Source organism: Dermacentor silvarum, unplaced genomic scaffold (genome assembly GCF_013339745.2).
Source record: "Dermacentor silvarum isolate Dsil-2018 unplaced genomic scaffold, BIME_Dsil_1.4 Seq239, whole genome shotgun sequence".
Taxonomy (NCBI): domain Eukaryota; kingdom Metazoa; phylum Arthropoda; class Arachnida; order Ixodida; family Ixodidae; genus Dermacentor; species Dermacentor silvarum.
Window position 1 is genome coordinate 8,097 of NW_023605913.1, and position 72,089 is coordinate 80,185.

At 48.1% G+C, this 72,089-nt stretch overlaps 2 protein-coding genes across 3 annotated transcripts in view; both read left to right on the forward strand.

Annotated features, from left to right (window-relative positions):
- Positions 1-1,311: 1,311 nt before the first annotated feature.
- LOC119434770 (nidogen) lies at positions 1,312-48,954 on the forward strand. Of its 2 annotated transcripts, XM_037701846.2 has the most exons (13): positions 1,316-1,936; positions 20,782-21,272; positions 23,916-24,139; positions 29,483-29,725; positions 30,913-31,113; positions 31,560-31,778; positions 35,544-35,801; positions 38,385-38,604; positions 39,469-39,782; positions 43,891-44,815; positions 46,054-46,338; positions 46,443-46,558; positions 47,380-48,954. In XM_037701846.2, exons 1-13 carry the CDS (start codon positions 1,736-1,738, stop codon positions 47,499-47,501), a joined length of 3,819 nt encoding a protein of 1,272 aa, XP_037557774.1. In that variant the 5' UTR covers positions 1,316-1,735; the 3' UTR covers positions 47,502-48,954. The 2 variants fall into 2 exon arrangements, with proteins under 2 accessions (XP_037557775.1, XP_037557774.1); XM_037701847.2 differs by lacking the exon at positions 35,544-35,801 and having other exon boundaries at positions 1,312-1,936.
- An 18,076-nt stretch (positions 48,955-67,030) lies between these two features.
- The window catches only part of LOC119434772 (regulatory-associated protein of mTOR-like), a 43,481-nt gene continuing 38,422 nt past the window's right edge, over positions 67,031-72,089 (forward strand). The window contains 3 exon segments of the mRNA XM_037701848.2: positions 67,031-67,376; positions 70,058-70,160; positions 71,676-71,836. Of these exon segments, the coding sequence (XP_037557776.1) occupies positions 67,230-67,376; positions 70,058-70,160; positions 71,676-71,836 (411 nt within the window). The 5' untranslated portion in view covers positions 67,031-67,229.

Consider the following 72,089-nt stretch of genomic DNA (forward strand, 5'->3'; position numbering starts at 1 on the left):
TTAAATCTAATTTTCTGTGTGAGAGCTGTTCGGCAACACAGAGCAGCAGCCATGGTCTGCAAAGTCCGGGAAGATTCGCAAAGAGTGCTTCGTTTAAATTGAGGGCATTTGCCTCATCTCTGCTTGCCGAGGATGTCCGGTAAATGAACGAAGAAGCACCGCCTCCACCAGATGTCGCGGTGTAGTAACACTTTATTGGGCAAACTTGTGCCCTGAAAGCACAAGAGCAGGCCACTTAAAAGACAAGTGATAGCGGCGAGCACAGTCGGCGGCGGCTGTCAAATCTAATCTCGCGGCTCGAGTCGGTCCCGTATACTTTAGATGCCTCACTGTGCATTCCATTGCAATCGCAACTACTTACGTAGAATCGAGAATGCATGTACAACAGTACTGTTCGCGTCCCACCTATAATCGATTGAGCGCACCTTCTCACCATCGAATTCGCCGGCACCGTTCACAAAGTTTCGGATACACAGAAAACGCGTTGTGCGCAGGGGTAATGACCCTACAGTTCGCTAAAGCCGATACGGGCGTAAAGTAAAATAGTACACGCGTGCATGGAAGTCGAGGGACTGTTGTTAATGACTATTTGATAAATTATAAGCGGTAATTTAGTTATCTTTTTTCAGTAGACGTTACGATGGGAGGAAAAAGAACTATACGGATTAATAGCCCCCATTTAAGTCACGAATTATGATGGACCGTCGATAAATGTGCTAATGTGCTAAAGTTACGTAATTATATTCCCAGACTCTGCCGTTGAAAGGAAAGTCATTGTGGTGGAATGATCGTATCGTCGTACTTTTGTCGTATAGGTGACTCAGGATTTTAAGAACGCTCGTAAACCACTGTCAATCCGTTTTTATTGATGATGAGCTGATAAAAGAAGAGGCGCAATCATCTGTTGATTGATCGCATACGCCTAAGCACATGCGGGAGCACTGCTAAAGGAAGGGTTCACAGTCTCTTTTTGTCTGGCGGCTGAAGGGCGGGGCAATTCGAAGGAGCTTCTATTTTTTGCCACTTCCTGTCTCGCCTCTCTAAATTCGCGCCGACACAGGAGCGTGAAGACGCGCGAGAGTCAGCAGCTCCACTGCGCTCTGGGGTACGGTACAGCAGCGGTCGCCGGCGAACCGTTGTGAGCTTCAAAAAAGACCAACTTCAAAAGCAAGCCCTACGTCTGCGATGGCGCACCGCGCTACCAGCAAAAATAACTGCGCCTCCGACGAGCCGCCAGCACTTACGCGCACCTTCCGAGAACGAAAGTGGCGCCTTTACACCATCGACACCATCATCGTGCGGGGTCACGTGTTCGCGTCGCGTTTTGTGATTGGAAGCGATTAGCGCGTTCCGCGCTGGTAGATTAGCATCCTGCCTTGATTCTTCCATATTCCGCTTGTAACAGTATATGCCATCGGGAGTACCTCAAGAAAATGTGGGTGGGGTTAAGACGAGCAAGTGCTCACCACACGCGAGAAGTTCTTGGAAAGGGAACACAAACACGTCGGGGGAGAAACGGAAGCCGACTACGATGCCATCTGCTGGTCGTCTGCTGCTGCCGCCGGAGTCGTCTGTTCGCGGGCGTGCTGGCGTCGTCTGCTTGTTTCCGTTGGTCCGTATCTCCGACGGTGCTCCCTCCTCCCCCCTTCGAGACTTCTAATCGGCCGGCCCGCGGTTCCAAGCCGCCGAGATAGCGGGTGTCCCAGCGCCGTTTCTCAGTCCTCGTCTTGCCACCATGGCGTACGGAAGGTGGCCGACGTGCACGGTGCTGTTCCTCCTGTTCGTAGGTTCAGTCAACTCGCTCTCCGAGTCCGACCTGTTCCCGTACGGGGTCAACCAGGACCAAAGCCTTCCGCGAGAGAATGACATCAGCTCAGCCGAGGTCCAACTAAGCACTCCCATCACCTTTTACGGCACCGAATACTCCACGCTCTACGTGAGTATTCTGTGCTCGATAATTTTTTATTACCGGCAGCTTTCTCTCTCTCTATTTCTCTATGTTACATTAAACTTACATTGTCATCGCGCTTCTCCACTCTCACCATTAGGAAAGGCCCGCTTTCATCGGCAAGTTTGCAGACATCCCAATTACGCTAAAAACACACACGTGGCGTGGTGTATGCAACAGCGTCGTACATCTCAAAATGGCTTTCAGGGTCCAAAATGGTTTTAAGCATAAAACGCGGAGTAAACGAATGTTCGAAATACCCGCCATGGCGGCTGTATGGCGTTTCGCTACTAAGTCCGAGGACGGCGGGATCGAATCCCGGCCGCGGTGATCGCATTTCGATGGGGTGAAATGCAAGAACTCCCGTGTACCGTGCATTAATTGGGTGCGCGTTAAAGAACCCCAGGTGGTCAGAAAATTAATCCGGAGTCCCTCACTATGGCGTGCCTCATAATCAAATCGTGGTTTTGGCATGTAAAAAAAAAAAAACCCAGAATTAATTTCAATGTTCCCATTTGCGCCCATTTACATGATATAGCATCGTAACATATCACTTCTTGTCGTTTCAATGAGTTAAAATAAGGGAAAAAAAAAAGAAATATATACCGCACACACACGGCACTGACCAAACAGATAGTCAGCACCACCTTTAGAATTTATTTTATGCCGTGTCCTTGACTGATGTTTCTTGCCAAAAATAGTGTCCCAAGGAATCCAGCTCTTCCGCATCATTTCTGTTTTATGCGCTACCGTGCTTGTTTCTAAGAAAAAAGAAAGAAGAAAAGACAACTATACGTCATTATGATCCCACATGATCCCGCAAAGTATAAAAAGAATAATGTTATAAAGTGCTCCGCACGTGATTACTTTTCTTGCTGCTCCCGCTGCAGCCTTTTGCGGAACCAACTACTTGGAAACGAAGACTTAGAATTGTGCATAGGCAAAAGGTGGTCTCCGCGTTCTGTAAATACACTTTATTTTTCTGTTGATGATTTTACATATAAAAGTATACAAAAGGTGGGTCCCATAGCACATGACTGCCGGGGGATCTGCTATATATGCATAAACACATTTGATAAGCTTTTAAGTATAACAGCAAGAAGCAAAATTAAAAATTCGTACAAACACACAATTTTTAATACAGAAAAAAATTTGAGGCATGCGCCCAAGTTATCATTTGCAACCTGTTACGAATGTGTAATAATAATAATAATAATAATAATAATAATAATAATAATAATAATAATAATAATAATAATAATAATAATAATAATAATAATAATAATAATAAATCCGGCACCGCGATAGCTGTGGGGACATGACTTATGTAGAGACAATCTATGCAGATATACAAACAAAACGAAGACAAAATAAAATGGCGATACTCGGTGTACAGACTTTTGCAAGATTGAGGTTTATTGAAAGGCTTTTTACCAGTTGTTTTTGTTTTTAGAGTATACATATTTTTTAATGCCTGTGGTAGCTAGCACAATTGTAATCCTTGAACTGGATTGCTCGGCACGCGGTTCTTATTTGCTTCAAGGTTATGAATTAGATAAGCCTGATTAGTTGACCAAAAATAGTGGCGGCGTATTCAAGTTGAGGGCGGGAAAGTGTTGGATATGCAAGCTTGCGCCACTGCAAGCTGCGCGAAGTTAACCACATATAACCACCACACCATATACATCTGTGTCCTGTCAAAACACTGTGTTGTCACGGCGTCCTACCGCATAGAAAGTTGTTCTCAACGAACGAAATGCGAAGCTGCACGAATAGTTCTTCCATGGCCTTATAGAAAGTACTCGTACAATTGACCGCTAACTGCGCAAAACAACAATTTGGCTAGTTTGTGTTCAACCACTATTTTATTTGTGCTGAATTTTGTATTCGTGCCTAAGAAACAATGGAACCTTTTCTTGAGCGAATACGATTTTTCTTTATTGCAGCGCCCGTGCTTGGAGGGCTGAGCACCAGTCGAAAAGTTTGCGCATTTCTTCGCGCACAATTTGCACTATTTTGTCAGATGGTGCGTTGACATGGGCGTATCGGCCGAAAGACCGATGTGCTATTGATGCATTGACGTAATTTAATACGTCACTGATTACAATCGGCAGAGATAAGCTTTAATCATATTATCTGTTCTAAACATACTTAAATGATTGGGATTCCTCAGCTGCTGGTATTACCATATTTAGTGGCTAGTGGTTGTGAAGAAGACATTAAGCACTGGCTCTTTGCCACACACACTATTTCACGATGTTGTTTCGTTCCCCATTATTCAATAACTCCGGCAGTACGTTACACGCGTGTAAAACCATCGAATTCTTGGCCATCTGTACTATAGTACTGTTGTGCATGCCGTTTCGGTTTAGAAACCAGGTCGTCTCTCTTTCGAAAGTATCTAAGCTATAATCATATCACCATTGCCATGACGTCACCAAAACATATTTGTACGAACAATAAAATTTTACTCTCGCAGCTCCCGCATAGGCACAATACGCCAGAATTGTCTCTATAGTACTTTTTTGTGTGCGTGGGAAACTCTGGTTTAATGGAACCCGCCGTTGTAGCCCAATGCCTCTGGCGTTGCTCTGCTGACCTTGAGGTCGCGGGATCGAATCCCGGACGCTGTGGCCTCATTTCGATGGGAGCAAAATGCAAAATTGCTCGTGTATTTAGACTTAGGGGCACGTTAAAGAACCCCGAGTGGTCAAAATTAATCTGGAGTACCCCCACTAGACGCGTGCATCACAACTAGATCGTGGTTTTGGCAATATAAAACCCGATGACTTAAATTTAATTTATGGTTTAAAATTAACCTGTTTGTGAAAAGGGAGACCCCATACTCCAAGAGCAGGTTCGTCTGCACTTCGTCGAGATAAGATACATCGCCGGCGAGCTAGCTAACGACTCCGCGGTATCGGCGATAAATTCCGGAAATCTTTGCCTCGAAGGGGCCAGTTATCCTCCGGCCATCTCTCTCGGCTATCTTCGGAAGTGCATGGTCTGGAGAGGAGGAGTCTCCCGCAAACTTTTAGCCCCAGAAAAAATGGACGATGGTCGACGGAAAAAGCGAACCACGGTCCTTCAAGAGGGGGTCACACCTCAAACTAAGACGCTCGCAAAAATGAGGAACGCCAACGCTCCCGGCATGCGAATTTCGATTCCACGAAAAGACCGTTACTTTCTGGCGAATAAAAGTTCAGGTGTACTCGTTCAGCGCGTTGTCCGCAGCAGGAAATGTCCCCAAGCCCCACAGAGTTCTTTACAAAACCTAAGAGAACTATGGGCTTAGCGAACGTTCATCACGAGAAGGGTGGTTCGTACATGAATTAGTCTAACCTTCGTGCTATTAGCTTCAAACGTTCTCGTGAAACGTTCTCGTTTCTAAACTTGCAAGAATTCGTAGTTTTTTTTAACCTGACAAGGCAATCAGTCTCTTCGCACATGAGTAATCATCGCGAATTAATTGTTGCATTCATGACGCAATATTCTGTTAACTACCAACTTGCGAAGTCACAAAGGTTTTAAGCCAGAAATACGATGTTTAGGCAAAGAAATGAATGTGCTGCTCATGAGGTCTGTTTTGGACATCGTCCAATTTTGTCATATACCCGAATCCTGTAATGGCGGCATTTTGAGCCAATCAGAGAGCTCTTAGCAGCTCTGCATGGACCAATCTAATTGTGCAAGATGGCGAATTCGACAATATGGCGGAATATGACAATGTCCATAGTATAGCGCTCCATAATTCCTGTGCTGGCTGAACCGCTATAGTACTTGCAGCTCCCAGAGTTGCTTGCGATTTTTGCACGATACTCTATGCCTTGCCCATGGCCTGCAAGGTTTTGCCTAACCAGCTGCTCTTACTCTTGGTGAGCAGACGAGTGCGCGCCGATTTGCGTAGCGTTCCAACCTAGTGCGTGCTACCCCGCTTAAAACAGTTGTGCGAAAAAATGTTGACCCTGCAACGCGCCATATGCCATTCACTATATACTGTACCAAGCGAGTGACGTGGCGTTGTTTTCCTCTCATTGTTTTCCACGGTTTTAAAGCGAGTTGTAAACCATCTAATCGGCCTCTCTCTTGATGAACGGTGACATTGGGGTGTTCATCGGCGTCCACTTTTGCATGCCTGTTGCGCTGTATTAGTTACAGCGCGCTCGTCGGCCTGTCACCGAGATAACGGCGGCCCGGTCGTGTCCGATCCGGGTCCGGTTAGTGAAGAAGGCCGAAAAGAATCAATGGACAGTGAGGGACTGTTAGACAATACGGACTCTGCTATACGGACCACTCGCTGTACTCGCACCACTGGCAGTTCATCATAATAATCATCATCAACAGCAACAACTACTACAACAACAACAGCCAATCGTTTATGTTCCCTGCAAGACCGAAGGCCTGTCCCAGCGATCTTTAATTACCATTGTCTTTCATCAATTGAATCCATTCTATGTCTTCAGATTTCCTTATCTTATCATGCTATCTAATCCTACGCCGTCTTCGAGAGACAAAACATGTCTTCGTAAAAAATCAAGACATGGGATACGGTACGTTATCCTCTAGCTCGACTGATGTGTATCCTTTCCCTTGGCACTAATCCTGTTATTCTAATAGACCGCAGCTTATCTGCACTGCGTACTAAACGGCCTGTCTATTTACATTTCTCTTTCTTAACCTCAGCCATAGAATATCGGCTACTCCCATTTGCATTTTATTTTTCACCGCCCTGTCTTCCTTAAGGTTCTACCAGCCATGATTCGTTTCAGCGCTCGTGAAATGGTCTTTAGCCTCTAGTTCTCAAGCTTTCTTGTTAACTTCCAAATTTCCGCCTTATATGTTAGCACTGGTAGAATGTAATACTTTTCTTTTTTAAGGATGTGACGCGGTAATCTACCTGTCATGACTTGGTAATGCCTGCCGTACGCACTCCAACGAATCTGAATTCTTTTGGAATTTTTTCTCGCGAACTTGGTCCCGTGTTCATGATCGACCTAGACAAAGCACAGATTCTAGAGGCTGACTGCCAATCAGGAATTCTCGTTCTCTTGCCAGGCTATCTGACAGCGTTGTGTTTGTCTCGCTTTCTTGTCTTGTTTCTTGCGCTGTTCTTGTTTTTAGAATCATGTACCAGCTATAGCCCAACGGCAAAGTCTCCTAAATTACCTGTCTTCTGCGTACCAATCTCTAAACCTACTCTTAGACTTCGCCGGCTAAGGTCCTCGAGGTCCTTGATCATTCGTTGCAAATGATCTCCAGCTTTGCTGAACAGTACAATGTCATCTGGAAACCGCAGGTAGCTGAGACGTTCCCCGTTTATACTCACACAATCATTTCCAATCTAACTGAGTGCGTATTCATTACCAGCTTGCAATGAATAACGTTAGAGGGATTATGTCTCCATGCCTGACGCCCTAACCGTTATTTTCCTGATTCCTATGCAAACAAATGAGGTAGCTGTAGAATTTTTTGGATATTTCTTTAGATATACGTGTATGTTACTTCTAAGTCTTGACACCGCAATGCCTCCTTGGCTGCTGGCATATCTACTGAATACGGCGCTTTTTCGTACCCTAAGGTCATACATTCGAACGCCTCTTCAACGGAATGACCTTTATAACGCGCGCTTAATTATGTCCTGGCCGTATCCATATCTTTCACATTGTATTACAAACGCCTCTGCTATGAAGACCACTACAGCGAATTTGCCTGTACAACGAAGGAGTTTAGGCGTCCCCAACGGCTGAAATTGTTGCTTTACAACGGACTTCACGTAGCGGTGACGCTATACGGCCCTCCGCCGACGCCATGGAGCAGTGCTCGCCAGCGACGCACTTGAAGAGACTGCTGATGTCAGTGACTGTTAAGTCATGCTGCACTGCTCCAGGAATCGCTCAACCTCGTACTCTGCCTGTTGTTACACAGCAGCGGGTGCGACGGCTGACGAGTAAAGTGATTGGTTCGTTACCATTCCTCCACATTTTCACGCTCTTAATTGTCTAAAATGAGTCGGACGTTCAATAGAAAGACATTCAGTGCTGCTTTCGCCGGAAATAACATGCAAGATACTGAAGCCTTCCATCAGCGGAGCCACTTAATTCGAGTTGCACCGCTATTCGAGTTGCAACCGCCGGAAAAAAAAAAAAAAACTCCGTAGAGGCTTTCGCGAAGATCCCCTGAACAAAGGGGAGCGTACTTACAGTGATAAAACTTTCCGTGACATTTCTCCAGTGCCCCGGGGAAAAAGAGCTGATGGTGAGAATGCAAAGCCGAGTTAAATCTCACCTCATCTACTCGCAAGGCCAAGTACTTAGCGAAAGCTGCATGAAGGCTCGCATTCGGGCAAAAATTAACTCGTAGAGGAAGGCGAAACGACCGAAGGCAACCGTGTATTCATAGTATTTATTCAGCGTGCAAGCAGGTCAAGAAAAAGTGTCCTGCCAATCAAACGACTCGCACCAAAGGGAACTGGCAGCGTTTGTTTTGCAAGAAGTTGTGCAGCAAGAGAGCACCATAGTATACGTGTAGATTAAATGCAGAACTTGCTGTAAGTGGGCCCATCAAGCCTGCTTGGAGGTCCGTGGGACCTACTCCTAGTGCTTTGCTTGCAAGTAATGAATTGTGTTATTTTTCGGCTTGTCTTATTTTGTCCCGGGGGTCGGGGTAAAACGAGACATTTCGGGGCAGCATGAGACATTTTATAATTTTGTAAAATAAACTTAATTTATTACCCAGGTATATTCGAGTGACATTTTTTCAGACCAAGAAGGTAAGGGCTCAAGGAATGTTCTCATTGAATTCATTACGGTTATCATTAAAAATTAGTATCAATTTGCAAATCTCTGTCTCATTTTGCCCCGCCTTACTACATACATACCTTACGTGACTCTGTTACAATTTTTACGAGAGTTTGCAAAAATGTTACATATTAGTGGCGGTAATGTCTAATATATCAATTTTATCCGTTTTAGATCTGCTATTAGATGCAGTTTACAGAATTGTGGTATTATTTTTTAATTCCCGAGTCACAGGGTCGTAAAGTTCATAGTTTCGTTTTCTGAAAAAGTGCGATTTCCAACAAACTTTAATTAAAAATTCGCGGCCTAAATAAAACAACTGCTTCCAAATGTCATTAGATTTCAACTTTTTTTTAATGCAGAAAACCCCATCAGATTTGGCACAGTGCATAGTTTCCGTGAAATACGATTTCTCCGTTTCCATGTGTTTAGATATGAGCCCCCGTGCTAGAAAAAAATTGTGCAGGAGCCATCGATGATGATTGTCAGTATGTAAGCGAATAGCCCGAACGTACGAACGAGGGAGATCGAGAGAGCAATAAGGTGAGCGAGAAAGCGGGCGAACGTTTCCCTCGCCGAATCCGACCGCCGACCATTGACCGACCACCGACCAACCCTGAAATAGCCAAGGAAAGCTATTCGCTTCAAATAATAAGCCGCATCCTGTTTCGATTGTGAAGTAGAACTTTGCTTCCTCTGTGCCAAATGCGCGCAACTATACTACTGGTCAGTACTGAATTTGAGCGAGTTAGCGCAAGGGCCACCTGTGGCATGACCTCCAGTTAGCGCAAGGGTCACCTGCGGCATGGCCTCAAAGATTGCCTACCAGCGCGCGCAAATCTCGGAGGCTATACCTGCGGCATCTTGTTTTCTACAAAGGTTACTAGTGGGAACTCCGGCGCTGCGATCGTCCCCATGGAAACGGTGGTTATAGTACACGGATTTGTCTAACATTTGTACTTGCGGCTTCAAACGTTACCGAGGCGTTATTTATTAGGCTTCATCTATCTAAATTTCCAAGCACTCTTAATTTTCTGAAAACAGCTAGGCAATAAGTATTTGCCCACATGCGTAATTAGTGCGAGTTGTTGCATTTATACCGCAATATTTTGTTGAGAATGGTCAATTTTCCAAGTCACGAAGCCGTTTGCAGCCAAAAGGACAAAATTAAAGGCGAGCCTTGACACGCCTTGACAACGCCTCCTAAGGCTGTGTTCCAATTCTTTCCATCATCGTAGACAGTCTACTTTGACGTCTACGAAGACAGCCAAGACAGCTTCGAGACCAAGTAATGGAACGCGTTTCAAACGTCTGGAAGGCGCTTCTGCGACGTGACGCCACCTCGCGGCGACAAAAAGGCAGTTGAGAAAAGCACGCATTAGTTCTGGAATTTAAGTATTTTCGCCTGCGAACCTATGAAAAACATGGTGAGACTTACATTTAGGGTATAGAAAAGCGTGTCTGCGTTTTTGTGTGCGCAGACAACCTTCCCGTCGAGTTTCTAAGTGCCCTGCTAAGTCGCCATCTTGTTTAGACAGGAAAGTAGCCTGCATCGTTCTTGACTTCGATGCTGTCTTCGCGATGCTGTCTACTTTGACATCTTCGTGAGAATTGGAACGAGACTTAAGATGGCCGCCGTCCGCTTAGCTGTCTATTTAGCCGTCTAAGGCGAGTATTGGAACACACCCTATATAGACTTTATAGGAGGCGTTGGACTTTATAGGAGACTTTATAGTCTTTATAGGAGGTGTTGGCCTTGACTGCCCCTCAATCCCGTGCTGTGGCTACATCTTCCGCACTTGCAGCTTCCGTGGCATTATAGCGCCAGAGTTAATTTATGCATAGGAAGCTCGATGACCTGCGGCGTTACATCTGGCTTGTTTTGGAGGCTTTCTTTTGCATCGGGTGCATCGCTATGGTATACCCCGAGGAACCACGCTTCTCTGGGCGGTCCACTCATGCGGCACAAGCACTCAGCGGCGCGAGGACAGGGACCCCGAGGAGGCCTCATTCTTGAGCGACGCGACCGATAGCGGTGGACGAGTGCCGCATCGCATCGACCTGCATAGTGCGTTTCTCGGCCCCGATATCGGTTCCTAGCGAGCCCTGTTATCGCCGCGTGTTCTTGAGGCGATAGCTGCCGGGTGCGGCGCCGGCCGGCACCCGCGAACGTCGTCCTTGTTGTCCACCACGCCTTCGACGAAGAAGGGTCCGCTGCGAGAGAACTGCACTAAATTACGGAAGCCTTAAAGGCACGCTAAAGGGGCACGCTTCGTCCAGCAGTGGACATAAATAAAGATGATGATGATGATGATGATGATGAGAGAGAAATTACTTGACTTGTATTAAACAGTCAGGGTGGTGATTTGGGGAACGTAGGGCCGGTTTAACGTGAAACTATTCCAATCTGTTTTTATTCCATATCGTCCATTAGCCCTCTGTGACAGGTCAAAATTAATGGCACGGGCTCTGCGCATTTGGGCGTGGCGCCCGCCCATATGGGCTAAACCCGAACCTTTCTGACCTATAACGGAGGGCTAATGGATGATTTGGAGTAAAAACAGATTTGAATAGTTTCACGTTATGCCGGTCCTGATTAGTCATATATAGTGAATTTGTGTGTATTGTGCCTGTTCTTGTGTCCGTGTCTGTCAGCGCTAAAGGCAAGCGACAAAGGGTAAGGGGATCCGATGGGCTAAATTTTTGTTAGTTTCAATCATATGATAAAAACAGACAACGAAGCCAGTTAGAAAGCGCAGGGGAAATATAATTGTTATGTTTAATTGAAATGGTGGAAATAGTAAGTTTGAAGAGAAATAAAAGTAGATGAAAAGATAACGTGCGGCAGGTGGGGGCCGGTCTCGCTTCTTCCGCATTGCTAGTGCAGATGTCGCTGCAGGTCATCCTATCGGCAACTTATACTTGGGAATTTGTGTAAAACTCTAGCCTTTCGAGTGCGGCACTAACCAGGCCGAGGGAATCTGGAATGTATCTATTTGGAGGTCATGGGGGAAGTTGATGTTCACGCCTGGACGGAGAATACGCAGAGTGGGTGCAGTAAAAAATATTGTCCGTAACAACGTGTCATTATTCATTGCCGATGATGAAGTCTACTGGCATCCCTTTGAAACGTGGTGGCGGTCACCTAGCGTGCTTGAGTTAATGCGGTATTATATATACATTAAACATGCATAGTAGTATAGCATTTTGCCTATCTCTCCGTGATCTCTTCTCTCCATTAAAACCTCTAGCTGTCTCTATATTGTACTATTACCTATGCCTGCAACGACTCCGCTCCTATGAATCTCTTCCCTGTTTTTCCTTTTTTTTTCTTCCCATCACCCACCCTATGGGCCATGAAAATCCGGTGGACATCCGAATTATATCCGGACGTCCACGTCCAGAGGCGATTATCCCCGGGATTACCCAGGGACGTTGTGTTCTCGTTATTGAACGTTCGTTTTTTAAAAATCTCGAACGTCCTAAGGACATCTGCACTGGATTTTATGCGGACGTCATGCTTCAGACGATAGAGGAACATCCATGGGACATCATCTGTTTGGTTATTTCTCAACAGTTTCTCCACTGCGCATGGTGCAAGCGACATCTGCAATGGACATCGCATAAAGTCTCGATCGTGAATTCATAAAAATTTTCGTGGCAAAATTGCACGCTTCCAAAAGAAAAACAAAATAACAATGCCCATAGTTCAAGCGCCCCGAAATTTCAACCTCGTACGTCGCTGCAGAAGTTTCAATAGCTGTGTTCCTGTGGGTGTCCGATGGATGTACTGAAAGGCCCAAGTGCATGGTTTTGCCTGTCCCTGTAACGTCCAAATGTACGGTTCTGGCAGCCGTCGGATGTTCGATGGACTGCCAATTTTCTTGCGCATAAGCGTCCTATGGACGTCCGTAGTAAATCCGGTGGATATCTATGGATCTCCAACGGACATCTATATGTCCAAAACTGGCAGACAAGTGGATGTCCGCCGGACTTTCATTGCCCATTGGGCTGCAGTCACCCATTCGCTCTCTATTTCGAGCCGGGGCAGAGATAATCCAGTTTTCTTCGGAGCTAAAATACTGCACAAGTGTTTAACAAAGGTGCTCAGCCGTGCTCCCTACAATTAGGAACCATAAATTGGCTACTTTCCTCTGTATGCAACCTCTCTCGCTCTTTCTCTCTCTTGAACACGGTGTAAAAAAGGAAGGTGATCCGACGGCGGCGCGAGGCGCGGCCACTTAGTGTGACTCTACCCACGCCGCTGCCGCAAGGGGCAGCACCTGTTCTGGGGTCCACTTTGTCGCTCGCTTTGCTGGCGCTTTTATGGGCACGCGCGGCATAAGTGCTTTATTTCGATGAATATATGTCGTTCGCCTGCTTAAAACGACTCTACTTGGTTGGAGGAACGTCCCTTTATATTTCCGCTACATTCCGATTGACTCCGACGCGGCGAGCAGCGGTAAGCGCAGCGCGCCGTCTTCTCGAGCAAACGACGCGTCTCTCTCGTGTTCGAAATGACAGTATTTTGGCTGTAAGTGGCATGAAACCTTCTACCTGCTCAGGATTTGGCGTCTAAATAACGAAAAATTGCATATCCTTGGGTATGGGTGTTTAAATGCTGACGGAGGTCGTAAATTATCCACTGTTGTGTCGCTTCTCCAAGGCCTCCTGAACACGTGCTGCCCCTAGCGGCGGCGCTCACTTCCGGTCACACGAAGTGGCCGCTCTCTCGCCCCAGCGCGGGCGCGCCGTCGGAACACCTATCTTCTTACACCGTGCTCTTGAAGAAAGGGCCAGCGCTGCGCTAAGAAGCCTTGCGCTTTTCGTGATGAGCGCTACCAAGCTTCTTTGCCTCCGCAGCTGGACTTACGATTGCATCTGAGTGAGTAGGATATTGTCACGTTATGGTGACGGTGAGGAAGCAGACACTGCCAAAAGTGTGAGTTAAGAATGTAATTCCTTATTGGGCGAATGTCTTGATTAGAAAAACGAGGTCCGCTATTTGTACACGTATCACTGTACATTTTAGAGTTATCACTGGTGTTCCCCGCGTACATTCTGTATTGTACACCCTCAACCAATATGAAAAGAAACACCTCATCTGCGCTCCAACCGCGAATCCTGCAAACGTGCGAGTCAGAACCTCACTCACTGCTATTTGCTATGTTGTTCTCATATTGAAGAATCCTGCTCATGGAACTTTTCCTCATTTCAAGCACACGCGAGGAAAATTGCCTGCTTTGAGCACAAATACAATCTTTCTTTTCATATTGGTCCAAGGGTGTACAATGCTATTTGGGTTGCGCGCGCAATCGGCGACAACATTCAAGAAATCTCGGATAGAGTAGGTGCCTCTTAATTGCACTGAGCGATGATTGGACAGCAGTAATAAGCCCGGCGAAGTACACTCATTGGCAAAACAGCGAAACAGTGTAAGCGTGACAATATGTTTGATATTTCGCCTCACACATGGGTCGCTGAAGTGACAACGAAGGAACGAATAATAAACCATTTATTTATGAGGATGGCTCATTAGTCTACAAGTGGTGCACCACGTGATAATAAATGCAAAGGTTGGTTTGTACTTTTTTTTTTTTGCTTCAATGTTTATGTAAACATTCAAACAATATTGCTTTTCTAGTTAACCTTCGTGAACGCACGAACTCGTTTAATCGGATAAATAACCGACTGAGAGGTACCGATCGACTGGTTTAATGTTTTAAAGAATGCCCAGAACTACAGACTTAGATTGCTACACAACTGTAGGCACAATAGGATTGGATTAACTATAAAGTTTCCTAGGAAAATCTATATAGGGAACTCTTTCACGTGTGTGCATACGGGAGTTGTAAGTTCCTCATGGGTATCATGCTTGATGGACAGTAAGTGGACTCACCTTCGTCCTTCTCTCGCTTCAAACGGCTTTGTGAGTTTGGAAATTGGTCACTTTGAACAACGTCTTCCGCTACAAATGCAATGATTCGCAATGATTACTCAAGTACGCGGATAGCCTTACTGTATTAGGAAACTACGAGTGCATGGTAGTTTAGATATATATGAAGCCTAATAAATAATGTCACAACAGGAACGTTTGAAGCTCACAAGGATGAAGATTCGACAAATCCATGTACTAACAATTATTATTATGGTGGCGGAGCAATCGCAACATCAGAGATCCCTCTAGTAGTTTTAGTAAGAAACATTAATTTAACCGAACTACCTGTGGTTAACCTCTCTGCCTTTCTATTAATCTTTTATTTCATCTTCACTCTTTCCCGTCCCCCAGAGTAGGGTAGCCAATCAGACGCACTTCTGGTTAACATCCCTGCCTTCTCTCTTTCTCTCCTCCTCCTTTCTCTCTCTCTCACTCTTTCTTTGGTTTTAATTTCCTGAATGACACGAAACTAGACGAGCGGCTCTAGTATAGGGCCACCGTCTAAAGTACATAAGCACTCATCACTTCTCCTCGTCATCATCCATCGCAATACTTTCACTCACCTTCCCTCTTTCCCAGTGCAGAGTAGCAGACTAGAGCGCACCAGCTCACGTCGACCTCCCTGTGTTTCCTGTCAATATAAACGCTCTCCATTGTATAAAGGCAGCGACCGCGGAGGAAGGAATTAAGAGAGAGCATTACGAAACAAGATTGAAGCCGAGCGTATCGGCCGAACATGTGATCGTAACGTTACGTCAGAGCGCGCGGTAGGTTTTAGTGCATCCGCTTTGCAGGCACAGATACGCATGGACGAAAGAAAAAAACTAGGAGGGAGCATTACGTCACGCAGCCAGCCTTGGCCAGCGCACGTTCCGTGAAGCCAGTCCCTATTTGCTCCTGCTTTGCTCAGGGTCGGCCCAACACGTGACCTCTTACGTCGAGATCAGGGAGCAAGAATCGAGATTGGCCGAGACGTTTGGTGCCCGTAGGTTTTTAATCAATGCGCGCTTCTTCGGGGGCATTTCAGGGCCCTGCCGCAGCGCTGCATGCAGAGCGGGAGCCCTAAAATTTACCGCGTGTTCTGACGTGTCTATCACGTGTTGGGCCAACAAGCTTGGCTTCAATCTCGTTGCGCGATGCTCCATCCTAACTTTTTCCTTTCTCCATCAGAGATACGGCAGGGCAGCCGCGAACAAGCGCGCACCTATTGAACACTACCGGGAACCAAACATTCCTGGCGAATACTTCTAATCCCAGACGTCACGTGTTGGGCCGACTTTTCGAGAGAGAAATAAAAGCGAAGAGAATGTTTTCACGGATAATTCGCTTGCCAAGGCTGCATGGCTACGTGACCCAATGCTCGCTCCTCGTCCTTCCTTCGTGGCGGCCACAAAATCCTTCGGGGTGCTGATGGGCAAGCGCGCAAAATTTGCGGCCGCGACGCGACCGTGACCGAGGCAGCACAGGATGTGGCGCGGCATTACCGGAACGCGGAACTTCCGTGCGCGCGGCGGCGGGCGACCAATTTGGCGGCCTGGCGCAAAGCCTGGCTCGCGTCCGCGCGGTCCTCTTTCGCGTGTCGTTGTCTGCGCGATGTGCTGGAAGCGATATGAACGCATATGCGGCTGGAGCAATCTCACTCATCAACAATTCAACGTGCGAGTGATCTCCGTTGATTGACATAGGAAGAGCTATATAGTGCTACATGTCAGAGAGTGAACGATATAGCTGAGGCGTCATACAGGTGCCGCAAGTCTTCGAGTACCACGTAGTACGGCTGGTATACTGCGAGAAAAAAACAGGCAGTGTTCAGAAAATAAAGCGCGATCAAATTGAAATATTACGGTAATCACAATTACAGTTATCGCATTCAGGAAAAAGGCGAGACGAGTCTGTTGGAAGTTGCTACAACTACAATATATATATATATATATATATATATATATATATATATATATATATAGACCGAAATTCGAGGAACACTGTTTGGATGGAGGCGAAGCAGCGCCAGGAAAGTCGGAAGTAATAATTTCCCGCAGGTTCATTGAAGAAAGGAACAGCGCTTAGCAGTTGGGGAAAGCCACATCGATGAGGGGAAAAATTTTACAAAATTTACACTTGGACGTCGGCACACACGCAGCGGGTTAAAATTTTGTTGGAGAAGGTTTCCGCCGGTCGGCACCTGTTTGCCCGCTCTTCTGAAGTTAGCCTAAATGCAACCATGGTAATAAATTTTTACATTCTTTTTTTTTCCTCGCACTCTTCAGTGTTCCCACCACCTGCAGTACGCAAACGAGTTCTACTCGGCTCCTGCATATGTTTCAGCTCCTGTTGCAACCATTCGAAAATCGCTTGTAACAGCGTAGCTGAGGGAACACTGGGTTTCGTTTTGTTGGACTCGTTCCTGAGAGCTCACGCTGTCAAGCGTCCTGCAGGTGCGGTCGGTCACTTTACAGTTAAACGTCATTATCGTTACCTGCTCTAAACGCTTTAGGAATATATTTAATTAAAGTGATTTTGGAGCTATGTACCGACGCTTAGCATGTCCTTGTGTGTGCATGTCTTAAAGCGAAGCTTCCTTTGCGAACCCTGCGGACCTTGGCTGACCGTGACTGCGGCTGTTGCTGCTGTCTTGGCAAATAGCCACGTGCTCGTGCTCTCGGCTACAGACGCGAAGAGGAAACGGGACAATAATAGTGAACCTTATACTGCTGTCTTTCTCGTCGTATACTTCTCTAAGCGTATACACGCGTCTCCTCGGCATTTTTTCTCCCTCAAAAAACATCAAACATCGCCTTCGTGACGTCACTATGCGTCGAAGTCTGGCCGTGCATTGGCATGATCGAACACAGTGCGCAATCGCACATCGGCATACATGTGGGGGATGGCGTAGCGCATAAAACATAAACATAGGGCATGATGTGAAAGCTGCGAGCTGTGCGGTGCTTAAACATAAACATTGCATAAGGTCAAGATTACAGGTTGTGAATACAGGATGACAATAAAGGCACTTGTACGCATCGCTTTTAGTTTTATAGAATTTAGTTAACCGCTTCACAAAAGCTTCGTTTCACGTGAATTCCAGCAAGTGCGTTGGATTTGCGTAATTATTTTATTTATTTAGGATTATTCGATTGACTTGATTTATTAAGGCGAAAGCCTGTAAGGCAGCTCATGGGTCGAAAAATTTGTTTTCCGTCGTTATGGCACAAAAATTAATGGTGCCAGCATGCAACATGGTGCCACCAACAAAGGTCGTGGGTTCGAGTGACTTAATAACTCTACCTTAATTAACATTGAGGTAATTAAGGTACTCGAACCCATGACCTTTCGTGGGAGTTGAACAACCTTTGGTGGGAAAAAGGGAGCAGTAGGAATTAGCAACGCATTTGAATGATTCATGCAGCCGCGCCGTCCTATCTTGGAGGCAATCTTCGCTCAGTTCGAAGGCTAGCCGACCTGAAATCGCTGCTGGCTTCGTGTGCGCTGTGTTCTCGCGCGCCTAGTTCGCGTTGAAACGAGAGGCAGCACGAAGAGGAATTCGCTCGCCGCTGCTGTCGCGCTTTCTCACTCCAGCGTACGTTCTTACAGTAAGTGTCCGCGGTCATCGAGTGAGATGTGTTTGTTTAGTTAGGAAGCGAATCTTTACAGCAGTTTATGCAGCTGATAAAACGACTAACCTTACTGCGTATAGGTGTCTAATAATTTGATATCACAATCAGTGCTTCGCCAGTCGGACGAAACGGTGACTTCCTTTTTTGTCGTATATATTCACTGTTTTAGCACGGTTGGGGAAATGCGATTTATTGCCGTAACGTTTTTCATATCACATCAGGTTATATGTACATTGATCATCGAACAATTTATAATTTGTGGAGAATCCGGTGGCGTAATAGTTGCCGATATTTCCAATTTCATACAAATAAATCTCTCACTCCAGAATCCAGAGGGCTCCTGATTTTACAATCCGTTTGAGGCAGTTATATTTTGTATATCACGGTTGCTGTCACATAGAGCTTATCACTGCCAAGATATGCACCTAGCTAACGGCAATGCTGTTGTATGCCCCTTTTCGATTCTCGTTCCTTCTCACTATACAAGATAAAAATTTATAAACAATGAGGAACACGCCCACACCTCCAATGTAATAGAGGCATGAAGCCAACGAAAGTGAATTAAATGAAATCTTTGAATACAGCACAATTAAAGCACAAAGTTTCCAAACAACCATTCAAAAAAAATTGGGTGTGGAATATGCTTTGGGTCGTAAGGCTTCGCAGCGAGGGCAGAAGGTCCTTGCATAGTATTTTATTAATTCAAAACCGTGGAGTTGGTGTCGATGTCTTGCTTCTGCACCTGGCACGTAATGCATGTCTTGTATTTTGTTTAAATTTCTAGGATCGCTAATGAACAACGATGATTTGACTGTGTAAAATGAGTTTTAGTGATGACAAATAACACTTTGCGATATTCTCTCGTTTGTGAATAGACTTATTGACTTCTCGATGATGGATATGTAATGTATATTGATAATGAATAACGGTTATGTACAGCCTTTGTCAGGAGCACACGGGCTACTTTGAGCCTTCACCATATATATGTCTTTCGACTGTGTTACGAGGTTCCCGTGGCGTTCCTGACACTCCAGGCCTCTGGATCGTGGGTGCGAGAGTTCTTTTCATTCCTCAGGGCGTTGCAACTTATCGAATACCAAAGTAACTCCCTTAAAAACCTGGTCGCATGCAACGCAGCCCGTATGCTTTTGGCAAGGGCTGTACAAACCTTTGGCACATTTGGATGTACACAGTCGAATTTCGTTAATTCGACCCTAGCGGGACCACAAAATTTGGTCGAATTATCAGAAAAGTCGAATTGAGAAATGGCGGCAAAGTGAATAAATTCAAATATATGTTTTAGTGCTCGAAGTAGTCTGTAATGTCTTTTTCCATTCTGCCTCTTGAATCGCGAATCATTCTATTCTAACTTGTGGTGAAGAGTGCAGACACGTTTAACGCTGCCTCTGCGTTATACTATCTTGTTGCTGACAGTGTAGCTGTAGATGATTGACCCGCAAACCTCAATACTGTCGTCGGCACTGAGAAAATCTTCAAAAGGTGGTGATGACGATGATGATGATATGATGATGATGATGATGATGATGATGATCTATTCGCATCCCTTTTGAAACGGAGTGGTGACAAATAGTCCCCTAGCCTGCTTGAATTAATCATGTATGGTATACATGCGTTTAATTCTTTTATGTACACCTCCTTAATCTTTTTTTTTCCCTCTTATTCCTCAAAACTTCTCTATCTACTTTGTACCGCTGCATATGTCTGTAACGGATGTGGTCGGATAAATCTCTTGCCTCTTTTTTCCCCACCGATACTCTAAACGTCTCTTGCTTATGTCGACTGCTGACCAGTTGGTGCTTCCTTCCACTTTAAGAGACAAAAGTAGCAGCGCCGTCTGCGGAATTTCTTGTGTTTTCAATGTTTAAGTGACCACTACGCCCATGTAGGGGCGCTGGCGTGGTTCAGTGGGGGGTCGAATTATCCGAAGCATCACGCTTTCGCGTTCGAGCTCAACGAGATTTCATTTCATAGCAATGTAAATTGTTTCTTGCCGAAACTGTTCGGTACGTTCGAATTAAGCGATAAGTTGAATTAACCGAGCTCGAATCATTATTATTGTTATTATTTGATGTGAAAATATATATACACATGACAGGAAGGGAAAGCGAGGAGCAGGCTGGCAACTGCCACCGGAAGGGGCACAACGCCTGCCTACTCTTCAGAAAGGAGGGGACGGAGACATAGAAAATGGAAGATATGAAGGAGGGGAGGAAAGAGAAAGATGCGAAATTTTAAAGGATAAAGTAGAACGCACAGTACAGGTCACACACAGTATAGAGCCGGTCACTGCAGGTAACGCTACTAAAGAATGCTAGATAGAAGAAGTAGCCTCTTAGTTACAAACGTCAACCTAAGTTAGTCAATTCTAGAAAAGTATGGAGAGCTCGACTTGACGGCAGCCGACCGTATGATACCGCGCACAGCACAGGTCGAATACACCGCGTCGGTGGTGTGCTGCTGCAGGTCAACGACAACGGGATCGTGTCCTTCCTGACCGAGGTGCCGAGCTTCTTCAGCGCCCCGTTCCCCCTGACGTACCCGATCATGGCGCCACTCTACTCGGACGTGGACACCCGAGCCGCGGGTCGCGTCTTCTACCGCGAGACCCAGGAGCCCTCGCTGCTGGCTCGCTTCGAGCAGCTGGTCGGCGCCAACTTCGCGGCCGGTGCCTCGTTCCGCGCGCGGAGCCTGTTCGTGGCCACGTGGGACGGCGTCGGCCCCTACGAGCGCAAGGCGGACCAACGCAACACCTTCCAGCTGGTCGTCGGCTCCGAGCCCGGCCGGGCGTACGCGTTGCTCCTGTACCCTCGTGGGGGCGTACAGTGGGTGCAGGCGGACCCCAAGAGCCCCGCGCTGCCCGACGCCAAGGCGCAGGCCGGATTCATGGCCGGCGACGGCCGACGCTTCACCGCGCTCCGGGGATCCGGCACAGACCACGTGGTCAACCTGGACAAGTAAGTTGTGCCGAATAGAAAAAAAAAAAAAAAGCAGGCACCGTCTGAGGATGATTAAATGCTATTAGCATTCAATTGGCGGTGGGCAATTCATTATTGGTAGAGATTTAACGATTATGTTTACGTTAAGTATAGTTCTGGGAGTGTAAGTTGCCACTTCGGGCGCATACCCAGTGACAAAAGTTGGACCCTGTACTAGCTGACGTCGGCATGAACTGCTTTAAAAGCGCTAGTGTGCTTCTCGGAAAAAAAAAAAGATATGCGTGGCTCTGCTACCGCAAACACCAGAGACCAGCGAGCTGGGGAAAGCCTGGTAAAGTAGTGGCAAACCAGATACTTAGTTTCCTGGCGCTCAGGATTTCTTCGCGATGTTCTGAGTAGTATCGCGATCAATTCAACCAGCCACGTTCGCAAGCCTCCGGATCTCCATTTCTTCGTCTACGCGAACTATTGGCTTCCCTCAATCTAAACTCGGGATGTTGTCTTCTGCGACGCTTGGTTTCAGCTTCCCTAGCTCTCGCTTCAGTCTTTCGGAAGCAACTAGTGTCCAGTTTTCTGGTCGAAACCTGATGAGCCGCCGCCCGAGGCATCGGCTGGAGTCACGGTCACCAGGCGTGTTCGGAGCGAACGCGGGGAAACGCGATCGGCGTCGGCAGCAGCTCTACGCGTACTACTACCACACATGCCTCACTTCTCCTCTCCACCTCACATCCGATATGCTGCGCGATGCTATTTTTATGCTCTGCTTTCACTCTCTCTTAGATCTCTCTCCCCCAGCTCGGCGAAGCTATCGTACAGCTGGTATGGGGTTGCTAGGCAACGCAGTGACGTCATAGCTCGGCGAGGTTTTGTGGCTCACGGCACAACTTACGGCCGGCTTAAACAGCTCCGCTGTTAAATGAAACAGAACTCATTGAGAAACTATTGAATGTGCAAACAGATGCATTCCATTTATTTTTTTAATCTTCTCTTGTTTTATCTTTTCTGCACCCGTTCGTCCATGTCGTCGTAGTACCCCACATAGTGCCATTTGTACACCAGTCTGACCTTCCGAAGTTGTGTCCGTGCGCAACTGAGTACGGGACTCGCTGAAGTCCGATCGCGCGGCGCGTTCGCCCGATCTACGTCCATCGCAAGCGGATATACAACGCACCAAATGTGCATATAGGAATACCCATAGATTACACGAAAGGAAACGCGTCTTCACAGAAGTAGTGCGTTTCTATACGGTGTTTGTGGCTAAAGCGCGTTACGGCGTGTAAGATGCACCCACGCTGGTGTAAGACGCTGGTGGCACTCTCCTCCATCACGACTACCAACGTCGATTTCGACCATGAGCAACCGTCTGCCCATAAAGCTGGCACTACGCTGCACACGCTAGCACAACGCGAAAGGAGCATGAATGACACACTATACAACGCTCTCAAAGCACGTAACATGAATCGTCACCGAGTCAAATCAGCGCGTGCACGTTCGCATGTGTAAATTGGCCTCCGCGATCAACTTCAGAAACGCTGCGGAGGCCGCTCCGCTGTGCTAGAGAGTACTGCGCCACGTTTCTAACGGTGGCGTTGGTAGTGCTATGCGTCCCTTCGAATGCTGGCATCGAGATCCGATGATTCCACTCCGAAGCTTCGCCCACTGTCGGTGCGCGTTAGTCATCATGCACCCCGTACTATGCTCTTTTTTTTTCCATCTTGTTTTATCTTTCGTAGGCCCTTACCCGGCACCGCCCCGTGCAGAAAGTAGCGCGGGTACTGTTAGATACTATAAGGCGCGTCTGGTAACCTCTCTGCAAATGCGTCTTGTGGCGCAATGGGTTAAACGCTCGGCGATCCTATCGTTTACTGCGGACATCGAGAGGTCAGATTTCCAAGTTTTGCATGTTTGTGGAACTTTTTCTTCTGGTATATCTTTCTTTGTATGTATGTCGTGCATTGTAAGAACGTCATATCCGTGACGGAAAGACGCGTCAGTTAACCAGAAGTGTCTGGTTGGACCCCGGGGGACGGGTATAACAACGATGTTAGAGAGCGGTACGATCGCCCACCATCGCGACGTTAAGTTCGCCCAAGCTAGTTGCTTGGGTGCTCCTCTGACCATGTCGTCGTGTCGGTCTCTCCAGAAGCTTGAACGAATTTCTCGCTACACAGGGCCTTATGAAGTCCTACGTCAGGATTAACGATGGTCAGATTAGATAGAGATCTCGCCGTTACAGATAGATAGATAGATCCGATCCTCAGATAGTCCGACGCCATAGATAGACATAGATGCTGACGTAGGTTGAATGCCATACTTCGGCATGGGTTGCGCTATCGAAGACATGCGCCGAGAACACGGTAAGACAAACAGATCAGCAGCCGTTGTTCCTGGTTGTTTATCTGTGTGCCTTACTATGTCCTTGTCTTCGAAAGCGCAACCCATACCAGTACGCAAATCCAACTGGCCCATGAAACAGCACTCTTAAGAATGCTTATCAACTTAAAATTAAGCCAGCTAGGTATTGACTAGCTGGCTATTACTGATTGTAGTATACATAGCTGCTTTTTTTATGATAACTGTGTGGGTTTGGCGTATTAAACGCAAGTGGCCACGCTTATATGGCACATATAAAGCAACGTTTTCCTTTCTTTTTTGCCGCAGGATGAGCAACACGGCCGTGCCGGGCCAGTGGCTGTACCAAATCTCGGGCAGCGAAGTGGTTGGTCCCGACCTGGTCAACGCCGAAATGCTCAGCGAGGGAGCCACCTGCACGGCTGCCCGAGAGCCCTGCCCCCCATCCAGCGTCTGCCATGACTACGACACCGGCTTCTGCTGCCACTGCGACCGCGGGTTCTTCGGCAACGGAAAGAACTGCATCGCCAACAGTCAGTCACACAGCTGTGCTATGGGCGGCGTGCGCGCCACTTGTGGGGCCTAGTAGACCTAGAGTTGCTGTATATGCTCCCTACGGGAGCATATACAGCAACTCTAGGTCTACTACTTATAGTTAGGTCCCTACTTCGAGTTACTGTATATGCTCGCTACGGGAGCATATACAGTAACTATAAGTAGGGCCACCACTGAAAGCCACCTAGCGGTGGATTTCAGAATCGCGTACGAAAAAAGACGCGTGGCTTTCTCGCCTGCGTGTGCACCAGTGTTGTCAAAGGGCACACAAACACACACACACAGTGCCACAGAGCACAGCCACCTAGTTTTATCGTCATACCGAGACATTTTCGACTTCGACTCACGACCGCTCTGGCGCTGCATGACGACCAGCCGCTTTCGGAGCAAACAGTCCTGGAACGCCCACCTATAGCCTTCACACCACAAGAAGGTGAAGACACTATTGAAAGTTCTGCGTTAGTGGCTTATCGAGGGACTCTAGTTCTCACGGACGTTCCCAACCTCCTCTATTTATTTTTCCTGCCTCTGCTTTTTCTCTCCGCTATTCTTTCCGTCTTTCATCATCATCATCAGCGTATATTTATGTCCACTGCAGGACGAAGGCCTCTCCCTGTGATCTCCAATTACCCCTGTCTTGCGCTAGCTGATTCCAACTTGCGCCTGCAACTTGCGCCTGCAAAGCAAAGGCCAGAGAAAACCCTCAATGACGCTGTCCTTCGTTGCAATAGAAATTGCACAGGTGCAGCTGCTACCGGTCGTGTATTGTAATTACACCGAGATTATAGTCGCAACAGTGAGTACATATAAAAAGCCGAAGTTCTGCAAAATATGCATTAGAAATGGGAAGATAGAATGGCATATATACAAATGCAAAGGTACAACTTGATAAAGGGCAAAAAAGTGTCGCTGGGAAGAAAGTTCACTGCTTCTATACACAAAACCTCGGAAAAAATAGTTAAATATACGTATAAGTCTCCAATAAATCTACGTATTTAAGCAAACGTCACTGTATATAATGCGTCAAACAAGACAAATAAACATGTTGCGCAGTCACAGACCGTAAACTTTACGCATAGAAAGACAGACGATCCAGGCAAGAACAAAACTATGATCGCAGAAATCGTGATATGTACTTGGACAATGCGGTAGTCGCGACAGTACCATATGGGTGGAATAATAGAGGAATAATACAGAAATCACTACGAAAATGTGTAATTTAACTGTCAGCAGAGCGGTAACAAGTATTCTGCACCCAAAATTAAATAAGGTTATTGCTTCAGGTAAAAAAAGAAGTAAAAGCAGGTAGCTAAAATGGAAAGAAAAGGCCAAACGAAAGCCACAGATGATACGGCAAGTTGAACTACCCAATATCCGAATGTGTTTGTTTGGAAACGCCGCGTGGGCCGGGCTTTCAATGAGCAGGTTTGGTCAAAATTGGTTATTGATGTCCTCATAATTTTCGTATTCATATGATAATTTTGATCATGATGCTAACTCTTAGAATAAACGGCGAAAATTTCTGGGTTTTAAAAGCTAATGAACAGGCATACGTTTTCATAAATTGCGAGTTTATGTACCTGAAGGAACAGAGCCTTTTACTTACTTCATTCGGTGGGGAAGTTTAGCGAAGCGGTCAATGACTTCGGATACGTTGAGGCCGACATCTCTGTGGGCAAATAGAAGCGCCAGCCTAACCATGCGTTCCTCAGACATTGTAGAGCGCAAGTAGTTTTTTTTGCGATAGCAATTATATCTCATTTGTGCCGTAGGTTCCGTATGAAAGAAGAATCGTCGCCGCGCGCCGAACGCTTTGTGCGAGTGAAAGGGCGCGAGGGGCGCGTCTTTCACGGGGAGTGAACGCACGGCGGAGAACAAACGCGCGTTCTTGCTCGCTTAAGGGCTGCAGAAGTAGGCGTGTAGAGCATGGTCACTGCTTGGTCTGAATCTGGCAGATGCTATGTCCAAGTTTATACAGCTGATAAGCTAATATCATTACTCCGTATAGACAAGTTTGCTATCGCACAGTGCGACGGTTAGTTGTCGCAGTTTCACCTGAGAGATAGGCTATACGGAGTATGATCTTTATCAGCTGCTTGGACATGCAGCAACATCGGCAACACGCAGACTGTTGAAGACGCCAAAAATGCGTGCGGCGTTGGTGACTGTTGCCGGAGCCTCTGACTAAACTTCCCTTCCCTCCCCCTCCCCCACGTCCTCTCGCTCGTCGAAAGAAGGCGCGTTTGCTCTACAGATTGTGAAGGAGAACAGAGACGCCTACTTTTGCAGCCTTAAGCGAGCACGGCGCAGAACGCGCGTTTGTTCTCCGCCGTGCGTTCACTCCCCGTGAAAGACGCGCCCCTCGCGCCCTTTCACTTACAGATGACGTCATACGTTACGGTAGTGTCCATAGCTATCGCACTCTGCACTGGCAGTGGTCACTGGACTAGAATCTGCAGCGGTTTGTACACATTTACATAGAACCTGCAGTCGCAATGAGAGAGGGCATATATTCCGCTGCAAAAACCTAAAGACACTCCTTCGATGTCGTTGGCATCCTTGTTTAGGTACCTTGCACAAACAGTAAGCTGTTCGATTCCAGCAATATCCGTCGTTTCCGTCAGCAAGTATGGAGAAGCAGCCTGCAGTGTTTACTTTTGCATCGATAGGCTTTCTTTGATAATTTCACCACAAATTTCTATAATTTGGTTTTGTACATCTGGGCTTAAATACGAGGCATTACTGGGGCAACCTTCCAAATGGTTCTTCAGATATGTATCTCCACAATCAGCTTGCATATGCCAGTATTTTGAGCGGGGGCTTTGCTTAAATCAATAGGACCACTGTCCCTATGGCTACGGAGAGCCAGACCTTGTCGCCGGCTAAAAAAGAACTGCCTCAATAATAGGTCGTTAACATTTTTTCGGTTTTCTCTTATTTTACTTTGCCTGCCCTGGTCCAGCTGATCGATCACATTGGGTGCGCTTCCTGAAAACATTTGGAGAAAATTATCAGCTGCCAATTGACAGTCACGGTGATATTTAGTATGTTCGTGTGTGTGAAAAATTGCGAGCGCGTGCTTCCATTTCTGGAACGGCTTGGGCACGAGGGCTCCAGTGCACGCATGTTAGCCCAAGTTTATAAGAACATTAAAGGGACACTAAAGAGAAACTGGAAGTTCAGCTGGAATAAAAGAGGGACCTTCAGGAATGCATGCAGTTTTTGTTGGGTGCAAAAATATGAGTTATTAGCGGAGAAATTCGTACACAAAGACCAGATATTTCTTCCTCAATTTCTCTCGCTCCAGATTTGGCGCTGAAGCAGTGTCGTCACAGATTTCATTGCTCTCAGCGAATCAGAATGCGGGATGATACGTCACCGCTTGTGTAAACGGCCGAGGCGCTGACTGCATCATGGCTGCATGGCCGCTGCGTTTGCGTTCGCCGCGATGTATACCGTTTCCGCCGCTGAACCTTGCAACGAAGAGCTCGCCAGGGAAGCAGGACTGCATTTCAGTGATATTCAGTGAAACGGAGCGCGAAATGATCCTCCGTGCTCGAGCGGTAGGTGTTTCCGCGTGCGATGGCGGTGAGCCGCCGGCCGCGCCTGCGGAAAGCAGAGCTTCGTTTTCGTTGACGGAACGCGAGGCGTCCGGTCTGCCAGGTGACGATGTTCCAGACAGAACAAGCGCAGAAAGTTGCGCACGTACTCGATCGGTATGGTTATTTCGTGGATTTATTTAATGACTTTCAGCACTCACCGAGCCGCCAGTTCGCTGCTGCAGGGGCACCGGTATAGGGGATTTGATAAAGGCCGCATTGAGGGAACAGTTGCTAGAGAAAGGACTGGCCTCTGGGGCCCGCCAAGATACTTTCCGAGGGCAAGATTATATACATAATCCGAGGGCGAGAAATACAGAGAGCACACCATCGGTTTCTCTGGCTCTTTTGCCGTTTTACCATCGGCAGAGCACTGAGCCATTGCGAACGCCGGGGAGCCGGGGCTCATCGCGCGGCACCACATGAAAGGACACAGTCGGGTCAACACTGCCGCTGCCCCTGAGCAAGAGCCTTGCGCTGTTGATACAGCCCTCAACACTACAGACACGAGACATTTTCTGGCTGTTTCCCGCGAAGTGAACGTTTTTCGAGCCACGCAACACGCAACCAAACACTGTAGAGCGCAACAGGCGCGCGCGATGATGCACGGAGCAAAACGAAACTACGAAACTCTCGACCAGATGTAGCGCCATGCCATTTTTTCTTATTTATTTAATTTTGCGCTAAACTTGTAGTTCCTCGCTTGAAACGGTTTAAAAAGTTGGCAAATGCGGCTTATGTACGTTTAGGTGTATGTCATATTGCGTTTTATTAACAGCGATAAATCGCTCTCGACCAATCGCGACCGGCCTGCATTTGTAATCTCCGACGTCACGAACATGTAGTGCGGGAAATTCGAAGGGGCGTCTGCACCTATCCTTCAGTTTTTCGCTATTTTCTCGCTTATTAAACATCTTTTCGCCGTAAGAATGGTATGACTGTGATTAAGATAGGATAATCCACCATTAAAGCTCAACTTCCGGTTTCTCTTTAGTGTCCCTTTAAATACATAAAGTGCCAGAGCACGCCTTTGGAAATGTCAGTGCATCTTTCGCGTCAAAAGTTTACGAGACCTTTATACCTATAAAGTTTCACAATTGAAACCCACGCGCTCCGTAGATTCCGCGGCCGCTGCGAGATGCCGCAACGAGCCCGCTCGCTATCGAAAAGCCCTTGAAAGTTTGTGCTCGGATGGGGCTCCCTGCGTTATGTGACTCCAGGTGCAAGGGCGTTGCCACGAAATCGACCCCGAGTTCGCAATTTTCGTGCCGAAATGTATTTTCGAGCATGGAAAAGACTTTGCATACAAAATCTAGAATGATTCCCTGTGCCGGTGGTTGTTTTTTGCGGTGGTGCATGCCAGCTCGAAAACATTTCGGGGGAAAGGAACTGAAGCCCCATCATCCCCCCCCCCCCTGTCTACGCCCCTGGTGGTTTCATATTTTCATATAAGACGGCTTATATTGCCCTTGGAAGAGTGTCTTCCTAGGAATGCATTTGTTAAAAGTGACGCCGACTTTAAGGGGATCGGTGTAAGCTTGGTCTTTGTAAGCTGACTTTCCCACATTGCGTGTTTCAGTGAAGCCTACTCGTAAAGAAAAATGCGATACGAGTGGGGCCCGATAACGCTATCGCGTTCCAAGGTGAAGCTTAAGCGTCCTCTTTTTTCGTCGTCGTCGGAGGAGTGTTCGAGATGTGTGTGTGTGTATACGTTATACGCAGGCTCGCCGCACCGCGTGTCGGGCAAGCTGACGGGCTCGCTGAACGACGCGCCCATCGGCAACGAGGTGGACTTCCACTCGTACGTGGACACGCCCAACGGTCGCACGTACACGACGCTGAGCCGGGTGTCGCCACCGTCACTGGGCAGTGACCTACGAGCACTGCTCGCACTGGGCGACGTCGTCGGCTGGCTGTTCGCCCTGCCGCAGGGAGAACGGGCACGCAGCGGATTCGTCCTCACCGGTGGGTGCCTTCTCTTCACTATGGCACATTGAACCGGAACTAAACCGGAAAAAGAATCCAGAAACTCCACTGGTGTTGTCTAAGTATGTGTAAGCATACCTCCAAATTTCAGTTGGGCTACCCCCAAATGTCAATTTTGTCCACCCACAAAAATTCAAGTTGGCCTACCCCGAATTTCAATTTGGCCCAACCCTCCAAAAAATTTCGAGTTGGCCCATCCCCACATTTCGAGCTGGCCTACCCCTTTTTTCCAGTTGGCTCAACCCCAACTCTAAGTTTACGCGCCACCCCCTCCCCATTTCGAGTTGGCCCACCCCCAAATGTCAAGTCGGCCAATCCCCAGATTTCAAGCTGGCCCACCCCAAATTTCAAGTTGGTCCAACCCCAAATTTAAGTTTACGCGCCACCCCCATTTCAAGTTGGCCCACCACAAAATTTCAAGCTGACCCCCTCAAATTTCAAGCTGGCCCATCCCAAATTTCAAGTTGATTCAACCCCAAATTTACGCTTACGTGCCACCCCCCATTTCAAGTTGGCCCACCCACAAATGTCAAGTCAGCTCATTCCCAGATTTCAAGTTGCCCCCCACCAAATTTTAAGTTGGCCCACCCCCAGATTTCAAGCTAGTCCAGCCACAAATTTAAAGTTGGCCCACCCACAAATTTCAAGTAGGCCTACCCACAAATTTCAATTAATCCACCCACAAATTTAAGTTGGTCCACCCGTACTATAAGTTTCCACATGCATTTTCTAAGGAGCCTTATGTATCCCTATGGGCATTCACTTTTTATTTATTTTATTGGTTTAAATTCTTCCTTTTCGCTTATAAAGCTACCAATCATCTACATTTATACTATTATAACGATTAAATGTCTTAACTTTGCAAATTACGCATTTTTGTGCAGATGCAAAGCATTACACGTTTCGCGTGACGCAGCTGGGGTACTCGCCAAAGAATGCTTACGCATTAAATATATATCTGCAGTTCTCACGCATTGTGGGAATCGATTTAAGCGAGTATTTGATATTAATTTATTTTCTGTGCGGAAGCAGGCTGGACAAGACAGCATCAGCCGTGATCAGCTTAGTTCGCGGAGTTGAACCGGAACGAAAACCGAAAAGTTTCGGTTCGGCACTTTGCTTCTCACCATTGCTAGCTCCTCTCCTGAGACAATTCTTTCTTGAAGGCGGCGAGTGCAACCTGACCTCGGAGGTGCGCTTCAAGCAGACGGGCCACCACGTGACCATCCGCGGCCACTTCCAGGGCTTCGACGTGTTCAACATGATGAAGGTGCGCCTCGAGGTGCGAGGAAGCCTTCCCTCGGTGGCCCAAGGCATGGGCGTCACCGTTGAGGACTTCACGCAGGACTACAACCTCCTCAGTCCGGGTACGCAGTATATAGTAGTAGCGGTTTCACAGATCAGTTCTGTGGAATCCTGCAAGGTGGAGGAAATATCATGGAAGGAAATATTGTCATCCACCCGAATGTAGCACGAAGCTGTTTGCAGCCCTTAGTGATCGTTCCTTCATGCTAGTTTATTGTCCTTCGTTCCTTCGAGCAACACTCGGGTGGATGACAACCTTTTCCCTTTCACAGTAGTAGCAGTAGTACATGGTATACTAGTAGCAGCAACAGCAGTAGTAGTTAGTAGTGTAGCAACCGCAGTAGTAGTTAGTAGTGTAGCAACAGCAGTAGTATAGTTAGTAGTGTAGCAGCAGTAGTAGTAGTAGTTAGTAGTAGCACTGGTAGTTAATAGTAGTAGTAGTATAGCAGTAGTATTGGTAGTAAAGTCGCGGCTGCCTCTCTGAGTTGCGCGTCGCCTCTCGTTTCAGGGCTGGTACAGTCGCACCTGTCGCACTCGTTCCAGCTGGAGGGCAGCTCCCTACCCAAAGAGTACACGGTGGACACGACCGTGTCGTTCGGCCAGTGTCCACACATGCCTCCAGGGGCGCCGCAGCAACGCGTTCACGTCTCGCGCAACTTTATTGACTTCAACGACAAGGACAGCATCGTTCGCTACGCGCAGACCACCAAGGTCACCGCTGTCGACGGTGAGTGGACGCCGCTCATACGTCACTCCAACTCTTTAGCCTGTTAACAACGCGTACGGCAGAACTATATAGCTTTATTTTAGAGCGCAGGTCTTAGGCGCCCGTTCTTGCGGCGAATGTCGGCGTCGGCGTAACCGAGCGAACACAGCGACTGATGAAAGAGAGAATGCGGAGCGCAGCGGGGGATGAAAGACGCGAGGAGGAAAGCGGAGGAGGATCTAGGTACGGCGAAAGCGTGAGAAGAAAAGCATAGTGCGGCGACGATCGCTACGAGATGGCGCCAGAGTGTAGCGCGCGTCGTCTGGGAGGTCTGTCTGCGGCTGCTGCTGTGAACCGCGCCCACGTGTCACCCACGCGCTGACTCTCGCGATCCCCAGATTATAGCGAGGCAGTCGCGGCACACATCGCTCCGTTTGCGGCGCGCCACACGAGACAGAATGTTGTTCGCGCCAGCCAATAAATCGCGAAATGAAAACACATATAGAGCTGCGCTCAAAATTTCGCATTGAGGAGTCTCGTAATTGTCGGTGATGTTTTTTTTTTCGTATTTTAAAACTTGTTTGGCGTCGTCCTCTCTGTTCACATTCGCCCCCCCCCCCCCAAAAAAAAAAAAAAGGGGTGCGTCACATATTGTCACGTTGTAGCGACGATGAACCAGATTGTAGCAAAAAACCGTGAGTCAAGAAACGAACTCTTTATTGGGTTAACTCGTCCCCAGAAAAACAAGTTACACCCAAAGAACACTGATAGCGGCGAGCACAGTTGGCGGTCGTCGAAAATTGATCCACGGGTCGGACGTGTCGGCTATTTATGTATACATAACTTAGCGTAGATTCCAGCGTAATCGCTGATGCTAGCGTGATTTCTAGAATGTACAACACCATTCGCGTCGCGCATGCAATCTGATTACACGAGATGCGGCGACAACATAGACAATATAGATAGAAACAACGACATTTGAAAAAGTTGCGATAAAAGCGTGTCTTGCGTCGCGGCGATAACATTGTGACAGCGGTTAGCCGGTGAAGAGCGGTCACCGGAAAAAAAAAAAAAAAAACATGCACAATGCACACGTGTACAATATACCGTAGGTAGGCGTCATGTAATTCCAAGTGACATTAAGTCTCATATACTTTTGTGGCGCAAGATGTGTCGTTATTAATACGTGGAAAGCGCATTAGATCTGTACCTATATTTGCCACCAAACGAGCGAGCTTACAAGGTGTCCCAACTATCATGCACCAAGATTTAAAATATCCAAATGCCACGTATAGCTGGACAGAACCAAGGTCATCTTGTTTGTCGTCGCTTGGAGATACTCTGATTATTTTTTGCATTCCGCCTAATTATATAATTAGTCTTAATAAATAATCAACTTCTCAATTATTATAATTAGATGAAAAAAGGCGAAAACTTGCACTAGGCTGCGCAAAGCTCAAGACACAACGAAGCTGGCCGTTTAATTGATAGCGTCTCTTGGTTGTAGCTAGGTTGAACTTGGCTATGTCGAGGTTTAAACTTGGTTGTAGCTAGGTTATACTCATGTACGTCATCTGTGCTAGTACAGGAAAGGCTGCGGTAGTACTGGAAAGGTGCGCCGCGCCATCACGCCACCACCGCGCTGTCGCCGGAGGCACAGCTGGTATGACGTCATCCTCCCCCGCACCGTCGCGCTACCGCTGCGCACCTTTCCAGTACTACCACAGCCTTTCCAGTGCTAGCACAGATAACGTAAACGAGTATAGACCTAGCTACAACTAAGTTTAAACCTCGACATAGCCAAGTTCAACCTAGCTACAACCAAGAGACGCAATCAGTCGGCCAGCTTCGCTTTGTCTTGAGCTTTGCGGCCGAGTGCAAGCTTTCGCCTTTTTTTTTTTTCTCTTCTGGCTCAGCGCGCCACAGAGAGAAGAAAGGCGGGGGTCGGGAAGGGAGGGAGCTGGCGAGGGGAGACCACGTGCGCATATGCCGCGCCACCCTCCTGGTTGCCATGGCTACGGCGCGGCAGTTTCTTGATACGAACCACACATTACGGCTGGCTTAAACAGCTTCGCTATTAAAAGCGTCTATGAGAAAATTGTAGAGTCACGTAAACAACACCCGATACAGCTTTCTGTTGCTCAATACGTGCTACATAAAAAACTGTCAGCCCTTCCACTGTGGTGGAAATGGACGACAAGCGAAGCTGTACTATGGTGGGAATTATGTATTTCCAATTATGACAATTAAGATGTGATGGTGTAATTGGTTATTTGAACTAGTAAAGAATGAGAAATATATACGATCCGGCGGTTTTCATTTATTTAGTGACCATGGCCTTATTGTCGCTATATACGGTACACCGCCATAGGATGTACGGCAAAGGTTGGCACGTTCTTCATAAACACGTCACCAACGCCTCGCGCGTTCGGTGCGAACGCGGGCAAAACGTCGCCGCCAACAGTTCTGCGCGTTGTTTGTGTGACTACACACAACCGCTGTCAAAACGCTGGCGGGATCAAGCGCGCCAGCAGCAGCGAGCGAAGGTTCATGCGGTCTATCGCTTCAAAGGAAACTGAGCTGCGAAAGCACAGCGCATACAAAAGTAGGAGCCGTGTTGCAGATCGCTTTAAAATACGGTGCAGACGGTCGCGACCGCCCGGCGCTGCGCAAAGTACAAGTTTCTCGCAGAGCAGAAGTCGCAACCCCTCCCTCCCGTGCTGCCTTCCCGCTGTCCTCCTTTCGCGTGGGAGATTGAGTCGCCAGTTCCCCTTGCGTCCGGTCGCAAGATACGCATTTGGTGCCGCAGCTAAATGTCGCCTCCCCTCCCTCCCGACCACCCACGGCCTTTCGCGCGACGGAAGAAGTTGCGTTTGCTCTCCGCCGTGCGTTCGCTTTCACTCGCACATGCAGCATACGGCCAACGGGAGTTTTTTTCTACATCCGGACGTGACCATCGAAGACTGAGCCCTTAACAGCTTCGCTGTAAAAATGTTTTTCCGAGCGTGAGGAAGACGCGCAAAATTGCCGCGCGACTGGCCGCTCGAAGCACTTTTTGTGTATTCGCAGGCATCTTTCATTCTCGAAAAAACACCTTTACGTAGCACGTATTGAGCAACAGAAAGCGGTATCGGGGAGTTTTTCATGTGGCTCTACAATTTTCTCATTGACACTTCTCATCTAATTATAATATTTGATAAGTTGATTAATAAATTAAGACTAATCATCTAATTAGGCGGAATGCAAAAAATAATCTGATTATCTCCAAGCGACGGCAAATATTACCTTGGTTCTGTACAGCTACGTGGCATGATAGTTGGGACACCCTGTATAAGATTGAAAACAAACTAAGACACAGCTAACGACCCCAGGGCACATACCCATTCGTCCCAGTGGTACATAATTTTAGTCCGCACTATGGCCGAAATCGGCTCACGAAAACTGTGAGATAGACTGCACTTTCACCGGGATCGGCCCGCCAAAACAGCGAGATGACCCCGACCGCGCGGGCGCCCGCAAATAAAGTGGCTTCACTTGGAGAAGAATGATCCGCATTGAAAAGGTGATGGGTCCCGTGATGCATACGAGACGTGGTCCCTCGGCTCCGGTATGGCAGAAGGCGAGGGGAAGGAATGTAGCTTGCGGACGAGGAAAAGGGAGAGATCGAGTGTCTATGTGGCGATTTACAACTTCCAGTGTATAACCGACATTTTTGTTTGACGGGATTCGAGAGTTATAAAGCGCCCTTCAAGCGGCTCATCGCAGCTGATGTGCGAACGGGTGCAGGTAGCGACCCGTGCCAGGGTGTCGAGTGCGGCGAGCACAGTCGCTGTGTGCCGGACGGCGCCGAGACGCGGTGCCAGTGCGACGTTGGCTACGAGACGCTCACGCTGCCCCAGCGGGCGTCGACCGCTTGCGTGGACGTGGACGAGTGCCAGAGTGGCCGCCACAACTGCCACGTGCTCGCCGAGTGCGCCAACACGGACGGAGGCTTCGCCTGCCGATGCCGCCCGGGTTACACGGGTGACGGCGTCAGCTGCCAGCGTTAGTGCTCGCCCGTATACCTTCTAGCATGCCGAGCGTGTGTACCGCGCAACCAGGGGAGGTTTTCCGTAAGAGTTCACCTAGTGGACATGTTCATTTGATCTGCTGCTGAAGCGCTGATTGGCTGCTAATGACGCCTGGCTCCTGTTAAAGCGCACCCCAGCCCAGCCAATCAGAACTTCAACAGTAGACGAAATGGACATGTCCGATAGGTAGACTCTTACAGAATACGTCCCCTGGTTTATTCTTTCAATAACGAGCGTAAAACGCATTGCAACAGAATAATACATTCGTGACATCAAGTAACCGATGCCAACACAGAATACCAACATATCCTGGGGAGGTATCCTGTAAGAGTTCACCTAGGGGACATGTCCATTTCTTCGGCTGCTGAAGTGCTGATTGGCTGTGGCGCCTGGTTGCTGCGGACGTGCAGCGCAGCCAGTCAGAAGTTTAACAGCAGACGAAATGGACATGTCCACTAGGTGGACTCCTACAGAATACCCCCAGGATATGTTAAGATTAAATTCTGCGGTCTTACGTGCCAAAATTAAGGTCTGATTACGAGGCACGCCGTAGATGGGGGACTCGAGATTAATTCTGACCAGCTAGGGTTCTTTAACGCGTACCCAATGCACGGTACACTAGCAATTTTAAGGCGAAATCCTTATAGCATGCCCTGTGAAACGAAAAATACTGCGTCCGTACGGCGTTAACATTCGATGGTGTCAAAGTCCTCGTGACTAAGTGATGACGTCACGTTCCCGACGCTGGACCTTTTGCGGCTCACACTGCGAAATCTCACGGTGAAGTAAAGTGAATGAAGGTGAATTAATTAAGGTGGATTAAAGAGGATTAAGGTTGATGCAAATTAGAGCATGGTGGGTTAAGGTTGGTACAAATTATAACAAGGTGGATCAAGGTGGAGTTTTAATGTAAGGTGATATCTTAGACAAGTCCTCATGCTTTCGCCTTCAAATCAAGTAAGGATGCTAAAGTGACTGTCAACTCTCTTTTTGTATTTCGCCCCCATCGAAATGCGGCTGCCGCGGCATATGGCAAATTAGATGTACTGAATTACTTGTAATCAATTACATATTTATGGCGATATCGATTGTACGTACACTGGAGGCACGTTCGCGCCGTCGGCGCCGCCGTGCCGTTCCGAATAAAGCCCAAGCTCCAAGTGCGAGGAGAACATGAGAGACCAATCTGGAGCGTCTCGCGCGCCGTATGTTGGTGGTCACGTGATGTACTGCGGGTGCGAAGGCAAGCACGCGAGGGCCGAGCTGAAAAGAATGGTTGCTTGACGCGCTCCGTTTCCCGCGCGCCCAGTGTTCGAGGTCACGTGATCGAGACCGCTCTGCCTCAAGGCTGGACTAGAGGAAGAGAGGGCGCGTCCCTTAATAGCGTGCTGGTTCCTGATTTATGGAGGGCGCTGAGCCGTGCTCCCTGCATGGAAGCAGGCTTAGTGCCCTTTCCCATCAAATCTCGCTTTATCTCCTTATTTATGCCTGCCCGCGTGGCCGAGAGCATACGCGGGTCGCGCGCCGTATGCTGAAGGTCATCTGCTGCACGGGCGCCAGATTTAAAAACGAGCAGGCAAGGGCGAGCCGAGAATGGCTGGTGGCTTCACGCGCGCTGTCTTCCCGCGCGCTTAATGTAGTGTTGGTAGTCGCGCAAGCTGTTTTGTAGACGAGGCACAGGTACAGTGTTAGTACACTGTAGCACAGGTGAAGGGGTAAAGCGAGCGGCAGCACGAAACGTTCCCTTCGCGACGGGCGCTCCCCTCTGCCGGCGCTGTTCATCATCCATGGCATGCTCTGTGACACCGGGTGCTCGCGGTCATCGAGTGAGATGTGTTCATGATTGCCTGCGTGGGCCTGACACCATGCTTGTTGAGTTAGTAAGCGAATGTTTACTACAGTTTATACGGAATACGAAGCGTATATACGAGGTCATCATATTTAAGTTTTCCGGAATTGTTAAAAATCTCCTGTTGCAGATAACATAATCCTAATCCTTGAGCTGGATTATTCGTAGAGGCGCACATTACTTGCACGAAAAGTCGAAACACATATACAACTAATGAAAAAAAAACATTACTAATTATCTTCTCAATTAATTACCTTACGGCACATATTGCAATTTACGAATTGTAGCGGTCAGTTTGCAAGGCGTATATATCCACTTGGAATGAATTTACAGAATGACACCAGTTTGGAGATATGCGCCATCAAACTCGCCCTACAAATGCACTGTTGTTCCACTTAATTTTTTTTTTTTTAGCAGAACACTCTTTTATGCATTGAAGCACAAAAGTAACTGGAACAGAGGTTTGCTTACCACAGGCGTGACAATTTATTTGAATGTGATACGCCTCTAACTGTTCCGGCGCAGTTTTATCTTTACTTTTGCCCAGCGTCTTTCTGTAGCGCCTTCGGACATCGAAGATATATGAAATAATAAACACAATAATGAATGTAGTTGTAACTGCAATCGGTTGCTTTTTTTTTTTTTTTTTTTTGTCCTGTAATATGTACAAGTCATTTCACACCGAGCTGTGTCGGCGCCGCACCGCAGGGCTGGAGGCGCCGACGTGTGCCTCCCTGCGCTGCGATCCGGCGGCCGAGTGCGTACAGCCGAGTCCTCGCCACCCTCCGCAGTGCCGCTGCCCGGTCGGCTACACTGGAGACGGCAGCACGTGCGTGCCGGCCGCCACCGACTGCCGACAGAGGCCGCTCATGTGCGACGAGAACGCGCAGTGCCAGTACGACGCCCCGACCAGGACGTATGGATGCAAGTGCGTATATACCACAATTAAGGGTGGCTGACCGCGGGCGTGTTGGTAAAGTTGCATCTTTGATTAGCGCAGCGCGACGATGTATACATGGAAGCGAGGGAAGTGACAGGAAAGAGCGCTGACTTGCAGCAATTTTTATTGAGCACATAACCACGGCTTAAATACGTTGTGTAGAGCGCTAGCTATGTAAGTGCCCCTTCATTGTCGCTATGCGATAAAGAAGTGCAATATTTAGTCACATGATTTGCATAACGTATGTTGGAAACTGAGTCCCGTGCACGTGCTACCCTTCTGTTCTTTCTGTTCTGCCTTAGCCTGGTATTTAATTGCCGTGGTTATGTGCACAATAACAATTGCTGTAAGTCAGCGCTCTTTCTTGTCACTTCTCTCGCTTCCAAGTCGATCGTCGCACTGCTAAGCAAAGATGCATATACCACTCTCGCCTCGACACTGTGTCTCGGCCTCCCCCCGAACTTTGGGGAGTACGTATTATGTACACTGTAGCGCAAACGGAACACAAAAGGCGATAGAAGGACACGACACGGACATAGAGACACGCCGCGGACGTTATTTCGTCTTGTGTTTGGCTAAAGTTTACGTGGGACACCCTGTATGTCTGGTGTGCGTGGGGGCGTCGCCAATTCACGCCCGTCTTGTGAACAGTACAGCCGAACCCGGATATATGGAACCCACATATACCGAATTATTGTGTATATGGAACAGCTGTAAAATCCCCTTGAAAATTTATCTATAAAGTTTTTTATTGTTTATATCGAATTACCTATATATCGAAAATTTTTGTGATCCGCTTCAGAGTCTATATATCCGGGTACGACTGTATATAGTTTCGGGTTCTGCTCGCAGGTGCCGCACGGGTTGGCGAGGCGACGGCAGCTTCTGCGCCCAGGAGTCATGTCTCGAGGCCAACGACTGCCACTCGGACGCGCGATGCGTGTACGATCATCAGGTGGACTCGTACTACTGCGCCTGTAACCCGGGTTTCTCGGGCGACGGCTACGTGTGCTACCCGCACGGCGGAGCCCAGAGGCCCGGCTGCAACGTCGTGGCCGACTGCCACCCGCGCGCCCACTGTGTCTACAACACCTCCGCGGGACAGCACCAGTGCCGGTGCATGCCGGGATACCGCGGCGACGGCTACCAGTGCGTGCACAGCCGAGGTGAGTGCAGGCGTACAGGGGCTTGCCGGTTTTAAAGCGAAAGCTTTCGATCTCTGTTTCAAGGTCGCGTTGTGAGGTAAAGAAAGTCACGTGACCCAACGAAGGCCAGAAGCGAACCAAAGCATGTCCAGACGGGTGTAAGAGATGATAATGATTAGCAAAGTTAATTGATTAGTGATTGGATTAAGGTGGATTAGTGTTCGTTAAGGTAGATTAAGCTCGATTAAGGTGGATGATGGAGGATTAGGTGAATTAAGGTGCATTAGGGTGGATTCAGACGTATTAAAGAGGATTAGAGTGGATTACGGTGTATGAGGATGGATGAGGGTGGATTAAGGTAGATTAAAGTGGATTAGGGTCGATTAAGGAGGATTAGGGTGAGTTACAGTAGGCTTTACAATGCTTTCACCTTCGCGTCTCTTAGCCGATAGCTAAGGACGCCTGGGAATTTTTGATCCTCTTGGAACGGTATGGAGTGTAGTACAGCAAGACCAATGCATCAGTCAACCTTTTTTATCATTGTCCGCTTAAGAGCTGGATTATTTGCGCATTCCTTTTGAGGTGGCTGCATCTGCTAAACACTGCTCATATTTTCACTTCTATTAAGAGTGATTTTCGTGCTTCCTTGTTGTAAGCAGAATTGAATTCTGGGATTTTACGTGCGAGAACCACCATTTGATTATGAGGTACGCTGTAGTGTGGGACTCCGGATTAATTTTGACCAATAGGGGATCCTTAACGTGCGCCCCCCCCCCCCAATTCACGGGACACGGGCGTTTTTGTTGTATAAGATGAGAGAACTAAAATCGCTATGCACGTGGTCTTGTTTGGATTAGTTGAAGTTAGTTGAAATTAGTTGAAAGTTAGCGCTTGTGTTTAGCGCTTGTGCTTGTGGTTCGTTTCTTCTTGTGTCCCCATTTTTGCTGCACTACACTTGATGCCATTGAAAGAGTGAAGCATTGTATCTTTCCTCGTAAGCATGACCTCAGAGATCGGGAGGCTTGTGCAGTCTTGCGCCCGCCCTCATTCTCGGAGGCTACGCCCTAAACTTATAGAGTTTCCAATAAAAATTACCAGAAGAAACTCTCTTGCTAGTGTCTACAGGAGCCGCGAGTATGACGCTTCAGCCAGCATGGGAACGATATATATAGGTATAGTACAGCAGACGTCCTTTAAATTGACTCCGGTTAATTCGAATTTTCGGTTAATTCGATCCCGGCCGAAGGTTCCCACTGGCGACCATGTATTTCTATGGGCCCAAACGTTCGTGATTTCGATCCTAAAATTGGCCGTCGCTGGATAATTCAAATTTGACCAGTCAGCGTACACACGCCTGGCCCCTAGCTATTGTCACCTCAATTGCGACCCCTTTAGTGTCAGTGTCTGTCTCGGCGGAGCTTAGCAGACAGTGAAATCCGTCGATTTTCGGCCTGTCCTAGGAATATTTTCAAGCAATAATGGTAGCTCACAATGTCAGATTACGGTATTTAGCCGATTCTAACGCGCGCCTTTTTTCCCCCAAGAAAATTGGGCCGAAAATTGCCTGTACAGTGCAATCGGATATGAAACCAGAATGAAGTTCGTGGCGTTTGTATGCTTTGCCGCAAAGCATCGCCGTATTGCAACGAAACTTACTTTAGGAAACTGGCCGCCACTGTGCAACACGTAATACTTGCCCATGCTTCTAACTAAAAAATCGAGGGAGCTTTAATGTCATTTCAACGTGAGTTTTCTACTTTTTACACATAGAAAGAGGTCGCGCGTTTGTTTCGGGGGCGTGTTAGAATCTGACAACTATTTCCAAATGAATCGGCAGTGTGTTCTGGTACTTTCTCAGCATATGGATTAATTCGACCAGCCGAATAATTCTATCAATTTCATCGGTCCCGTCAGGGTCTAATTAACGGAAGTCGGCTGTACATGGATTTGCCTAAATTTCGCCCTCCTGACTTCTAACAGCTTTGTGATCGACTTCTTAAATTTATCATTTTCAACAAAAACATGTTTTCTTATAATGCAACATTTTACAATGGTTACTCGTGTGAACAGAGACTAACTGTCTTGATGTGCTAAACGAATGATTGCTTTGAAGTTTAGAAGCATATTCCTATCGAAAACCCCATAAGAAATTATCCCGTACGAACGTATGGGAGTCCCATATAAGAACCTGTATATTCCCATGTATCATATGAAGTATCTCCCATACGACCCCCATATTGTATGAGTGTCTCATTAATATCATATCCTACGAGAGTAACCCGTATGTCATCATTTAGAACATATAGGGCACGTCCCATATGATTATATGAACGTACGGAGATTCCATATAAGAACCCGTATCTATTCATACAGTATATGCCCCCATATGGCACTTTTTTGCTATAAAAAATTGGCAGGCAACGCTAGTACTGCTGTGCATGTTTTCGGTGTTTGTCAAGCCGTACCATCGCACTGCTTCAATTTGCTTCAACATGAGCCGCTTAGCCCATGTCAAGTTGTTGCTATTTCTGTGCTACTTCAACTACAATAACAACAACTGAAAAAAAAATACAATTAAAACTTTCAGCGGAACAAGAATTTCTTATTACGTGCTGTTTTATATCAGTATGCTAACACGAAATCCACGATAGTAGAACGTTTGTATCAATTCCAACAGCATAAGAGAGGGGAGTATGAGAGGGAAAATGTAGGCAGGTTGGCCTGTATCGGTGTGAGCGAGTACAGGGATTGAAAGATAAAACAAGGAACATCAATTTCGTAATTAAGTATGAAGTCCCTTAAATAATCGAAAGAAGCTAATATTCGACAAAGTTCGAATACAGTCGGCTCCCGTTCATTCCATTCTTAAACCGCAAGATTTCATCGAACTATACGAAAAAGGTCGAAATGCCTAACAACCGTAAAATGACCAAATTCAAATATTTTTTATTGCTCGAGGCAGTCTGTAATGTCTTTCTGCTTCTTACTGTTGAAGCGCGACTTACCTGGCATGCAGCAACGAATGCCGACACGTTTAAGCTCTGCCTCAGAGTTGGACTGAAAAGAAAAGTAAGGTTGCTAAAATAAAAGTAAAGCTAGTCTTCCCATTCTTGTAAATCTCCATGGTCTTTTTGTTTACTGTTTTTTGTTTCTGTCTCTGCCAATTTACTGTCTTTGTTTCTCTCACTTCCTTTTTTGATGATTCCTGGATTTCTATTTACACTTCCAATTACCCTATACTTGGTTGTCAGCTTTTTTTCACCTCTTCCTCCACTCTGTATCTGCGCTTTTGAGGTACACATACTTGTGCACTTTAGCCGCCCATTTATTTTCATCCATGTTCGTGAGTCTTTCTCAAAAATATAGTTTTGCCCTGCGCTTCCCTGACTTCAAAGACAAAGACGTCATCCTGCACTGCCTCATTTGTGGTTTTACCCTGGGCTCCCATACCCAACCGGCCTATACTGAACTTTGGTCAACTTCCAACCCCGACAACATATCCAATTTTAGGCACAGAATGGCCTTTGGGAACGTTACACCATTACGCCTAGGAAAGCAATATAGCGCCGTCTGGTGAATTCCTTTTTTTTTTTCAAGACATAGCAGCCGCTGCGCGTATGAGGGGTCCTCTGCGGGATCGAATTAATCGAAGCAGCAAGCTTTCACGTTTGAGCCATACGAGTTTTACGCGTAAGCGTAGATGGCCCGTCTGGGAAATCGACGAGATTATGTTTGAAGCTGCGAGGGAAGCGAGCGCCGCAGGAGGAAGGCGCCTGGAGGTGGAGAAGAGAATCACCACGTTCGCGCCCTTTCCGTTTGTGCTTCGACGCCGCGGTGTTCGCTGTGCATGTTCGCGGCGTCCACGTGCTTGCGTGTAACCCACGTTCACGAAGGGAAACGGCACTAACTTTTTCTTCCAGAGCAGTGTACGTTTTTTTTCGCCAACCCTTTCCAGAGCGTTCGAATTAAGCGAGAAAGTCGTATGAACGGGAGTGTCGTGCGACTGTAGTGAATTGTCGAATCGAATGCGAATCGAATAACAGGGACTGTTCGACCGGTATTCGAAATTGCGAATACTCGCGCACCCCTATGTAACAAACGTTGACCGAACCCTCGCTTATCGACCCAGAGTCCGGCTGCGAGACGACCAGCGACTGCGCCCCCGTGGGCGGCGCCTGCGTGGCGACAGCGGACGGTCGCCGCGAGTGCCGCTGCCTGGAGGGCTTCGAAGGCGACGGTCGACGCTGCCAGCCGCTGGACGAGTGCTCGACGGCCGACCAGTGCGACGCCAACGCCCAGTGCGCGTACGATGGCCAACGCTACCGATGCGTCTGCGCCCACGGCTACCGAGGCGACGGCCGGACGTGCAGGCCGCCGGTCGACCACCCCGGGGCGGCGCCGTGCGACTGCGGCCCGTACGCGCGATGCGTGTTCGACCCTTCGACGCAGTCGCAACGCTGCGTCTGCGAGCCCGGAACGGAAGGCGACGGCTACGTGTGCCGTCCGACGGCGGCGCGGCCGCTGTCCTGCCAGGACGACCCCGCGCTGTGCTCCAGGAACGCCGACTGCGTGCCCGCCGAGTCGCAGGGCCACGTGTGCCAATGCCAACCGGGATTCACCGGCGACGGGCGCACGTGCGCGCCGGCGCCCCGGGCCACGGGAGAGGAGTACCTGCTGTTCGGCCAGGGCATGTCCATCCTACAGATGCCGCTCGAGCCGAGCAAGAGTAGCCCGGGAAGGCTACTCCTGATGGAGCCGCATCAGACGGTGGTGGGCATCGCGGCCGACTGCGTCGAGCAGCGCATCTACTGGACGGACGCCGCGTCGGGCGCCGTGAGGCGCGCCTTCTACAACGGGTCGTCGGCCGAGGTCTTCCGGGCGGGACTGCGGTCGCCCGAAGGCGTCGCCCTCGATTGGGCCTCGCGCAACCTCTTCTGGACGGACTCGGTCGACGACACGGTCGAGGTTGCCTCCCTGGACGGCGCCTACCACCACGTGATCGTCAACACGGGGCTCGTCAACCCCAGGGGCATCGCTGTGCACCCGGCGCTCGGGTAAGCATTCGTACTTCGTTGCTCGTCCTTTGTTTCTTGCTCACTTAAAACACCCTTGGAACAATAGTGCGAGCGATCGCAAAACCGCATTCATCTAGGGCGCCATCACTTGCCTATGAAGTCGCCTGAAATTGTGGCAATGCGGTAAAGGCCTCGTGTCGCAGAAAATGCGGCGTCGGCGTCGTTGTCCGTTAGAGAAAAATCATATTGTCACGGTACGGGGATCGATACCCCGCACCTCCACCAAATTGTCACGGGGATTCACAAGTACACTGGAGAGACAATATATATACAGGCTGCTGCTACCAGGGAATGGCTGACAGCATCTCACGAAGCATGTCCCGTCTTCTTTCTCTTCGCGTAGCACAGCAGTCTTTTAAGGGCAGGCTCATACGCAATGCCTCGTAACAATATTATCCCGAACCCCGCCGGCCCTCCGCGTGGCGCATAGGCGTTACTGAAGTAACTGAATTTCTCAAAGTAAAATGCGTCAGAAAATTCGTGAAGTACGGCTTACACACAACATACAGACACGATAGCGTCAGACTGTAATTTGAATATACAAGAAAACATACTTCTGTTACGCGGATGATGATGAATAAACATTTATTAGGCCCAAAATATATTAGTGGTGCCCACAGGTACCAGACGGGGTGGTTCCCTAGTTACGGGACCCATATGTTCCCAGCAGCTCCTGGCCCCTGTCCGTCAGTGCGAGCTGAATCGGTAGGGCGGGGCTGGATAACAAGGTCTCCCATCGCTCAAGGGGTTGGGAATTGGGGGTGTTGGCGGGAAGGGGATGATGGGGGGTCTTGAGTTCTGTATCTGTTACGCGGAAACTCAAACACAAACCCCTTTTCCAGCTGCCGTTTGAGGTCTGTTATAGTGAGAGCGGCGCACACCGCTCGGTTCCTTGCAACACCATCCAGATGGCGCTCGCCTCCGCGCATCGGCGGCAGCGGCGGATCACGCCGTGCGGGGGGAAAGAAAAAAAAAGAACCAGAAAGCTCGCCTTCGTGCATAGCGTTCGCCGCCAGCGTTTGCAGGCAAACATTACGGTTACATAAGCTGCATGAACGCTACATGATGCAAGCAGAAAACCTTTAGACTTAGCATACAAGATGGTTCCACAAGAGGGAAGAAAGCCTACAGAAACTTCAAACCCATTTTTGTAAGGAATGGTTATAAGCAGGCTGGCTTGTCGTCACGGTCCGCGGCATCTCTCTCTGCACACACAGGCGTCTGTACTGGAGCGACTGGGACCGTCGCTCGCCACGCATCGAGTCATGCCACATGGACGGCTCCGGCCGGCTGGTGCTGGTCGAGGGCGGCGGCCTGGAGACGCCCAACATGCTGGCGCTCGACCTGGAGCACAACGACCTGTGCTGGGCGGACGCCGGACGTCGCACCATCGAGTGCGTCAACCTGAACGGCCTCGGCCGACGGGTCGTGTACACGCCGGCCCAGTACCCGTTCGGCCTGGCCGTAGCTGCCGGGAAGGTGTACTGGACAGACTGGACAATGTGAGCAGCACGGTCCGCGCGCTCTGCCCTTATTGTCCGACTGACCATTGACCGCGGTTTCACCTCGTTTTTTTTTTTTTTTTTTTTTTTTTTTTTTTTTGCAGCCCGTTCATCCACGTGGTCGACCGGAACGGAGGCACGGCGGAGCCCCTGAAGCTGCCGCTCGGCGGCAACGGCAAGCTGTACGGCATCACCGCGGTCTCGGAAAAGTGTCCGCAGCGTAAGTGCAGCGCATGACAAGCCGCGACGGGCGGGTGGAATGCGCTATACAATCGGTGATTGCTAAATATGGTTATATTAGGAATCAACGTTAATGTGCAGACACAGCATGGACAAATGCAATGACCAGGACGAACTATAGTGTGCTAGAATATGGGTACTAACGGGAATAAGTGTACTAGAATACCATATTTTAGTACATTGTAGAACAACAGAGTAAGACCAAAACTAGTCACTTAAAGGTCTACGCTATGAGAAACACATTGCACCTAAGCATTCGGGTATCTCTCGCTCAAGCGTAGCATGAGCATACACGCCCCCCCCCCCCCTTACCCAATTTTTGACACATGGCCTAGGGTTTTTCCTGCGCACTCGAGTCGGGATCCTATAGAAAAAGTGCTTCCAAACAAGGAGTAAGCCAGCAGATATCTGTGGAGTCCGCCGCACGAGGGTGCAGCTTTTATGTTGAGTACTGTTTTTGCATACGTTCAACTCATAGGTGTTGCGCGCGTCTGCCTCGTCAATGCCTCGTTAGTGCCTCGTAGTGTGCCCGTATAGTGCCTCGCAAGTTCCTCGAGATATTCGACACAAAGGGCATAGCTGCACTGGCAACGATAATAAACCGTATGACGCGCAGATGAACGTAATATATAATGGACGTTCCTGCTTTTATGATTGCAATTAATAAGCGCCCTGATTCGCAACTTTGGCGTAGTTTTACAGCAAGGTGAGATGCGCTTTGTTGCAAATAATAAAGATCGCTATAGATTGGCCCGTCTATGTGTACATTGTTGACGCTTTGCTCCTCCTCCCCAACCGCAGTGGCCAATGCCTGCAGCCACCTGAACGGCGGGTGCCGCCACCTATGCCTTCCCAGTGGACAGTGGGGACGCACGTGTCATTGCGGAGGCAACAGCACGGCATGCAACGAAGTCAGCGCCTGAAGCTTGGTGTGCGCTGACCGAGCCCGGCTTTCTTACGATGAAAAAACAAGCATTTTTCGTTCCCGGCCATTACATTTTTGCTCGAAAATCAGGGCTGATATAGTGACTACTTAAAAAAGAGAAGGAAGAAATGTGCTCGGAGTACACTGCATAACTCTTGGTTTACCAGATGTGGCCGCAGTAGAGCTAAGTAGTGACTCGATCAATTCTTTTCTTTCGCTGGGGGGAGGGGGTGGGGGGCTTATCAGCATTGTGCACACAGGTACGTGTATAATTACGCGCAGAACGTTGTATGCTTCGGAAGGCGCCCAACGCACGCGAAAGGCCCGATAGGCCGAATAGTGTGCGAGGAAGTATTCTCAATTCGTTTGAAGCAGAAACCTCCAGGCGGCCTGCAGTATGTGTTGGTAATCTTAGTCACAGTATGACGACAACTTCGCCTTTTAGAGTCCTAGCTGTATTTTTTTTTCTTGGGGACTTAAATTACAACGTTACTCCGGTGACTTTGGCCGAGTTCAATACCTTCCCCCATAAAATCCCAAGGTTCGGGATATACATGCGCGTCTCCATTTGTCGTTACTTCTGCAGACATACCGAAGAGCTTATGAGTGAGCCATCTGAGTGCATCAAGCTGCTTTTCTAGGCAAAAGCGCTATCTTGAAATTTGTTACCGTTTTAGAAAACCGGAGGAGGTTTTGCCTTTTCACATTCCGACCGTTGACTAGCCACCGGAGGTGATAATTTAAAGCTACAATTCAAAGTATGATAAGAAAGACGTCTTGAAACAACCGAAAGTTGAAAAAGACAAAATTTCGAGCGTCATTATCATCATCATCATCACTTAGCGAGTTTTGACTAAAAATGGAGTGTTCCACCACCTGGCAGCGTTGTCGAAACATTAAAAAGGAGAGAGAGAGAGAGAAAACGTTACGTGGGCTGCCCTCGGTGGGTCGTGTTGCTCGCCCACACGCTTTCCGCTGCAACTCCGCGTAAGTACCACATAGTCGAAATAAATGGACGTTACCAAATTGTTAATCTGTTGGGTGCGCACTTGGACAAAGAAACAGCGCTTTTGAACAGAAGAAGAAGAGGAAACGACTAGACACACACGCCGCTGACTAGCAACCATAATGTTTATTCGTGTTGGAAAGGCCACATATATGCGGCCATCGCCAAGTGCAAGAGAGCAGGACACGGTTAAAATCACATTAGAGATATAACAACTCTCTTTATGTTGTTTAAGATATGTAAATGTGTCCTGTTCTCTTGTATTGGTGATGGCCGCATATATGTGGTCTTTCATTACGAATGAACGCTATGGTTGCTAGACGGCGCTCGTGTCGGTCGCGTCCTCAATCTTGTCTTGCTATAAAACGCCGTTTGTTCAGACAAATGTACATTGTCGCTGCCAGCTAAGTGCGCATTACTGTGACGACTGAACGCAGCCCTTTATATATATATATATATATATATATATATATATATATATATATATATATATATATATAAAGAGATTGTCCGTATTTCTATCGGGTTGCTTCGGTGCCGTCAAAGCCTTAGTTAAAGCATGGAGCAGCTATACCGTCCAAGGCCGAACATCACCTGCGCAACGTAGCAGAACACACAAACCAATTAGGTGGGTTGACGAGATCGAGCCCTGACCTTTGGCCCCTTATTCAAGGGAGGTCAACCTGGGTCACGTGTGCCACCGGAAGCCTGTCCACCTGCCGAAACGTAGGTCCTCTATGGTGTCATCATGATAAAAACGAAGGGGGCATCATTTACGGCGTCTGCGCGAAGGGAACCCTCGTCTGTCAGCATGTCCCCGTATAACAAGTGTCATCGCTCGCACGATGCAGTGACTTATTTGGATGCTTCGCATTGTTGTGAAAAACAAAAATATTGAAATTATTGGTTGTGACAAACAATTATTTTTTCTCTTGTGAATATAGGCAAGCTCTACCTGCGCTTTAGATGTATAAGAGGCTGTCTGGCGTATTCATCAATGACACGCACGCTGTGAAATCTCTTGTGGAGTTTGTTACGTTGTATTTGACCGAAGAATAATAAAAAGTTATGAAAAAAAAGAACTGAACTCGATCCAGCTGCTTGTCTCACAGACCACGGAGGTGTCGCTGACATCGTTTCATAGAAAAGATTATACTAGAAGGAAATCTGGTGCTGCGGTCGGTCAGTCTAATCTTCGTGCGCGTGGCTTCAAACGTTCTGGTGATGTTATTTGTCACGCTTTATCTTCCTATAGATTTCCGAGCAATCATCGCTTTCTAAGCGGAGCAAGGCAATTGTAGCGTCTGCGCGCGTGCGTAATCATTGCCGATTGTTGCATTTATATCGCAATATTTTGTTGGAAACTTCGGTTGCAAGGTCACAAAGCCGTTTGAAGCCAGAAGGGCGAAGTTTAGGCAAACCCATGTATGTACCATTCCCGCAGTGTCTCTCCATCACTTGGCTCCACCGCCGTTCTTGGAGACACTGAAACGCCTACGTTCTTTCTCGCTGGTAATTTCTGTTGTGAACCCTGTGGTTCCTGAGGGCTCTTTCTTTTCGTTTAGCGCCCTCTAGCACTCGCGTATAACAGTCGTTGAGCGAAATTGAGCACCGCGGTTTCTTTTTCCAATTTTCTTTTCTTTTGTTTTTCTTTTTTTTTTTCGTGGAGGGCAGTAAGTGGCGGGGGGGGGGGGGGGACTATATGCACCACTACGTGCATATACGAAGATAATCTTGCCATGTATTGTACGGCAGCGGAAGAAATGGAAACCATCTATGGCGGAAACCAACAAAAGGCGGTTGAAAGATAGCAGATAAGACAGCGGGGTGCTTCAATGCATGAAGCGACGTTTTGTTAATAAACTAACTGGAACGTCAATGGATTTCCCCGGAAAGTTCGGGAATTAATATCTCGAAACTGGTGTCATCCTGAGAATTATTTCCAAGTGGATCCGCCTTGCCAACTCCATGGCTACAATTTGTAAATTGCAATATGGGTCATCAGGTAATTAGTTAAAAAGTTAATTAGTGCATGTTTGTTAATCATTCTGTTATGCGTTGCAATTTCTTGTGCAAGTAATGTCCGCCTCTTCGAGTAGACCAGCTAGCTCATGAACTCGAATTGTCCTATCTGTCACAGGCAACCTTTCAGAATTTTTGAGTGCTCGCTGAAACACCCTGTATGTATATATATATATATATATATATATATATATATATATTGTGAGCATTATTCATACGCTTCATATTCTCATCTGTACATTCTCATCATCACCGTTTTGGGGCCTGGTAGCGGGGCTCTCCCTCGGGAGAATAAAGGAGAGTCTGACTGCCTAAACCTTGTCTCACAAGTGGTGGAGTCTGCTGTCCGGTTCCTTCGCCCTCTCGCTGCCGGTCTCTCTCCAGCTTCACTTACGCTACATCCTGGAGCTCCGCTCGGGTCGCCGCCTCTACCAACTACACTCGACCATGTCTCAAGACCAGCAGGCCACTACCGCGACATCCACCTTGCCTGCTCCGGCGGGAACCCCTGCTTGGACGGTCACCACCCCTCAGAAGGATCCACCGGTGTTTGCTGGACTTCCCGGTGAAGACGTTGAAGACTGGTTGGAGCTATACGAGCGCGTGAGTGACTTTAACCACTGGAACGAATCTGAAAAACTTAGGCACGTCGCCTTCTACCTCACCGGCGTCGCAAGAACTTGGTTTTCTAACCACGAGCTCGATTTCGTCAACTGGAGCACGTTTAAGCACCACCTACGCCAGATTTTCGCGAACTCTTCTGTCCGCTCAGATATTGCCCAGAAGAAGCTTGCTGAGCGTATCCAGCGCTCGGGCGAGTCGTACACTTCGTACATAGAGGACGTGCTCACCCTCTGCCGCCGCGTGAACACCTCGATGCCAGAGCGTGACCGTGTACGCCACCTGCTCAAGGGTATTGGGACTCTGGCATTTAATGCTCTTGTCGTGCTGAACCCCACTACCATCGCTGACGTCATCAGTACGTGTCAGCGCCTAGATGAGCTTAATATGCTTCGCTTACACCCTGACACTTCTGATTTCAAGGCGTTCAACGACAGCGAACTACGTGCCCTCATTCGCTCCATCATCCGTGAGGAACTGCACGCCCACGCATCGTCTACCCCTCCTGAGGTCCATATGTCTACTCCTGGTGCCGGCCTCCGCCATATCGTGAGGGAAGAGATAGCTGCCGTGACTGTCCACAAGTCTCGAGCCCGCAACCCATCCCTACGCCCACTTACGCCCAGGTTGCCTCTATAGTGCCACCCTCCCGGCAGCCACCACAGCAGGCACCTACGCCAACTTATGCTCAGGTTGCCTCCCTGGTGCCACCCTTGCAGCAGCCACCACAGCAGCCGCCTGCAATGCACGGGTCCCTGAATCCCATCACTGCGCGACCACCACCTCATGAATCTTACAACGCATGGAGCCCACCTCGACCTGTTTGCTACTATTGCGGCATCCGTGGCCACATTTCAAGGTTTTGCCGACGCCGTCAGCAAGATGAAAGGCGTGGCTATGACGGGTTTGAGAGGGATGAGTTTTCTGGCCCGATCCCACAACGGCGGCGTTCTTACTACGATTATTATCCGCGACGTTCCCCATCTCCCCAGGAATTCAACGCTGCCGGTTCATTGCGTTTCTCGCGCCGTCGCTCTCCATCACCGATGCGGCGCTCCTCTTCCCCTCTTCGACCGGCTACTTCGTCCTCCGATCACCGCCCGGAAAACTAAATTGTGCAGCTTCAGGAGGGAAAGCTGCATCCATTGGACAACGTGAAACTCCTCCGATGCGCCCGTCAAATGTACTTGTGGTGTTTGTTGAAGGTATACGGACTGAAGCCTTGGTTGACACGGGTGCATCGCTTTCGGTTATTAGTACTGACTTGTGTTCTCGATTGCGAAAAGTGAAGACACCATATAATGGCCCTCCCCTTCGTTGTGCTAATGCAGTTCTTGTTCAGCCTTCCGGTGTTTGCACTGCACGTGTTTTCATTGATGGTATCCTTCACCACATTCAGTTTGCCGTGCTATCTTCGTGTACCTACGCCATGATTTTGGGATGGGACTTCCTGTCCTCAGCGTCAGCTTTCATCTCTTGTCGCCAGCGCACTATTCATATGACAGACACTGAATCTTCGTTCGCTGTCGATGCTCACACACTACGTTTGGTCACGTCTACCGATTGTTTAATTCCCGCGGGCAATGAGCATATCTTAACGCTGACTTCCGACACTATTGTTAATGGTGATGTGTTTCTTGCACCCAGCAGTCACTGCATCTCTGGTGGGCTTAGCATTACTCCTAGCCTGGTGCGTTTTCAGGACGGTAGAACGTTCGTCGCTGTTCATAACCCTACTTCTTCGCCAGTTGTGCTCTCCCAGGGCACCACTGTGTCTTGCTTTACTGACACCGAACCTCTTTCGCTAGTACCTCTTCACACCGAATCACCACCTTTGTCTACCACTACTGATGATCATGCTGCTGCCACTGCTCTAAAGGACGCGATAAATCCCGATTTGACTGCTCCCCAGAAAGAAGACCTTTTGGCCCTACTGCAAAAACACAGCGCCTTATTTGACGTAACTCCAAACTTCTGGGACGCACTTCTGTCGCAGTGCATCGCATTGAAACCGAAGGCAGTTCTATTGTACGCCGCCGCCCGTATCGCGTGTCTTCCGTAGAGCGGAAAATCATTGCGGACAACGTTGACGACATGCTTAAACGAGACATCATTCGGCCATCGTCCAGTTCTTGGTCGTCTCCTGTTGTGTTGGTCCGCAAGAAAGACGGCTCTGTACGATTTTGCGTCGATTATCGAGCACTTAATAAGATCACGCGCAAAGACGTATATCCGATGCCAAGAATCGACGATGCCATTGACTCCCTCCAGGGCGCTGAATATTTCTCAGTCTAGACCTGCGATCTGGGTACTGGCAAATACCCATGGACGAAGCGGACAAGAGCAAGACAGCCTTTGCAACGCCTGATGGGCTTTACGAATTCAACGTCATGCCCTTCGGTTTATGTAATGCTCCTGCAACATTTGAACGCATGATCGATACAGTTTTACGCGGCCATAAGTGGAAGACCTGTCTGTGTTATTTAGATGACATAGTTATTTTTTCTACAACTTTTCGTCAGCATCTTGAGCGTTTGGACGAAGTTTTCACATGCATTTCCAACGCTGGACTCCAACTCAACACAAAAAATGCCATTTTGCCCGACAGAACATCAAAGTGTTGGGGCACCTTATCAGTAAAGATGGCGTTCGACCAGATCCCGACAAGGTTGCTGCCGTGCTTCGCTTCCCTCGCCCCGAAAATCAAAAACAATTAAGAAGCTTCTTGGGCTGGCATCCTACTTCCGCCGCTTCATCAGTCATTTTGCTGCTATGGCATCGCCGCTGCACAAGTTGCTGACGTCGGGCACTGCTCTCACTTGGACAGACGACTGCGAGCTTTCTTTCGAAGCCCTCAAGCAAGCCTTGACATCCGACCCCGTCCTGAGTCACTTCGATGAGAACGCACCAACTTGTTTGCACACCGACGCTAGTGGCCATGGGATCGGTGCTGTCCTTCTACAGCGTGATACCACTACACGAGAGCGAGTCGTTGCTTATGCCAGTCGCGCATTAACGGCTGCCGAAAAGAACTACTCGATAACAGAACAGGAATGCCTTGCAGTAGTTTGGGCCATACAAAAGTTTCGACCATATCTTTATGGACGCCACTTCACAGTCATAACCGACCACCATGCCTTATGCTGGTTGTCGTCAATGAAAAATTTGTCTGGACGCCTTGGTCGCTGGGTGCTCCGATTACAAGAGTACGATTTCGACGTTGTCTACAAGTCTGGAAAAAAGCATCAAGATGCCGACGCTTTGTCTCGCTGCCCCCTGCCACTATTATCTTCGAGCACGTCTCTCCATTGCTCACCACTTGATAATGCGACTAAGTCTCCACTTACGTTATTACCTCTAGCGGTTACTGACACGCCATCTTCTAATCGCGGAACTCAGTTCGCCTCGTGTCAACGTTCTGATCCCTACTGCAGCAGCATCATCCAACGCCTCTGCGGTACTATTTCTGCACCAAATGCCCGATTACGTCGACAACTGCGACTATTTAAGCTCGACAACGACGTGTTGCACCGCTACATTTACAACACCGACGGCCACCGCTGGGTACCTGTTCTTCCACGTTCGATGCGCACGCAAATCCTTGAAGCCTTTCACGACGACCCATCCGCTGGCCACCTGGGTTTCCACAAAACATACCACCGCGTTAGGAGCCGTTTCTTTTGGCCGGGCATGTCTACCTTTGTGGCCAAGTACGTCGCTTCTTGCGTCCAGTGTCAACGGCGGAAACGACCAACTTCACCTTCTGCTGGCCTTTTGCAGCCCATCCCATGTCCCGAGACACCTTTTGCCATCGTTGGAATTGACCTGGTCGGACCTCTACCCATGACGCCAGCAGGTTATCGATGGATCGTGACAGCTGTCGACCACCTCACACGGTACGCAGAGACCGCACCTCTACGCTCTAGTTCCGCCTCAGACGTTGCCGGCTTCTTTCTGGATGCCATTGTGCTGCGTCATGGTGCACCTCGTGTACTGTTGAGTGATCGCGGCAAGAGTTTCATGTCAACAATGATCGAAGAAGTACTCAGAGCATGTGGCACAGTTCATAAGACGACATCCGCGTACCACCCCCAGACAAATGGCTTAACAGAGCGATTTCATCGCACGTTAACAGATATGATAGCAATGTATATCGGGCCAAGCCACGACAACTGGGACAAACTTTTACCTTTTGTGACGTTTGCTCACAACACTGCCGTCCAGCGGACTACAGGGTACTCTCCCTTCTACCTCGTTTACGGCCGTTCGCCGACATTCACCATCGACGCCGCTTTCTTATCTGCCCCAACTAACACCTCGGCCAGTATACCAGAACAGTTCGTCTCGCGACTTGACGAATGTCGTGACCGTGCTCGCTTCAACACAGAAGTCAGTCAACTCGACCGCAAGCAACGTTACGACATCTCTCATCGCGACGTCTCCTATCATCCTGGAGATGAAGTGCTCCTTTGGACGCCCACTCGTACACCCGGTTTGTGTGAGAAGTTTGAATCGCGCTTTCTTGGCCCCTACATTATTAATGAACAAACATCCCCAGTGAACTATCGCGTTACTCCCATCGAGGTTTCTTCCGACCATCGTTATCGTGGTTCAGAGATCGTTCACGTTTCGCGTCTCAAACGATTCGTTCGGCGCCTCCCCTCCTGGCTGAGTCGCGGCCTGGCTGGCCGCTTGCGCGCGCGGGGAAATTAGTGTGAGCATTATTCATACGCTTCATATTCTCATCTGTACATTCTCATCATCACCGTTTTGGGGCCTGGTAGCGGGGCTCTCCCTCGGGAGAATAAAGGAGAGTCTGACTGCCTAAACCTTGTCTCACAATATATATATATATTGTGAGACGTCGGCCGATGCGATGCCTTTATTTCCGAGCAGCCGCCAGAGTCAGAGACGAAGCACCGCACGAGACAAAAGATGATGATGAGTCGTATGTACAAATGACGACGACGATATGCACAAATAGCGCTCACACAAGATGATGAGTCGTATGTACAAATGACGACGACGATATGCACAAATAGCGCTCACACAAGATGATGAGTCGTATGTACAGATGACGACGACGATGTGCACAAAATGGGCTTTTTTGTGGGCATTTCTCAGTCACTTCTTCGTTGGCTGCACATGTTCATCATCATATCGGCTTCTTCGTCTTCATCGCTTGTGGGGACTCATCTTGAGACTGATGTGTGCCTTGAGTGTGATCGGTCGCCGCCGCGTCTTCGCGGCGTATTAACGCTACGTCGCAATATATATATATTATATATATATATATATATATATATATATATATATAAACTAACCGTACGTTCAGCGTTTTGAAATTTGTTTTACTCTCCCCACACGCGCTCTCTCCTCCTCGCCTCGTACTTCTCACGTGGACACTAGTACTACGTCAGTATTGAACGTCACGTCGCCAAACATGAGCCGAGTGCATGGCCGAGTGTTTCGAATAGCTAGCTGGCTTTGGAACCAGAGATGTATGCGTGCGGTCGTGGCCTAATGGTACAATAAAGAGAAAAAGGTCGTAGCCTAATGGTTTGAACCCGGGCTGCTGTGCTCTATGGTAGACATTAGATTTCACTATAAATACCACAAAAGTTTTTTTAAGGCGAGGTGAGACAGGAACCTACCTGCATATATACCTACCACAGTGCTATGAATGAGGCAAGTAATGCTTCTCATAAAAAATCATGTAAACATGCCGAAGCATGCGCATGCATTTAACTGGCTATGTCGATTAGGATCAATTCTTATTATGGCACAAAAGCAATTCGAGCGAATGACTTTGCTATTCTTATTCTTTCCTTTCATTATTCCTACACGTACCTTCCGAAGAGGATGCACGTTAACCCTAGACACTAATTTCAAAATGAAATATATTCTAGAGTTTTACGTGCCAAAATCGTGATATGATTATGAGGCACGCTGGGGTGGGAGATTCAGAATTAATTTTGAACACCTGGTTTTTTTTTAACGTGCACCAAATGCACGGTACACGGATGTTTTTGCATTTCACGCCCATCGAAATGCGGCCGCAGCTAGTGGCCGGGATTTGATCACGTGACCTCGGGCTTAGCAGCCCAACGCCGAGGCCATTACGCCACGATACGGCGGGTTACCCTAGATCACCTTAGACGCTAGTGTACACAGTGTAGCATGCCCCATCTAGGGGCTAGGTTCTGAACGATGTGGTCAATGTCCATGAAGATCCCCAGAATTTCCAGGAGCGTCATCCACGGTGTATGTTTTAGGTGAGCATTTAGCATGTTACATATCCTCTGTATGTATACCGGATATTTGTGACTGTTCTATATATCGTATGAATCAATCCATTGCGAGTACGGCAGCCCAAAAGACAAGGACGAGGAAGTAAACATGATTTCCTCATCGTTGTCGTGTTTGGCGTTGCCGTACTCGTAATCAATCCTTATCAAGTAGCCCAGTTGTCTGTTATATCTTTTGTCATATATACGGATATCAGCTATAGAAAGTAATGCCCCACGAACACGTCTCATGGATGTACGGGAGATATATCGGTGTTTCAATGGAAAGTTCCGGAATGGTTATCCGTTTTTAATGAACATACTATGCCATTTTTTTAAATATTGTTATGAGCTCTCCTTTTTGAGAAATTAGGTCTTGTTGCTATATAGTGTTTTACGACATTCCATTTTCTTAAAGCAATGATGTCATATACCTCCAGGTCAAACAGCAGAAGTACGTACTGTTGCGACTGGGGGTCCGAGGATTTGTGGTATCCATTCCGCAAAAGGAGTAAGGGAACGTAGGAGTAGGCCCGACACCCAAGACGTTTAAATACACACGTTTATATTACATATTTACAAGAGTATTTCAAGAAGTGCTAAAGATATATGGTTTTCGTTCAAGTTCCAGCTGTCGAAGAGGATCACCGAGCGTGCGTCGTCGTCTTTTAACACCTTCGTTCCCTTTGTCCCGTCGCCTTCCCCCAATCCGGCGTCAGGAGACGGATTTCGCCATGTCCTGCCAATCCGGAGGTTCGTGGCACTTTTTCTCTGATGAGAGCCTCATGCCAAGCACAGGCACCTCGCTGGGCACGAACGGGGTGGAGGGGGCACACTGACGTACCCCGTCTCCGGCGCGACAGTGCGGGTTGATGACGAGTCACCTGAAGAAAGGTCCCCTCCCGGCAGAGCCCAACTGCCGGCCATAATTAGTCATAGTCAGGATGGCTCGGACGAGGTCGACGGCTCGTTCACGGTTGATTCATTATCTCGTAAGCGACCGTTCTCAAGGTGAAACGGCCGATCACAACAGCTCGTCCACCGCCAGGAAGAGCTAGGGTTCGTAAAGGGGGTAGCTCGTCGGTGCCCCTTGAAGAGGCCTTGGCAGCTCAGCAGGCTCAGCTCCGGATCGAAGTCTCGCGCTCGCTAAGAGGAGCGCGTCCAGGAACAATGGCCATCTCGGACGGCGGGTTCGCTGCAGGTCGTAAGCTAGGAACTGGCATTAGCGATCAAATCCGCACAGCGCTCGAGCAAGCACACAAACCCTCTCCGAGAGATGCCAGGTAATCATACCCTCGTCCGCGAATACACGCAAAATGCCTCGAGCGGCCAGTCGCGCGGTATTCGCGGGTTTCTTTCACGCTCGGAAAAACACATTTATGTAGCACGTATTTACCAACAGAAAGCTGTATCGGGAGTTTATCATGTTGCTTTACAATCTTCTCATAGGCACTTTGATAATTAGGAAAGCTCTTCTCGAGTTAGATAATTAATTACAATTGCCTAATTAGATCTCGTTAACGAAAAGATCACTGGCGGCTACTCCACTGTACTGGAAACAACACGCACTGGGTTTGCTTCGCGCATAGCCGTTCCTCTTTTTTTAAATCGTGCTGCGCGATAGCTGGAACACCCTGTGTTTGTGTATCTCTCTCTCTCTCTCTCTCTCTCTCTCTCTATATATATATATATATATATATATATATATATAGAGAGAGAGAGAGAGAGAGATAGTGTGGGGTTTATCGTTGTGTGTTCGCTTCTTATGATATATATATATATATATATATATATATATATATATATATATATATATATATCATAAGAAGCGAACACTCAACGATAACACACAACTATATATATCCATTCGATACCAAGGACAAAAACATAGGGGAAATTACTTGTACGTACTAAATGAATGAAAAATTAATGGAAATGAAAATGGATGACAAAATACGCAATTTACTGTTTTGTTTGCTCATCTGTTCTGTTTATATGAAGTACGATGTATTGCATGTGTGGTACGTTATATTGCATTGTATACGTTCATACAACAGTTGTACGCGTGCCTACGGTTCCTTGTCAGCAAAAAGTTATCGCAGTTTCACCTGAAAGGCGAAGCATCAATTGCGATAGCAAATTTGTAGAGAGCTATACGGAGTATACGTCAATATTAGCTTTATCAGCTGTATAAACTTGGACATGCAGCAGCACCGGCAACACGCAGAACTGTTGTCGACGCCGTCGGCGTTTTGCCCGCGTTCGCTCAAAATGCGTGCGGCGTTGGTGACTGTTGCCGGAGCTTCTGATATAAATAGGTACTTGGTGCCGCAGCTAAACGTCGCCTCCATTCCCTCCCCCTCCCCCCCTCCCCCACGGCCTCTCGCGCGTCGGAAGAAGGCGCGTTTGCTCTACATATATGGTGATTGTAAAGGAGGAAAGAGACGCCTACTTCTGCAGCCCTTAAGGGAGCACGGCGCAGAACGCGCGTTTGTTCTCCGCCGTGCGTTCATTCCCCGTGAAAGCGCGCGCCCCTCGCGCCCTTTCACTCGCACATACAGCGTTCGGCGCGCGGCGACGATTTCATCTCCATTGACGTCATACGGAACCTCACGGCGACGCCGACGGCAGAAATCTGCTTTTGAGTGTCCATATAATTGCTATCGCAATAATAACTTGCCGCAGGTGTGGAACAATCCCACGTCTCCGTATTACGCGTGCGATGCTCTTACTATACCCCCAACTGCGCTACCGTGGTGCCATTTTCCCATCCACCTTCAGGGATATCTATGTATATATATATATATATATATATATATATATATATATATGTAAAGATGAAGACATGCACTTGGGCTCGGGCGCTAGGACACCGCGCGCTAGGGGGCGAACGAGAAAAAAGAGGAAGTTGGCAGAGAATAGAACAGCCGGCCAAGGAACGGGTGCTACATTAATTATTAAGGAACGGGCATACACTAATTATGATATATAAAATGTATGTCCGACCGATCATGGAATTTGGAAGTGTCTTGTTTTCTGGTAGCCCAGCTTATAAAATTCAACCTCTGATAATATTAGAAAGGGAAGCTCTGCGATTGTGCCTTGGACTCCCTAAGTTTGTTGCCAACACCGTGCTGTATATGGAAGCACGAATGCCAAGCTTAAAAAGCAGATTGAGGATGCTTACAGTCCAAACGTATTTAAGAATTTACGAATCTCCTCAAAGAAGACCTATGTATATTTTTATTAATGAACCAAGTTTATTCTTTAATACTCATTGGTCGCGATTACACACCCCTCAGATCGTATTCGTACAGGCACTGCTATCACCATTGAATGTACAAATTCAACGCATTCAACCAACAAGTCAATCAAAAATAAGCCTCCAGATAGAATTTGACGATATTTTTCCCTCAAATGCTAAACTAATGCCATACCAATATTTAAATGATCAGTTACAAGATTACCTCTCTCACCTGGAAACAAAAAATGTCATAGCCACTGATGCTTCACAGTCCGAAGAGAAGGCTGGCGTAGGCATTTTCTCTCCTTCTCTTAATTGGTCCTTCTCTATTCGCCTTCCAGATTACACACCTATTTTCATAGCAGAATTATTGGCCATTGTCCTAGCGCTACGTAAACTTCCTGCAAATCAATCAACAGCTGTCGTAGTTACAGATTCTCTACCGGTATGTGTGTCGCTTTCCACGGAAACGAATGCAGCTCTCCTTAGCTTGTTTCACAATTTAGTCCCTAAAAGTTTACAAAAAATTAACTTGCTGTGGGTTCCTGGACACCGCGGTTTATATCTAAACGAAATGGCAGATTTATTAGCAAGAACGTCTCTAAGTGGGCCTTTGATCCCTGTTTTACCGGATACTTCTTACGTCACTGCATCGAGATACAGAAAATTTTGTTTGCAAAATGATTTAAGCAACTTACCGCTGAAACCATCTACAGACTTTCAGCATCTAGGTTTTTGCTGGAATAAACAGTGGTGCTCTTCTCGGCAGTTGGAAGTTACTTACACCAGACTACGCTGTCGCATCCCGCAATTGAATTTTTATTTACATAGAGCTGGTCTCACGATGTCCCCTCTATGTCACAACTGTAAGGAAATTGAATCAATAGAACATTACTTTTTATCATGCAGACGATATTCACGCCACAGAAAGTTATTACTGGAAGCTCCACTTTACAAAATTGGATTAGGTTTAAACATACCAGTATTGTTATCATTGGGGGCTTCAGCACTAGGCTATAGTCACAGAGACGTGTGTTGCGCAGTATTTAATTTCTTAACTGAAACAAAACGATTACCCTGCTAATTATTGTATTTGTATTCTACACATCAGCTGCATTCATATCACCTAAATTGATTTCTCCAAATTGTTTTGTTAATATTACCTCCCTCTGATTGTAACAATTCTTCACTTTCACCCTTTTCAGTCAGTCTGACTGCTCGCTCGCGTGCTAATATGGTTAGTGCGACATCTGTCTTTTTTGTCTTTTACTTGGCATTTCTTGTTTTCTTGTTTTAAAATATGAATTTTCTTTAGCATTCCCACTGCCGCCCGATTCTTGGCCTATCCCCCTTAGTGGGTGCGAGCCATTCATTCAGGTCTCCGTTCATTACAATGGCGCAGCCGGCGAACGCCAAGTCTTAAGGGGCTTCAGCCTTAAGCACCGTCCTGCGGAGGCCTTGCGTCCTCCGGCATCTCGCCGTCCAGGGTCCTTCCGGCGAGGGAACGCCGTCAACGCTTCCCTTCGCATAGATGCCGCGCCTGGGACTACGTCAAGGTCCGATCCGCCAAGGCATGCCGTCCACGCTGCCTTAGACATGGATCCTCGCCATCGTACGTTCCTTCTGAGGCCAGGGGACGCCGTCCACGCTTCCCATGCCCTTCATCCAGGCCCCACAACATCATCGACCTCTCAGCCAGCAAGGGATGCTGTTCACCCTCCCCTGGCCATGCTTCCGGCTGCAGTGAGTACCGCGGCCGCCACCAGCCCTGGCTCAAAGGATGCCGTCCACGCTCCCTTGGCCAGTGGTCCAGCTGGCCTGAGTACTGCGGCCGCTGCCGCCGCCTCAGTGTGCGCGGTTTCCGCCCCTGGTTCCTCGCCCGGTTTGGCACCGGGAACCATGGCTGATATAACTCGAGCCATCTCAACACTGTCACGACGGTTTGAAGACGCCGCCAAGATTCTGACATCCGCTACCGCGTATGGTATGCGGCTTCCTGTGTGCGACTTAGCACTTCCTGAGTTTCGTGGGTTCCAAGACGATCCTGCGCAATGGCTGAAGATTGCCGACTCCTTGGGCGACAGCCACGGTTGGTCCGACGGTGCCAAACGTTCGTATGCCGAGGGAAGGCTTCGTGAAGCCGCCGAAGCGTGGAACAGGTACAATGGTCATACGTACCGGTCATGGCGTGAGTGGTCAGAAGCACTGATAACAGTTTTCGGGAGCCTTGCTTCGTCATACGATGAACGATTTATGCGGATGCGCGCTCGACGCCAAGGCCCATCTGAAGATGTCGTCGTCTACATTTATGACAAATTAAGGCTCCTCGGCGCATGCAGCCTGACCTGGCCTTCTGCTACGGCTCGGGATGGACTGCTAAATCATATACATGGGGCCATTTTGGCGGCCCAACCCCTCGAAACAACAGCAGAAGTTTTTTCTCGTAAAGCAGCCGAGCTACAAGAAAGCGGACGACGCCGGCAGGCTCTAGCTACGCTGAATACAGGCTCCTCGCGGGACCTGCATCCTCTATCTAGAAAAGGCTCTACAACATTCTGCGGCAGGTGCCAATGCAACGACCCCGCAGACTCCCCACAAGAGAACCACAACCGGGCTTACTACGAGACGTGCGAGCTACCACTACTTCAAGTGCACGTCGATAAAATCGATGACTTATGTCCTACTGTGGACACAGATACTGAACGGTCAGCCATGAATAGTGTGTCGTCGGCGCCATCCACCAACGAAATGGCCCGCCAGCCCGTCTACGAGACGACGTTAGGCCCACGTGTCAAGCAGCGAGAACCCGACCAGGGCCCGGACCGACCTTCCCAGAGTCCCGCAATCACCCTCCTCGGGCCGCAGCAGCAGCCGCGCGCAGGTCCGCTCCGCCCGAAGCCACCACCGCACCAGGGGAGCAGCCGCAGCGCCCCGGTATCCTCCAGTACCCAGCAGCAACCAGTCTCAACACCCCATGGTTCCAGCAGCAGTGGCGGTGGCAATCCCTCAGCCCCGACTCCTGCCACCAGAGATCACGACCTGGTGTTCAGGCAAGCGTCAGCGGCCATTGACCAGACCCACCCACCACCATGGTCGCCCACCTCCGCGAACGCTCCCGCCGGGGCCGTCGCCGTCAAGCGCCACGCAGGCGTCAAGGCGCTCTTTCCAGGGTCAGCGCGGCGCCCAAGGCACAGCGGCCACCGCAACGAAGCGCCGCCCCAGAATGGCTCCGACCATGCCCTCCAGCCACTCAGAACACCACCACCCGCGGACAGCCTCCCAAGCTACCCCTGTGACAGTCCCCGAAAGCCTGAGGAGAAGAGGGGAAGACCGGCAGCACCACCCACAAAAATCAACGGAGCACCCTCCAAGGGAATCTCCCCAACCCCACCCGAAACCTACAACGCTGAGTGGCAGGACAATCGACGGCAAGACCTGCGACCAGAGCGCAATAGTCAGTGCCGACCCCCCGAGGAGTTTGTTGCGCGCTGGACGGTCTTGACGACTACTTCCGACGACGACTATACAATGATTTTCCAGCATCAGCGCGCATTCACAACCGCCAGAGCTATCTTCAGCAGCGTGGCCGAGTGTAAAGATGAAGACATGCACTTGGGCTCGGGCGCTCGGACACCGGGCGCTAGGGGGCGAACGAGAAAAAAGAGGAAGTTGGCAGAGAATAGAACAGCCGGCCCAGGAACGGGTGCTGCGTCTTTGTCTCCGTTCATTACAATATATATATATATATATATATATATATATATATATATATATATATATATATATATATATATATATATATGAGCGTGCATATAATCGCATCCTGGTGCCTGTCCTCATCAATATTCCTTCAGTGTTTTGTGTAGGAATAATGATGAGGACAGGCAGTAGCTAGGATGTGATTTTATGCACGTTCATGTTCGAAGGGCCCATTCACAGCCTTGAATCTATAGGCTTGTGCTAACCAAATATTTTGAGAGTCATATTTGATGACTCGCTTCTTTTATATGTCAAGTCAATTACACTAACATTTTCAAGCGAAGATTGTTATAAGGTACAGATTTCGGTGGCGTCCGTGTACGCAAAAAAATGTCGCAGTTTAACCCGAAAGGCGCAGCATCAATTGCGATAGCAAATTAGTAGAGAGCTATACGGAGTAGGGATAGTAGTTTTATCGGCTGCATAAACTTGGACACATTCGCTTACTAACTGAATTAACAAACATGGTGTCAGCGCGCGTAAGCAAAGATGAATAGATCACACTCGATGACCGCAAACAACCACTGTCAAAACGCTGGCGTGAGCAAGCGTGGTGGCAGCAAGCGAGCGAAGGTTCGTGCGGTCTATCGCTTCAGCGGAAACTGAGTGGCGAAAGCACAGCGCATACAATGCCGAATAAACGCAAGACATCGAACGCAAGCGACAACGGCGGACTGCGGGCATACCGTCAGTGACGTCGTTCTCTCCGTCGCAGCTGTCGCATCATGGTTAGTTTAGGTGCACCGAGGACAAGCTTCGCTTGCCCCTATTTTCTGGTAGGGGAAGGGTTGCTTAGTTTTTTTTTTCACTGAACGAACCTTTTATATTGGCGCTAACGAAGAGATAAATACCTGACTGAATAAATCTCAATCAACCACTTGGCGACTACTTCAGACGCGAACTTTCCCAAACCCCGTGCTATACAACCGCATTTACCCTGATGCATACTCCCCTATCTGCAAAGCGTGCGAGGCCCGCGCTGACCTCGATCACATCATCTGGGCATGCCCCTCACCCATCAACACCCACCACACTAACACTATACGCATCATAACTGCAGTGGGAGAGCTTGATGCACAGCTTGCATTCAGAGGAGTAGATTTGGGACATCCGGATGGCCGATGACGCCGCCAGAAAGCAAGGACTGGCCGCCGTCTGAGGAAGGGGGGGCTGGGGGTTAGTCTCCCAACCCCCACCACCCCCAGACCCCATCATGGACACAATAAAGTTTTATCTCCCTCATCATTGTTCCTCAGTTCCCTACTCTGCGGCGACGATGATTACGAGATGGCGCCAAAGTAGCGCGCGTCGTCTGTTCACGAAAGCGCTGCATGAGCGGAGGTCTGTGTGCGGTGGCTGCTGTGAATCGCGCCCACGCGTCACCCACGTGCTGGCTCTCGCGATCTCCCGATTAGCGAGGCAGTATGGCGCCCCAATTCGCTCCGTTTGGAACGTGCCACATAAGAGATAGTCCGCGCCAGCCAATATAGTATCGCGAAATGATAACACGTATAGAGCAGCGTTAAAATTTCGTGTTAGGAAGTATCGTATTCGTCGGTGATTTTTTTCTTCTCTTCCCTTTCCCCCTGTGCACAGCAGCAGGTTGGAAGACCTCTCTGCGTTTCCTCAATATATTTTCCTGTCTCCCTCTCTCCATAAAAAAATAAAAATAAAAAAAATCACTTCACATAGGTTCCAGCATACGCGTTAAGTCTGCATAATTTCTATGTAACTACGTGCGGTCTGAACAACAAACAGGCGCAATCTTTCAGTGCAGCCTTATTAGCAGCAGCGTGGAGTTTTTGTACAAAATAAATTTGTGCTGTTTTCTTGTAATTAGTTACGCACATAAACTTGAACCATAAGTTGGAACGGTTAGTTGGAAACATAAGTTGGAACGGTTATTTGTTCACTCCAGAGTTGAACCCGACCTGAGCCGTTTGTCGCAAACCGGAAACGGAAACCGGAACGCAAACTGGGATGAAAAAGTTTCGGTTCGACACGTTAAATTAGTGCGCTGATCATGAAATATGTGCGGCATCTTTCGAAATGAACTCAGAAGTACAGCGCCAGTGTGACTGTAGCTGTCTCAGTCCTTGCATGTGTACTGCGCCGCATAATGTCAACCATGCAATGAACCAACTTTTTGATTCTAAAAATCGGTTGACTTCGAACACGACATGCTTTTCGCGCCATTGTGCGGACAATGCTCAAAGCGTCCTGCCGTCACACGGGGCACTTCAGATTGCGATCGAGCCCGATCGGGATTGATCGAAATCCTCAACCGCAATTCCGCAGCTTGCGCAAAGGAGCCGATCGCGATCGAGTAATTCGATGACGATCGAAAATGCCCCGTTAAAGAACTTACTGCTTTGCAGCAAACAACTATTTTGTGCTGGAAAAGGATGTTTACTCTTCATATTACTAAATACCGTATATGAAACGAAAGCAGCGAAAGCCGTCGGCACATCCATGAAAGCCATGGCGAAAGTAGAGACTGTATCGAAAGTAGAGTGTACACTCTAATCGAAAGTGTGCATAGCCAGCGCGCATAGCACATGTGTGGTTTAGAGTTGGCAACCAAGGAATTACTCTTTCGCCCAATATTTACACGATTTACTGCACACTTTACCTTGAGGTGTTCTGTGATTCTGCGTCCTTCTTTGCTTCAGTTATAACAAAAATGAAACTCGTCACGCTTCAGCGTGTGTCGGAATCCTGCTGTGCCCGGCGCGAAGCGGCCGTTCAATGATGTCGGCGACGAGCTTATTTTGTTAACGCGGACCAATGGTTGGAGTCATGCGTGAGCCTGAGCTGGACGATGACTCCAGTCATCTACCGGACTGGAAGTTGCCGCTGGCATTCAGCGATGCTCGACACGGGTCTGAGCCCTGCGAAAGCATCCCTACACAGACGTGGCGGATGAAAGAGCGGGTGAGTTGCTCCGTGTCAATTTTCGAGCGACGCACTCTACGAAAGCAGCAGCAGTGTTTCTCGTGGCGGTGCTAATCGAGCGACGATACGTCCGCGTGGTCCTCCGCTACAAACAGCTCCTCTGTGGCAAACACACTGGTTTCTAGCGTATTCTCATGTTCAGTTTTGTTATGGTTCGCGTCGGTCTAGTGTGTGTGTAGTCACGATGTCGAGAAACATCAGGTGTTACGCCCGCGTTGCCTTTGACTACGAATAGTAGATGCGTTTTCGAGTTGTCAGTTAGTTGTTGATGGCATATAACCACGATATAACTCTACACAAAATTATATACAGAACACCAATGTTTCTTTCAAACAAGCGTAATTGCCAGGCGTGTGTATTCAAGGTGATTGGTTGTTACGGTGTCTTGTATGGACGATTGCAGTACTCTTGCTCTGTACAGTTTGGTCGTTGATACATATATTGTAGCTCATAGTTTTGGAAAACATCGTAATACTATCATTCGTTATCATGCATCGGAATAGATTAACATTGACTTTCGAAACAATCGCTATCAACATTTGGGACCGTTTCGTTTCAAGTGCAGCAATCTGCATGGCTGAAACTAGCGATGTATCAGAAGGGGTTGTTCTTCAACACTTTAAATGTCTTTTCGGGGAAGGCGGTGCTGGAAAACGGGATGAACAAAACACATATAACATGAGCACTACTTGCAACTGAAGGTAATTTAATGCATCACCCCAATAAATCGGAAGTGACCAGCGCAAGGGCAACATTAGTAAGAGTAATTGTTACTGTAATCGGTCTCTTTTGCAAAAAGTGATAGTGGTGGGGCACCGATGCACAATGCACCTTTCACGTATAAATTGCAAGTGTGGCATGAATTTTGCCATTTACGTGGTGATAGCTGGCCAAGTGGCAGAGTGTGTGTCGTTTTGATTAGCCAAAAATTGATTGTGGGCTGTCATTAGCGTGGCCCCATAATGCACAAGTGTTTTATTGCAATTAACATTCCAGGATACTTCATGTACTTTCTGGTATCTATACATGTCTGGATCTAACCGTTTTCCTTTCACGCCGACTTGGGTCACTGGGTATGTGCCACTGTTCAATGAACCTCTTTGACGCCAGCTTGGGTCTCTGGATGTGTACCACTCGGTATGTGCCGCTTTTCATAACAATCATCATAGCATATGAAACATATCACCAATTACAAACCCATCATAATACAGATTGCTAATTGCGTTAATGCCACCAATCATCTTCAAAGGATGGATGTGCTGGCAATCTTACAGCGAAGCTGTTAAGGGCTAGGTTCCCCAGGATCGTGTCCGCGTGTAGAAGAAAAAGCTATCATCATCAGAATTTGCTTTGGCTCCATGTGCGTGGTGGTTTCCCGCCAGTTGTGCCTTAGCACAGGTGTCAAAACGGATCGTGGATGGCTCATTGTTATACCATTCGCCACCGCCAATGCCTCTTTCACAAGTGTCTCGATACTCAGCAGCGGCATGTCCCACCAATCGTTGTGCCCCTTTGTTTCGTGACGTAGAGATCGCGCTAGCTCTTTTATCAGCAGTCGCCCTTTGGACTCGCTATGGGACGGACGCTCGTTTAGTCGCATCTTCCAGGATCCTGACGTCAGGATCCTGATGATGCCATGCAGTATGCCGCGGCTATGAACGCTGTGGCTCATACGCTATTCAATGACAATGGGGCAGACTTGGCACAACAAACGCACTACTTGGCCACCACGCCAGGCGAAAACACGACGCCGGTGTCCTTGCTCTTTGACGAACATGCCAAGGAGGCTCAACATAGTCAATAATGATAGTATATAAATTCACTATAGCAATATTCACTATAGCAGACCCACCATAGTCACAGCTTCGCTGGCTTCCATCTTCACTGTAGTGGAAGGGCTCTGAACTTTTTTTTTTTTTTGTGAGGTGGTGGGAACTCATAATAATAGGTGGCATGCTTAAAGGTACCATGACATGGTCTCCGAACTCTTTATGAGAGGCCAATCTGGTTATACATGCACAAAAAGAAAGGAAATAAAAAATAAAAAACTGGGCTCTCAGCGCACATTTTAACCCGAAATGTCAATTTGTAGTCACTGCCCCTGAGCCTTTCTCGCAAACAGATGCTGCCATCTTGGCATGGCTTGTGTGACGTCAAGAATTGTGGGGCCACTGCGATGTTTGCTCTGAAACTTGTTATCAAACTACATGTGTGCCATGCTGAGAGGGTGTGTGCTGACTGCTGTGCTAAAATGTCTTGGGCTGACCGCTGAGGTGCACATGAAAAGCAATAATATGCGTATGTTGTGCACATTGACCACGCTAAATGCATTTCACCAACCATCAGTGTTGCCAGAATGTTGAACTGTTCAAGTGCGATATAAAAAAAACTAAAATAAAAAATTTCTGCCACACTCGATGCCGCTAAAATTTTCCAGCTTGTTGTGGGATGCGTATGGTTTGGTGCCATGGTGCCTCTTATAGAGTGAACACCTGTGGAGTACGCACCCTCCTTGGTTTTGAGGAATGTTCATAAATCACATTCTACAATGGTACTTGATGTTTGTACCTGGAGGCTGTGGTCACATACCTTTATTGGCCTGCAGTGCCTCGTCTTGCTGTTCTCACTGAGGAGTGTACCACTGTCTCTCTTTGATGCAGATGAAAACAGTCAGCGTGGCTCTTGTGATGTGCCTAAACATTGGTGTGGATCCACCAGATGTGGTCAAGACGCAACCGTGTGCACGACTTGAGTGCTGGCTAGGTGAGTCCGTTTATTGTTGATCCAGACATGGCTTTAAGCCAAGAATGAGATTGAGCAGAAAGTGGGCATGCAGTTCTGTAGCACAGTTATGTTTAGGAGGGTAAATGGTTATACAACTTGCACTGACAATTTTAAACCAAGGTTTTTTTGCTCTCATTGCTATGGTGTGAGCATCTATTACAAACTATTTTCACCAAATCTGTTGCCGATGTGCTCGCTTCTCGCCTACCATTTAGCAATAAATCTTCTTTACAAGTTGTTGGAGTTACTGGGGTCAAGATTAAGCCTGGAGCTCCGAAGCCGGGCGTTGCCTACTGCCCCGACTGTGCTTGATGAAGAAACAAAAAGTGGTACAACCCACTCTGTGTCGGTCATTGTTTCCAGTGCCATGTGTGATCCCACCATCTTCATTGGTACCGATGACCAGAATGTGAAAGATTGGTTGATGTAATGTGAAAGGATGAGCTCATACAATAAGTGGAATGACTGTGAAACTGCACAATGCGATGCTGTACATGGGACATTGCAAAGCCTTCGGTATCGTAAATTTCTAGCCGTTAATTGCACTCTTGCGTAGGTTACCTTGGCAACAATAAAAAAAACTTTTGAGGTTCACAGGTGTCCTCTAGGGCACACATCTTACTACCCTTCCCTTCACATGCTCTTTGAAGTGGAAAGTGGAAAGGTGGCAGAGAGCAAAGCATGCTGTGCTCCCGATTGTGTTTTAATGTGAAGCATTCTTTGGCTCATACCAGGCACGTTTGTGGTAGCCTATTTCCTGTCTCGCCTTGTTTCGACCTCTTCAATAACTAAAAAAAAAATATTCCTATGTTGGGATTTGAACCACAGGGTCTCTCGGGACAACAGTGCGATGCACTACCCATGAGGATAGAGCATCGGACTATAGTGGCCCATTAGGGCACAGCATCATTTTCTTTGCTTGCTGTAGCGAGCAGAGGTGTAGCTCAGCACAGCCATGGTCCTGAATCTGCCGCCGTTTTTTTTCGACAAAGGCTGTTTTCGTGAAATGCTGCAGGATGGCCGTTAAAAGAAAACTAGTTTTTGTCTTGTTGCATCAGTGTGCGAGGTTATGAATATGAACTAACTTTTTTATTTCTAGGAGTGTGCTCCCAGTGTTTCTTCATTGGCTCTAGTTAAGATGCTTGAAAGTGACTTCTCGTAACCTTGCTACCATTTTCTTTTCATTGAAATTTGTGTAAGAAGCCATGCAGGTATCGAAGAGTATGAATATTTGGAAATCATTACATTTGACGCTAGTCTGGCATGTTTTTTTCATCTTGGATAAAAGGGCATTGCCAAACAAGATGAAATTGCCGAACTGAACTGTATCAGATGACGGTGACACGAGTAACTCCAGCTCACTCCCAACAAGTTGTCAGCGCTGCCTTGTTGGTAAATTTGCAGTGTTATTCTCGTGTCATACTTTTTTTTGCCAGAGGTGGCCGTGGCACTCTGTGGGATGCCATCAACTGTAAATACTGTGAATGCTTTCAGACCCACTGCAGTCACCCCCACAGAAGGCTCTGGAGAGCATCGGAGCTGCACTGCAGAAACAGTATGAGCGGTGGCAGTCACGTGCTCGCTACAAGCTCAGCCTTGATCCCACCGTGGAGGAGGTCAAGAAGCTTTGTTCCTCACTAAGGCGCAACTCCAAGGCAAGTACCCCCACAACTGTTGTCATGCCGTACCTAGACGTTTTAACTTCTTTGTGTACTTTTGTACAGTACTTAAACCTATGTCTGATGGACGCTTTTCGAAGGCTATTGAGTTGATGGCCTTTGAGATTCTCATACTTCATCAAACTCAAAGAAGTGGTGTCGCTACTAGGTACATGGCAAATCGAATGGCCATTGAGATGTTTCAGTAATCTGATGCATAATGACAACGACATAATAAATTGGATAGGAG

Bases quoted from the DNA above. Each gene is read 5' to 3' on its own strand.
- LOC119434770 (XM_037701846.2), top strand. From the start codon at position 1,736: ATGGCGTACGGAAGGTGGCCGACGTGCACGGTGCTGTTCCTCCTGTTC. The intron at 24,140-29,482 runs GTCAGTCACACA...CGTTATACGCAG, and splicing joins AAAGAACTGCATCGCCAACA to GCTCGCCGCACCGCGTGTCG. The intron at 46,559-47,379 runs GTAAGTGCAGCG...CCCCAACCGCAG, and splicing joins CTCGGAAAAGTGTCCGCAGC to TGGCCAATGCCTGCAGCCAC.